This window comes from Carassius auratus, unplaced genomic scaffold (assembly GCF_003368295.1).
Source record: "Carassius auratus strain Wakin unplaced genomic scaffold, ASM336829v1 scaf_tig00000183, whole genome shotgun sequence".
Taxonomy (NCBI): Eukaryota; Metazoa; Chordata; class Actinopteri; order Cypriniformes; family Cyprinidae; genus Carassius; species Carassius auratus.
This window is the reverse complement of record NW_020523283.1, coordinates 1-53,009: the sequence shown is the minus strand read 5'-3', so window position 1 is coordinate 53,009 and position 53,009 is coordinate 1. Positions and strand designations below refer to the sequence as shown.

Genomic DNA, 53,009 nt, shown 5'->3' with positions numbered 1-53,009 from the left:
ATGAATCATTAAAAGAGTTCAGTGAGTCAGTAATGTGCCCTTTTACAAAAATGGATGTTTCCAGAAATGTACAGATGTTTCTCAAAGCATACAAGTATGAAGCAATAAATTCTGCCTGATATGTTTCTTGACCAACTTCTGTGATCACTTCCTGTTTGAGTTGCTCAAAATATGTATCTTAATTGCAAATCTTTACAACTAACCTGACCTAGAATGTGAAAGCCAGTCGAATTTGATCAACGGCCAGGAACAATGATCAACAAAGACTTTATTTACATTTAAAACAATTTTTGCTTTGGTTAATGCTGGACCATGTGCCATATTGCAGGGGTTTTATATTTATTGGGTTCATGTCTGCTCTTCACAGGATCATGGCAATAAGACATGCATATGAAGCTTAGTATGATATTTTCCTAATGGAACAGTTGCTGCAGAAGCCACTGTAACTATGGAAGAAGGATTCTTCCTGGGATTATACAAAACACACACGCATGCACCTACCAAGACTAGAGTTCCTGGAGCAGGGAGGATACGGGATCTTTCCTCTGGTCCTGTGTGCCAGCAACATCTGGCCCACATCTGTTTGTGAAGGATTTAGCTTCACTTAAGTTGCTTTTCCAACCAGTGCTCCTATACATGGTTTGAATTAAACTGGCACCAGTGCGATCAAGTATTTGCATTTCTGCATTAAATGTGTGGTATTATATGCTAGCATATTGCTGGAAACTGGCAGCTTTGTTCTGTTTGCGTTATAGAATATAAAAATGAGATATTTGTGTATTCTGTACATTTACATACCCTGGATATGTCACCGTTCTTAAGTATGCTTTATGAAACTATGTTGTTATTTTGTTTTAGAGACACACTGACATTTATTTGACATGTTGCACTCTTGTTGTGGGTTTAGAGAAAACCTTTACTTCATATTAATACATGTAAGGCAAGTGTAAACCACTCCAATATACTAAACTCAACTCTCACACAATAATACATGGCTTGCCAATGGACCTTAAACCTTTAATCCCATGAGTGGTGAAGTGAGAGCTTGGAATCCCATTCCTAGTGCCGGACCGGAATTGCAATAGTATCCAGTTGAGAAGCTGTCACTCAGATATGTCATTACAGATTTATGTTTGTATCGTGAAGAGAAACCCAGTTGTTTTCATTGTATTATTGAGAAAAAACCATAGATTGCACCTTTTAATGCTGAAAATGCATTTTGGTATTTAAAGGGGTTTTGGTTATGTAATTTATTTGATTTAATCTATTGTGCAAAGATGACTGCTAACCATTTAAAGTGATAGTGACATGCTTGTTGACAGATAATGTGTTGATCATACACAATTTAAGCACTGAGATGTCGAAATTGACAATGCTTTACAAGCATAGTATTTAAAACACTTGTACACTAATAATTGTGTCATTATTATTCAGAATGTCTTTGTTTTCATCCAGTTGTATTCATTTCTTCTACTTTATTTTATTCATTTAACTTATGAGGTTTGTGTGTGTGTGTGTGTGTGTGCGTGTGTGTGTGTGTTCAACTTGATTAGCTGAAATTCAAAGTGGTCTTAAAAGACCACGAGGGTTTGACACCATTTTGTACATCAAAAGTTATGTTTTTAATTTTAGTGAGTTTAAATATTTGACAGTGCAGGCAGTTTTCTTGTCACATCATTTACCCTGTAGTCAGCTGCACTCTTTTTTATTCTTCTCTTGTATTTGGTTCAGTATGTACTGTGGTTGAATCTCTGCTGCACTTCCTATCTGCATTTCTGTAATCGGCCACAAGAGGATAGTCTATCATGCATTTGAACTGGCCGAGTTCGTGTTCTCACTAACCCCAAAAAAGGGAGAAACCATACCGTCATAATAACTTGGAAACAAAGTGGTCCGACGTAGTTTTATGTGGTATGAAAATGTTAAGATAGCCTACTTTATCCTATATTCAAAGATAAAGAACTAATGATTTCTCCTAAAAAAATAATCACTGGTGCAATATGGGCTTATCAAACATGACAAGCACGTCGAAGATTCGCCCAATAGCGTGCGTTTGGGGCGGGACGATCTGTTTGGCTGAACAATGGTAGACGGGGAAATGCACGGGGAATCATGTTTGAAACAACACTGGTGCTGGTGCTAGCGTTTCGAAAATACACACTTTAACTAATTGATACTCGTTATTATTATTATTGTTATTATTTATTTATTTACATAAATATGCCAAAATGACAAAGGACTCGTTTAAAATATTCAAAAGTAGATTTGCCTTTGGCATGCTTAGAGTACACAGATACTGAACCTTCTAGAGAGAAGTCTGAGGAAAAATTCTCACAACACGCAGAGCAAAGCTAGAGAGAAAGGGGCTTGTGTTTTTTCCAAAGTGCGTGGGCGACTGGGAGCTGCCTGTGGTGATAAATGTCGGCGCTGTCTCTCCAATATTATACAGCATATGTGCACCTGCTCACATACAGACACAACAACGCGAGGACAACGTATGGATAGACGTTTCTCTAGCTTTAAATGTTAAATTAGCAGCAGTAGTTATTAATATCCGTCTCAGATAGTAAAACAAAGAACTAAAGAATGACGAATGACATGTCACTGGCAATAATACGGCAAATGGCTAAGTAACTTACAGAAAAATGCATTTGTCACTATATTTATGCCATCAACATCATAGTGAATAATACCCTGTAGTAATTTATTCGATTCCAAATTGGCTGATGACATTTTCTTCACCCTCAATCTTGCTCTATTATCGGGTTAATCGCGCTGCGATCAATGCACGTGCAAAGTAATTACAGCAATTACGCGCCAATTTGCATTTCGAACACAGTGCGCACGGTAATCATTTAGCTGATAGCGATACTGTAAACAGCCGCTTTTAATGTCTCTCCTCGAAGCATTCTGACGCTGTACCCGAAGAGGACCTCAAGTTTCGCCGAAGCGTCTGGGAAGACAGACTCTTTTTTTCTTTATTTTTATGACGTAACGTAATTTGGAGAAACTGGCGGATGCGTTTGGGGTTTGAAGGTGTCCACTTGGGAAGTTTGCGATCTGCCTCTGTGTGAACGTCAGTATGTGTATCTGGTGGTGCAATCGAAAGCAGCTCAACTTCAAGGAGCAGATATATTATTTGATCCCGCTAATTGCCAATGTAAGTGAACTTTAAGCACCGGACACTAGCCGAGGAGGTTTTACCATTCCCGTTGGACTATAACCTCGACTACTCACCACTGTTTTAATTGAGCCTGGAAGAAAAGACTGCAGCTGTGTCACTTTTTTCTTCTTAGAAGCGTCTCCGTGCAGTGTGCCACATTCAACACGGAGTCAATCTCACCTAAAACATGTTCACCAAATTGTTCCTCTACTTCTTACTTCTGTCAGTGTTTCGTGCATGGTAAGTGACTTTGCTACCCTCTTTGTCTTGGCATCAATTAATTGTTCATAAGAGTATTCTGTTGCTGTTTTCTTATGCACAGTCTTGCATGATGCCACATAATCACCAAACCGAAGATGTAGATGTGATGTACGCACTGAGCAACTAACTTTAGGCATAGGTCTATTGATTTGTGCTATTTAGGAAGTTCAAAAGACTTTGTGTATCTTTATTTCAATCTTTGCATAAGTAGTTTATTATTATGATTATTATTATTATTATTATTATTATTATTATTATCATCATCATATCGCAATCATATAACACATAAATCTCTATTGTCTATTTTCTTCACTGCATCTTTGTAGGTGTCATCTGTGAGATTTGTGTTTGTCTGGGTTTTCTCATGACGTTTCAAATCAGGCTTTTAAATTAACCTTAACTAAAGTCGCACGTTATTTCACGGTGGAGATAACGCATCTGTGCGTCCTTATTGTTGCTGTCAGTTCCAAAGGTGCTAAAAACTAAGAATGTCCGAAAGTTTGTCTTCCTAGCCAGAAAACAGGGTGGAAATGCTGGCAAACGTGGAAATCAAATGTTATTTTGTGTCGAGGTGCTTCAAGTTGTTAAACAGTTTCAAATTACATTTTGGAAATTACTTTGATCTGGAAAGAATTTGATCAATTTATTTGATCAATTAATTATTAGATTAATTTATAATCTATTGATTTGCAAGAGAAGTGCATTATTCACACACACACACACACACACACACACACACACACACACACACACACAGAGAGAGAGAGAGAGATAGACAGATAGATAGATTGATAGATAGATAGATAGATAGATAGATAGATAGATAGATAGATAGATAGATAGATAGAGAGGTATGCAATATGTGAGTCTTGGTACAGACAAGGCTAATTGATTAGATACAAACCTGGCCTTGTTGAAGGAAGAGAGACACACTTATTTAGCACACTACTCAAATGTTACATTTTTTTTTTTTTTTGCTTATTGTTTATTTGTAGAGATCAAACAGTTGGCTATTATTTTAATATTTTAGTGTCAGATAACTGATATTTAATTTTGTTTCTACATCTATATCTCATTCTATCTTTTGATTTATCTACTTACAATTTGCCAACTCTGTAATCATTGATTACATGCATTAAGCTATATTTTTATAGTAATAATATTCAAGCCAATTACCTGCTCATCTCTGTGTTTTTATGTATTTATTTTTGCAGGATTATATTTCTTTCCTTGTTAAATATCTATCATAATTAAGAATATATTGTCTCTCTGTTGCAGTTAGTTACTTAAGCTTGTCAAAGAAGGTCTACAGAAAGTTATACCTTGTAAATTTATGTGTCTCATGTGGGATAGATAAAGTGTGTAATGGTTTTACAGTAAACTAAATGTATTAATATAATTTAATAAGCACTTTGGTTTCTATTAAAATGTGGAGAAAAAAGAGAAATATCCCTATTAAGTTGCATGTAATGGACTTATGTCTGATCAGAGGCTAATGTTTGAACTTTTTGCATGCTACTTGGATAATGATGCTTTTGTGAAAAATGCCGTAGTGAATAAGTCTAACTAACTGTACTCATGACTGAAGTTCTCCTGAGTGCTTTGGAAAATCCAGCTTTTAACTGGCATTTTTATGAGAGTGCAACTGTGTGAATCGGGTTGTACTTCTATATTGGTTTTATTGTCTGATAGCTTACTACTCCTCCTTCTTTGAAAATGGGGAATAATATGTTTCTGCTATTCCACATTGCTGTAACTATTCAATTCTGACATAGATATTTTAATTATTGTCTTCAAAAAAGTTGATTATTGACAAGTTGAGACAAAGAAAAAGACCTCAACCATGTGGAATACATTTTCTTTTATTTCTTCAGTTCTCAAACAGCCGCTTCTGAGGATGATGAGTATGACGATGTTACTGTGAATCAAATGTTGGCCCCCAAAACCCACGAGACGGATGCAACGCAAATACTAAACAACCTACTAAAGGAGTATGACAAAAAGCTGCGGCCAGATATCGGAGGTAAGTGGTTTTCTAAATGCAGTATTGAGGACTGCATTGAGGTTTTCTAAATGCAGTATTGTGGAGCTGCGTTGAGCTGTCCATGGTTCTGAAATCCATTTAGCTTCACTGTCTTCAGACTTACTCATCTTGGAGCTCCATTTACAAATCTATGTCATATACATAAATTGAATTTATTTTAAAGTCCAGCTGCTGTGTTTACCCCAACAATTCGTGTTTTTGTAAACTGGTGAAGTGCATTAGCTTCACACTGTGGTAGAGACTACACCTGCACTAAGTGACACCATTTTCCTCATACTATGAAGAATAAAAATGTCAAATGTATTCACTGTTTGAGAGACACTGAGAGTTAGCAGCGGGTTTATGGTGTTGCATTAAGTAATTGAATTCCTGGAGCAGTGGAATATTTTCAGCTGATTTTCTACTTGTTTATACAGGCATTTCATGGTTTTTCTCTCCTTTTTTTTCTTCTACCACGCAGTGCTCTTAACAGTCTTACAGACTGCACTACAATCCACTTTTGCATGTTATCTCACAGATTTGCTTGTTTAGATGAGTTTCAAGAGTTATATTAGCTTAAAGTGTGCAGGAGTGCCGGATTCATGGATCCGTCAGGAAATTTCAGGCGTTCCGTCAGAATAACATGAAATTTTCATTTCTCAACATATCTCAGGGTTGAGATTGATGCTATTTTCTAGTAAATGCAACTAAATAGAGTGCAATGAGAGGAAATCACAATCTGCATTTCAAGCAGCACATTGTGTACTTCATCTGAGATGTCACCGCAGAACATCACAACCGCTCTTGACACATCTGTCAGGTCTGTTATTGGTTTTGTGGCATCGTTGTGATATATTGAATCTTATTGGATTTGAAGCATTTTAGAATGCCTATCCCTGCAAAAATCTCACCGTTTCTACATGTTTTTTGTTTCCTTTCGATGAGAAGAACAACCTCAATGTTTGATGGATGACAGTCTCCAAATTATATTTCTTATACTCATGTCTGATTTCTAAGAGGAAGACAAAGTTAATGTGCTCTCTTACACACACACCACACCTACAACAACCCACACAAACCAAGAATATTGGCTCCGAGCCACCTTGCCGTGAAATAGCTTTTGTTTTTCACTTTTGTAGCTCAGTCTGTCTGGAGAGAACTGTACTGCTATATAATCAAGAATGCCACTGAATGGCAGTAATACTATGTATGAAGACAGCTACATGAGACACTCTTAAGGAAGCCAAAATATTCTAGTGAAGTCCCCAGAAACAGAGGAATGGAGATGGTGGGCATGTCTTAGATCTCTCAGCTCAATTGAAGAGTGGGTCAATGAAAGGGTATCTAATATACTTCCTACAACTGGACCTTCTGTTTCAACTCTCTCCCATCCACACACACACACACACACACACACACACACTCTTTCATTTGGTCTTTCTCTCTTTTTTGCTTTAACAAAACTGTTTTGAGTCAGAAATGTAGTTTCCTTGTTTGTTTTTTTCTCCGTGTAGAATTCGTAGCTAGAAAAAAAAAAATAGCCCTTGAACCATTTTCACATGCAAGTTGTTTATGAAGGACAAGAATAGAGTGCAAATAATAGAATCCTCTTTTTCCAATAATTATTTATCTTCTAGCATTTCTGTATTAAGTTTTTCTGTTATGTTGTTCTTTTCAGCTTCATGATGAGTTGTGTATATTGAATCAGCAGGTATGATTGCTTTGCTGCAAATAGCGCAAATACGTATTATGATTCATGATAGATTAAAAACAAACAACTCCTCAAGGTCGTCTGATATTTTATATAATAGAGCTAGGTGGTATGGCCAAAAAATTATCACAGTATTGTTTTCCGTATCGTACAATATCAATATTTATCACAACACCGTTATTGGGGAAAGAAATGCTTTCCACATGTTTGTTAGACCATGAGAATGAATGTAAACATAACTTGTTTGTTCATAATTAAATTCCACAAAGTAAGCTAACTTTTAGCCCCCCAAGAAATCCCCCAAGAAAGTTGTATGGATTTTTCTGTTTTATAATTGAAAACAAATGTATTTCTAATCTAATGAAATTAATTGTTAAAACTTTAACAATTTATTTAATCTTCAAAAATGTAATCATGTGAAAATATAACAATTAATTTACAACAAACTATTTTTATTTTTTGTCAGATAAGATTTGCATTGATATGGTTGCAAAATATCTTGGTTGTATGATATTCCTGAAAATTATTATTATTATTATTATTATTATTATTATTATTATTATTATTATTATTATTATTATTATTATTATTATTATGTTGTGAAGATCCTTAAATAGCATTGTGTATTTGATGGTAGTTTTTCTCATGGTGAACTTCATGTGTTCATATCCTCATGTATTCAGAGTGTCACAGGTGTTAAGAGTTTGTGTGTGGTGGACAAAATTACTCCATGCATTCGTGCAGAACATGCAGACTTATTATTGACACAGAATGACTAGCTGTTGCATTGTGATAGGCTGCTAGATCTCTGTGTGATATTGTTTATTGCCCAGCTCTACCTTATAACATCAGCACTCGATGAAAACTTTTCCAGGTTCTTGTTGGACACAAATTAAGCCTGATATTAACATATAAATAATTTTCTTTGTAAAGTCCTCCTTTCATTTGGACATAAATCACAACCTCCCTCAAAAAATATTGATTGTGTTTTCACTATGGAAAATCCCTGCAGATGATTTTATTGCAAAAACATACAGACCCTGTTTTCCCCTTATATATATTTATATTATATAAATATATTAATATATATATATATATATATATATATATATATATATATATATATATATATATATATATACTTTTTTTGTCAATTGTGTGGCAAAATAGTATTGTGTAATATGTTAACAATGAAATATTCATACCTACTGCAGTTGCAAAATGGGAAGATTACAGAACAAATCAAGAGCTATACATTACAGAATCGTATCATACAGCATATTTTCTGAATCCACTTCTACTGAAATGTACTGAAACCAGATGTATTGCATATTGGTAATGTCATAATATTGCGTTTTACTGACTCAGAGGTTGTTCAAAACCTATAAAATGGTTATTTTTTCCATTCTATTCTTATTATGCCTGTTATGATGAGGAGCTTCTGTAAACCCTTGCCATTGCCAATTTCCTGAATCTCCATGATGTTGTCCTTGAACTCATCCACAAGATTTGACTTGATTATGCGCCGGTGCATTATCCTAAATGGCTGTGATTAATAGAACATTTAAGTCAGTCTTAAACATGCCAGTGTTTTATGGAGCTTGTCAACGGATGGTAGTGCATCTGTGGAAGTGAATTAGCTGGAAGGCTGCAAGTTGTGTGCAAAGAACCTGTTGCTTCAAGTTTGTTTTTATTAGCTTTGTTTTTCTCATTAGGGTACATTTTTGCCAGTGTTTTGACCAGTGGTTCACTGACTTCTAGGAATTAACTTCAGATGGCATTCTTCCCTCTTCTGCATTCATTTGATGGTTTTGTTTCTTTTGTTGGCCAATGTTCAAGGTGCCATTTATGCTAAGCTCAATCCACTAGTTACAAGGTTGTCTCTTAAAAGGGTCACATGGCTACTGCTCTTAGTCTACTGCATTCTAAAAGCATGACAATGACTGGTGCCATAAAACTAATATGCTGGTGCAATTAGAGAGGGGGGCAGGTGCTTTTTTCAACAAGGAATTCAACAGTAATAGACTGTAAATCACACTGACATGTTTTGGAAAATATGGATGCATATTAAACAGGCTAATTAGATGGTTTTTGACATGTAGTATACCATCTCATTTAGTCCATAATAAACAGATATACTCTCTGTGGGAGTGCTTTATAGAAGACACGACAAGAAAAAATGAATAGTTTACTCAAAAACAAAAAGTCTGTTAATATTTCTTCACCCCAATTTTTTTTTTCATCCATTCGTCTAGCTCAAATTCATGGCTAGCAATGTTAAGGTCATATTCAATTCCCAGGGAAACCAGGAACTGATCAAATATATGCCTTAAAAGCTCTTAAAAATAAATAGATTTCACAGTGATGCCATAGAAAAACCATTCTGGGATCCCCAAAGTAACCTTCAATAAACTTTTGCTTTTGGATAAAAGTGTACATTTTTGTTATATTTTTCTATTAAGTTAAATTAATCAAAGTATAGCTATACAACTATCCATACCACTTGTATGCTATATTTTAATTCTCTGAAGTAACATAATAGCAATTTTGTATTACATGTTTTTTTAAATGCTGTTTAAATATGCAGTGAGGTGTTACCTATACTTGCATTTATTCTTAAGCTAAGCCATAACTTAGAAGACTTTAAACATAGCGCATTCTGTAAGTCTTAGACTTTTTTTTAATTTATTTTCATTTATAAAATGCTAAAACTATGAATTTGTCAATGTAACTAATGTGTGTATTTGTTTTGGATGAACTTTTAAATGAGATATCTGTATGGATATGTGGGAGTGTGCATGTGCACGACATGTGTGTGCACTGGTATTGACACCACAACTGTCGCAGCAGTAGCAGTGTCACAGTGGCCCAATTGTGTCAGCTCTCTTTTAGGCTGAGCTGTGGGGGAAACCCTTGAAAGTGGGTCAGCCTCCCTCTTTTCTTCTGTTTCATGTGCATTGAGCCTCACTCAGACGGTGAAATAATTACCAGGGTAGAGGATAGACTGGATAAGAGAGTTTAGAGACATTAAATGCATGTGACACATGTGCTTTGGAATTCAGGAAGCTGATCTTGGGCCATCCATGCGAGTTTCCTTCATAAGGCCGATGGCGTATGGTGAGTGGCAGACGTGCTATAGCAGTCTGCTCTGTCTGCTGCATAAATAGAGGGAAAAAGAATCGCTTTGCTTTGGATAAGCCACCTGACCAGCCCCCTGGAGGAACACTCATTATAAAGTGCTAGTTTGTGTTAGCCCAGATTCATCTATGCAGCAGAGAGATGGAGATAGTTGGGGGTTGGTGGGGGTGGTGTGGGAAAGTGGGGGGAGGCAGTCTGGTCATTACTATGTTGTGATTTTTATCGCAGCGGAGAGACAGTATGAGGTGAGAAAGAAGTAATGGGCCAGAAATAAAGAGACTGAATGTGGGAGGGAGGAAGAGAGAGAGGAGTATAGAGAGAGGGATTGTACACAAGCCTTCAGGCAAAAGAATTCCAGTGTGGGAAAATTTGTGTGTGTGTGTATGCAGAGCGAGAGAGTTTAAAGCTGACTTGTGTAAAGTACATGCCTTCACCTCTAAGCCCTTCTTGCCATCAGCAAAAGTAACTTCTGTTTTATCATCAGCCACTAAACATAAAAAATACGAGATCATGTGTTCGTGTGCCAGAGTGAGTGTGCAAAGTAGCACCCAAAAAGTTTTGATTCTCAGAGGCACAAGCAGAAATGGGTTCATCGCCATTACTTTTCCTTTCTTTTTTCTTTTCTCATTTGGAGTGCTCATCGTAGTCAAGGCGGGTTGTGTGTGTGTATATATATATATATATATATATACAGATAAAAAAATAACAACCACAATGTAAACACTAAATGTAAAAATTAAAAACCAGAGTTACAGATTGTAAAAAAAGTGTAAATAAATAATGTAATAACGCATAAAAAAAATAAGCATGAATCAAAACTTTAAACACATTTAAAATTGCACAAAACTGAAATATTACTGCAAAATATCTGAATTTCACACTAAATCATGTTTTTCTTGGTTGTTTAATTTATTTTTTGTTGTGCTCTCAGACATTTCTCAGCAAATGTTTATTGAACTGAATCAATATAACAGTTTATAACAGTAACAGAATATTCATTCACAGATTTGCATTGCAAGCTTCTACATACACAGACAAGTGTGACGTAATATACGTCTTTAAATAAATAAAATTTAAAATCACGAATCGCTATCTAAAGATAGCAACTTGTTTTACTTTCATATTGTTATGTTCAATCTTTATAGATTTAAAACATTAATATGATAGCTATTAGCAATTATATATGTAGCTATGTAAATAAAAACAATATTAAATTAAATCTTTGTGTATATCAAATCCACCTAACCTTTGTCGTTGTCAATCCAAAAACATTACATAAAAAATTAATTTTACAGATTTTGGCTAGAGGAGGAGCTGTCAATATAGAGTGGACCAATGATGATGTTTAAGGCCGCCCTGATTTATATGAAATTCTTACCTTAAAGTTTTGGAAAAGCAAGCGCAGAAAGTGGAAACAAGGGCAAAGGGAAAAACAACATGAGCATACAATTTTAATTTTTAATTTTCACATTTTTAATTATTATTTTTTTAAATACAAGAAATAAAAATATGTGAAGAAAATGTCTGAGAGCACACAAAAGCAGAGAAATATAACCAAAAAAAAAAAAAAAAAAAAAACCAACAACATGATTTTGTGTACAATTCAGATTATTTTGTATTAATATTTCAGTTTAGTGCAATACAATTTTAAATGTGTTTAAAGTTTTGATTCACGCTTATTGTTTTTTAAATGCATTATTACATTTTTTATTTACACTTATTATTATTATTTTTTTTAATCTGTGACTATTGTTTGCCATTCTGAAAACTTTGCTTTCATTTTTTTATTTTACATTTTGTGCAATATCATTTTAGTTGCGTTTTAAATTGTGATTTCAGGTTTATTTATTGATTTATTTTTTATTCGTGGCTGCAGTACATATGGTGAGAATCCCATAAGCTGATTCACGAGTTCACCCTTACATCTAATCTGAAGGCAAATAGTAGGCATATTTTGGCGTGCTGTCCTGGGGGAGGGGTCCGGGCCCGGAGCATAGCCCGAACCTAAATAACTCCCCCTATCCCTAATTTGGGATAAATAGATTAGAAGTGAGGAGTTGGGGTGGAGGAGGGTTGCCGAAAAACTGTCGTGGGACAGTAGGTAGGAAGACTGGATATATATATACGCTTGCGTGCTATTTAAGATGATTAGCTAAACGAGATGCACCTGTGCCAAATTGGATGATTATCTGATCGTGCTTCTCCCGAACTTTGTTAATAAAACCACATTTGATTTTGCCATTGGAGATCAGCAAACTAAAACTGTGTGGTATTACTGCCAAATAGACAGATATGAGTATTTAAACAGTAAATGGTGATGTCCAGAGAGTAGGTTGGTCAGTTTAATACTGTTTAATACAGCATTACTGATCATAATGAGTTTGTACAATATTGGCTCAAAATTGAAAAGGGTTAAAAAATTTTTTTACTTCATACCAAAAGATAGATAGATCTAGAACTGGTAATTAGAATGAATAAATATACTAAAATGTTTATTGTATTTTTATCAACATTACAGCATTTTGCATCCTCAAAGAAATTGATTTAAAAAAAAAAAATCTTACCAACCTCAAACTTGCATTTCTGATTATTTATAATTCAGCTGCCATTCAGAAACATATTGAGTAAAAGGTTGCAATTTAGTTTTATACTAAACTATTAAACATCATAACCAGACTCCTTCTGTTTCACTAGCATATTCACAGGGCATGGTTTAATGTGCTGCCATTACCTTTGTTCAGTCTTTTACTGTGTTCCCTCTCTCCTTGTCTCTGTGTCTTCTACGTATATGTTTATTTAATGAGCTGTGTTCCACTGAAACTCATTCATCTCCATGCAATCTTCACATCCTGTTCTGGGGTCTGTGGAAGCGACGAGAAACACAATATGATATACAGTAACTGTGATAAATTGTATTATCACACAATATTGTATGAGGTGGAATGTTCTTACTCACCTGTGTATAAAATTTCAAAATTTCAGGAAGTAAGGTGTCGCAGGCTACCTTTGCATTAAATAAATGGAAAAATATGAGTGAATTATTTTTACATTTCCCATTTCACTTGAGGGCATCTTAGTCTTTAAGATTAAAAAAAGGAGCTTCCCTTTATACATTTCTGAACAATATCCGTAGAATATTGTGCAGCTTCCGGCAAGGACAGACACGAAAACAACCTTTCAATAATTCAACTTCTCATCAACAAGGTCTGATTTATATACTTGATGTTTTAAAATGAATATAGCTGATGGAATTGAAATAGCATATGAACAGTCTTTAGATATTTGGAGGAAGAGAAGGTGGCGTTCCATCACTAATAATTTGTTCTATTTTTAGATGTTGTAAAAGTCAATCAAGGTAAACTGCTTAGTCAAGAGTGCACTTAAAGAGATATTTCACCTGAAATTGAGAATTCTGTCATTTACTCAGCTCATGCTGTTCCAAACCTGTATGCATTTCTTTATTCTGCAGAACACAACATAAGATTTGTGTCCATCAAAAATTTGTTTGTACATTGAAAATGATGACACTTGGTGCATTTCAGTTTCTTTCAATAAAATAACACAATTCCTGAACATTTTATATAACTTTTTTTATGTTCAATACACTTTAATCTGTAAAATGGCAGTTTACTTAAAGGGGTGATATGATGCAATTTTAAAATGTTCCTTTATCTTTGGAGTGTTACAAGCTCTTGGTGCATAAAGATGATCTGTAAAGTTGCAATTACTAAAGTCTCCAATCCAAAGATATATTCTTTATAGAAGTTAAGACTTGTCCACACCTCCTAAAACGCCTAGTTGTAACACCCCTCCACATGTTTACGTCAATGTGTGGGAAGATTTGCATAATGCCGCCCAAATATTCACGCAAAGAAAGAAGGCATAACTTTTATTCTCACTGCTGCCACTGGCGCCATGTTGTGGAGTCGCTGTGAAAGTAAATCTACTTTGTTTGGCCTTCCAAAAGAGGACGATCTCCGCTTCGTCATGCCTAGAGCTGATCCGCGTTGGTTGCTGAGGATATACATCAACTTTGCGATGTGGCTTTCACTGTGGATGAAGCGGAGTTCAGCACGGGGTCATCACGTGTGGTTGCCTCAAGCCCCCAGCCACTCCTTTGTTGAATCCGCAGGCTGTTCCTAACTCTAGCCCCCAGCCATTCATCACTCTAGCCGCTGGCTGCCGCTCACTAAGGCCTGCAGACCGTTCCTCACTCATGGACAGTCTGGCGCTTCTGACTCACAGTCTATAAGTACATTTTTTATATTTAAGGAATTTGCCATTGATGATTCAAACACGAATTTTGAGCAGTGTAGAGTAGCGCTTGTTTGTCATTTCTCCGATTGCAAATACAGACATGGGTTTATGTTTACACAGTGCAATACGCAACACAATGCGTAAAAAGACGGTATATGTGTCATTATATTCAGTAATTATGTCTCCACTGGATGCCACAAATGCCTGGTTTGTAATGGGTTTTATTGTTTTTATACTGTCGTGTTGGTGTTCTGTCCGGGACATGCCATAACAGTATGATGAGGGACGGAACATTTCCGTCACACGCTTGAGGCATTCAGCCAATCAAAACGCACTGGATAGCTGGCCAATCAGAGCACACATCGGTTTTCAGACTGATGAGCTTTGTAACAAACAAAGCTTGACTTTAACTGGAAAACAAGAAGGTGAATGTCTTTCATTCAGATTAAGGAAGGGTCTTGGCCATCACTAACTTTCATTGTAAGGACAACAGTTTAAACATTCTTCAAAATATCTTCATAAATTATTTTGTGTTCCTCACTCAGGTTTGGAACAACATGAGGGTGAATAAATGATGACAGTTTCATTTTTTGCATGCACTATCTCTTTAAAGCTAAAGTGTATGTCCAGTGGACATTCATCACTTGTCAACCAACAAATAACCCTCATTAACACCAATTCTCTTCAAGACCCTCCTGGTTAAAGCATTACCACTGGTAATTGTGCTGGAATTGGCTGCTAGTCTTTATTAATTCCTATTAATAAAGGTCAGCGAGCCCAGCTGTCAGAGTGCTTCTCTGTTTTCCTCTGGCTCTTCAGCAGGCCGACAGTCTGATCCCAGCCATTTCCACATTACCTCTGTGTCATGCCACCTGCCTCAAACATCTATTTCCCGCTCAGCATCAGTGACATGTTCCAGGTCTCTACTTGGATATCTGCCCCTGCTCATTGAATATCTCAAAACTCCTTGACATTTTATCCTGTAACAAGCCTGTACGCGTCTGCGGAAGGAGGGCGGGAGTTAAGGAGAGTCAGACTCGGCTTCATTAATCCAAACCCTTTTGGCTTGAAGCGAGAAAGCATCAGCCAGACACGCTTCTGCTCATTCACCCGGACTAGACCCCATTTGTTTAGTGTAGTAAAGCTGAAATCCCTCATAATCTAGTGAGTGTGCAAGAAGTCTGATGCTGCTGATTAGGTAGAAAAGGTGAGCATGAAGGAGCGCTTAACACCTTTCTGCCAGGATGTAAGCCTTAAAGATCACCCACCCCCACAGGATCATGAGTTCTTATCGTAAGTTAGCATGGCTTCAGACACAAAGTGACGTGGAGATAAGTTGCTGTGAAATGCTGTGTGTGTATTTCTTCAGCTTTGTTATATCAGAAGAGCAATCCTATCTGTATGTTTAAGATCAGTCTGCAGGGTTTTTTTGACAACATGAATTGCTTAAAATATATAAAATGCACGTTTTTGTAACCTGGGATTTCAAGCAGTTTTAAATGGTGCTTTCCAGGCTTGGAAAGTAAAAAAACAAACAAACAAACAAACAAACAAAAAAAATAAATAAATAATAATAATAATAATATTGTAAAATGTATTATAATACATAGTTTTCTATTTTAAAATGTTTTATTCTTAATTAATAATAATAATGATAATAATAATAATAAAATCATTATCAGCAGTCATTACTCTAGTCTTCAGTGTTGCATAAACCTTCCAATATGCAGATTTTTATTTTTTGGCTCAAGAAAAAATGTCTGTAATTATTATTAAACAGTTGTGTTGCTTAATATTTTTGTGGAATATGTTTGATTTCAATACTTTTTTGATGAATGGAACTTTCAGAAGAACAGCATTTTTTTTCTTTTTTTATATATAATACAAAATACAGTTTGATCAACACACAGGAATGTACACAAAATTCATAAATTAAATGATATGATTTTATATTATATATACTGAAAATCTCAGTTTTTTTAAATATATATATATATATATTTTAAATGATGTCTATTATCCACCAATTATTGGCCAATGCCATGCAAAAAATAAATAAAAAGTAGTAATAAATCAGTAGTAATAAATTTGTCATGTGTATGTTCCATGTTTTAAGTTCCTGTATGTCCTTATTTGGTCTATCATGTTCCTGTCCTTCGTTAGGTTGTTCCTTGATTTGATTCCAGGTTTTCCCCGTTTGCGTTTATTAGTCCCCGTTGTTCCACGTCCTCCCCTTATCTAGTCATGCCTTTAAATAGTGTTCTAGTTCTCTGTCCAGTATTATTAATATCATCCCCATGTGTTGCCCTACTATGTGTTGATTAAACTCCTTGGATCCAAACCTTCTATCCTTGCTCTGTGACAAAATCATTATTTAAATATATTAATTTCAAGGATGTAACATGGGGTTTGGGTCTTGTTTCTTGTTGATTGTTTTCATGTCTTTCATTTTGTAGTTTGGCCACAGTCATGTTCTGTCATGTGATTTCATTGTCTTTCATTTTGTAGTTTGATGTCGATGCACTTTATTCTCATTGGTTATAAAAGTTACATTTGGGTTCATCACTAAACTCGCCTTCACTGGACTATTTGTTGCAAAAGACTGGTTCCTAATGTACAGATGAAAATAACAGAACGTGATTATCCAGTCATCACAAATGATTGATAAGTCATGGAAATTTGTGGGAAGCCTATTATCATATACTAAATACATCATTCACTTCTTGCTGTATACTTCATGCAAGCAACCATACAAGATCTCTGCCAAGCCTCTTAATTTCTCTCCATGGGAATAAAGTATTAACTTGCCTTGACAAGGACACTATTAATTTGATCTGCACTAGTATGGCAAAACTCTGCCTGTGGCCACCAGCTTTGTTTTGTGCGACATCTGTCAGTGTATGTCACACTAATTGACTAGGGTGTAATTCCAGGACCTCTCTCTGTCTGTCCCTGTCACATTTTGTCTTTCTCTCGCTCTCTTTTTCCTTTACACACACACACACACACACACATATATATATATATATATACATACATACTCAACACTTCAATCCAGCATTCATGTACAATTACTTAAAGGCTCTTTTTTGATTACAGTGAGGCCTTACAGCAGAAAAGAAATGGAAGTGAAAACAATTATAAATGCGATGTAGGGACATAAAGAGAAGGATGTGAGCGAGCTGGACATAATGGCACACATGTGTAGTGGCACTCATTTATGAAAGATGACAAACATGTTAAGTCACTGGTTTGCATTGGAGCTTAATTAATTGTAATGTGGTTTTAAAGTTTGGCATATTTTTATGCATCTGCCTGTTAATCTTGTTTGAATGATAATATACAGAAAATAGAATGTTTGAAATGCAGGCACCTTAGAAGATTGTATTCCTGTCAACCAGTGCAGGAATGGATTTCAGCATTTGTCTGAACTTTTATTAACATTCTGCAGCTATATGCATTTTAGGGTGTTTCTTAAACTGTGGGCACTATTAGCCTTTTAAAAAATAAACTTTTCACATTATTAATTTAACTGATTTAGTCACAGTGTCTAATAGTGAAATACAGCAATTTTTTTATGAACCAAAATGGTAAAAATAAAATAAAAAAAGAATTTTATATATATATATATATATATATATATATATATATATATATATATATATATATATATATGTACTCTAAATAAGTGACATCTAAAACAGTGTATTTTGCTCAATAATATCATGTTCATAAATTCATATTAATAACGTAACTGCTCTGATGACACTTCACAAATGGACTGTAATTTCTTATTACAGTATGTTGAATTATGCATGGCCTGATATGTAATAATAAAAATATGTTGGCAAATGATTATGAACGATTGTCTTTTTCTGATTAAATATAGCTAGAAAGAAAAAATGAATCATATTTTGAAGATTACAAACTGTGGTTGATTGGCCTATAGGAATAGGTATTTGTCTGACAGAAATGTGTGTTTGTAAATGTGAAAGAAGCATTTATTCAATGCCATTTATTCAGGGCTAAATGACATATATAGGGAAACAATTCATAAATGTGGCACATTATGAAGGATGAAGAGGCAAAGAGGGGATGAGAAATGACAGGAGAGGGAGAAAGATATGACAGAGAGATCAGTTGCCCACTGGTCATATCAGCCTTGTTTATCATGCTCTCCCCATCTTCCCAGATGTCTCCAGTGCATCTGAGTGTTTGACATTGATATGGTTCAACTTCACTGTGACATAAACTCCTCCTCTGACTGATCATTATCCTGCTACAGATCAGCAGCACTCACCCCCCCAGGGATGTTTACACGCCCCCACACGCCAGCCTTTCCGGAGGCATCATCTGCCTCGCTGAGGTTCTGACGATGACCACATCATCTGATTAAGATCTGTTGATTCTCCTTCCCTGCAATTTCTTCTAATGCACCAGTACAGAGCATTCTGTCTATGGCTATAAACAAGTTAGATGGTGGACAATATGCTTACATTGGATATGTTTTTAAATGTAAAAAAGAAGAACAAATATTTATTTTTGCAAAATCACAGCTGAAATATAAGGTACTGAATGTTCCTCAAAATGTCAGCAAATGTATTTCTTGGAGCCTGTTAATCTTTTTTTCAGGATTCTTTGATGAATAAAAGGCAAAAGTGCGAAAGGTTGTGGGTTCAATTCCCAGCGAACACACCTACCACACAAAAATGTTTAGATTATTTTAAGGTATATTAAAATGGTTAACTTTTATTTTAAATTATTGTAATATTTCACAATATTACTGGTTTTACCGTATTTTTGATCAAATAAATACAGCTGTGCTGAGCATAAGAGACTTATTTAAAAAGTATGAAAAATCAGATTCCATAAATCCAAATTCCATTACAGATACTTTTAAACAGTGTATATATATAATGCTATATATGTAAACCAATGCTCTCCAAAGTATTGTGATAATACATTTCAAAATAATATTATCATTTATTTTAAAATTTAATTTATTCCTGTGACATCAAATCTGAATATTTGGAAGCCATTATTTTCTTTGTCACAATATCATTCAGAAATCATTCCAATGATCATGATGAATTGAATATTAATGTTGGAAACAGTCGTGCTGCCTAATACTTTTGTATAACTGTGATACATTGTTTTTCAGGATTATTTGATAAATAAAATCTTCAAAAGAACAGAGTTGTTTTAATTTATTTGTACCTATAGTCTTTACTGTTACTTTTGATCTATTTGATTCATCCTTGGTGAATGAAAGTATTAATTTCTTTCAAAAGAAAAATAAAACTTTGGAACATTTCAGAATCCCACTGTATATAGACATGGAGCTTGTTACTGGATCCAGATGTGACATTCGATCAAAATGTTAAAGGTCCTATGACATGAAAATTTCACTTTCTGAGGTTTTTTAACATTAATATGAGTTCCCCTAGCCTGTATATGCTCCCCAAGTTTCTAGAAATTTGAATCGGTGTAAATTGAGATTTTTCTATCTTTCTCTTCCTTTGAGAAAATGGAAGCTCAATCAGGCTGATCTTGAATCTCCTCGTTGTGACGTTGTAACGAGAATTGTTACCTCCCCTTTCTCTGCTTTGCCCGCCCAAATATTTACATATAATTCAGTCGCTATGTCAGCACAGGCGTTTCAAACAGACTTTTATGATATGGATTCGACAGCACCGGCACAAACAGTGAGTAACAGTGTTCATTAATGCCTGATCTGTGATCAGTGATTTCTGATGTGTAGCTAATCATTCAAGTTCACACCGACTTTCTTTCTAAATCATTTAATACTGATGCATCAGTGAATCAAGCCAGTGACTAAACGATCAACTTCACGTTGTTTCTCTTAGTAGCATGAAACAAATCTGTTATGTAAATTGTGATTTAACTACAGAGAGCGATCAAAGAACGCTCACTTTTTTCCGGAGCTGTTACACATCGCGAGTATATCTGCACACTTGCCCAAATTGCCGTTACAATGAATGACGCTGTTATGCTGCACAACGGAGCTCTTACTGTATTCATGTGTTTGCTGTTAGCTGTGGTGAAAGCATTTTGTGAGATAACGTGTTGCATTAACGACGAGATCACTGCATCCACGCGATAAACAGACTCTGTCTACTCAATGCTCATCACTGCAGCTTTTCATGTGATGGGGAAAAGATCGGAAAAATAATTATATAATCAACACTTCCACGATTTGTTAATCTCGACAGCTGTAATAGTAAAATATATATAAATATATATATTTGAGAGGGGTTTCACATGTAATATGCATTTCGAATGCAAAGATGTCAGCCAATCACAACAGTTGTGGTTTACTCGGAGTCTCACAGCAGACACGCCCCTTCAAACAGAGCATTCAAGCCAGAGGACTAATGTCAGGATATAAAAATGCTTTTTATTTCTAAATTTTAAATGTAAAAATCATACTAAAAATATAAATACACCTAAGGAAACATTAAAAAGCATTTAAAGAAAAGGAAATAATCCATGTCATGGGACCTTTAAATTTATGTTTGGCCACTGTGACAGCAGAGATATTGTGTTGGTGTAGTAAAATATTTAAGTAAGTTAAAATCTGTAAAAAAAAAAAAAAAAAAAAAGTATTGAGTGGAGTTTGGAGTATCATCAGATTTGTGTGCGGTTTTTAACACAAATGCAAGCTGGCCTCAAAGACATCTGCTTGGCTGATGATGCATTCACAGAGTTCATCATCACCCAAAGCAGGAAAATCTGGACGATTAATGCATTCAGTGTTTTTGCGTCGCCAACTTTACACTGTACAGAGAACTGGTGAGAGGTTATAAATAATACATCAATTTGTGATATTAGTGGGGTGTAAAATTCTACAGGATTTGGTCCAAATACTACGATGATCCATTAGCAGCCTAGAGGTGCTATTGGTTTGCTGGAAATCAAAGCTCATGTGTAAATGCCGAGTAAACACAAGTTTTGCCTTGTTGCAGAAGTGTTCTGAAATTTGGCATGCATACTGCGAGAACATTATAAAAACACCTACGCCAAACAGGAGGAGATGAAAGGTGTTGGCCAGTCACTCTTTGTTTTTGACTCATAAACACCAGAAGGATGTAAAAGGTCTTTCTGGTAAGAAATGTGCTTTGTGGAACATGCAGTGCTTGTTATTTCAGTCTCGGAACAATGATTTGGATTTGGAACAATATGCAATGATTCTGCAGTTTTGACAGGCATTTCATTGGAAACGTAAGTCCACAATGAATACAAAGGTCCTTTTAGAGTCTGCAAAGCAATGCAGAAGCACAACAACAGGGAGAGGTGTTGTTTTGGCAGGGAGGTCACTGCTTCCTCCTCTCCAAGAGTAGTTTGACCCTTATCATGCAGAATGCAGCAAAAACAGTGTGTTTCGTTTAGACATTTAGATGCTAGCCAAAGAAGTGTTTAAAATCAGCTATTGGATTTTTTCCAGTAAATGTTTCAAGAGGGACATTAGTCTTTCCCCATGTCGTAGTGCTGATTGGTGAGTGCTCAGCTTTGCCCTGCTGTTATTTCACTTTCACAGGTCAGTTGAGGTTAATGAATAAGAGCACAGATATTTTCCCAAGGGCAACACACACTTCTCTAATGGAGCTAAACAACTATACCAAACTTCACAGCCGTGTAAGTTTCAAGTAATGTCTTCTACTACCCATTGCTTGTGAAGGGTCGACCCTCCCTCAGCTCATCCCACACAGAATAGCATTAAAATTGTATCACTTTCTAACAGGACCAAGCTTTCAGAGCTTCTTCGTGGTTAATATAAACTCCCGCAGACAGTGGATATTTGCAGGCAGCTGATTGGGATGGAATTTGAATTGGAGCATCTCGGGCAGCATTGCAGTTTTGGAGCCATGATGGTACACTTTCGATTTGCCTGAGCAAACTTTCATTAGGGTTTGGACATACGTACTGTAAGTGAAGATGACTACCCGTCCAGAAGACTACCCCTCCTGTCCTCGTTTCATTTTGACCACTGATGAATGGATGTTCACATGGCTTCAGAAAGAATAAATTCAAGGCATTCATATTTGAAAGCAAAGCACAGCATGGCAGTATTTTAAAGAAGGAAAAGTATTTGGAGGGGTGTCTGTTAAAATTTTATGTGCAAAATGGAATGAGAAACCTGTCTGTTTCTTTTATTACATCTTGCTTAGTGTGACTTTGATCAAGTCTAGACGTGAAGAACCAGAGCTAGCATCAACCCTTTGGAGGCAGCTGCTGAGAAGCCTTTAGTAATCACTCTAGATTACTATCTGTCAGTCTAACCACAGATGCTGAGCTAATTACGCTGTTGCCTGTTAGCTGGTGAAGTATGAGGATAAGGATGCAGTCGTACTCTCCAAAAATACATTTGAGCTTTGGTGGACCTTATTATACTGATTTGTCATAATATGTATTCAGTGTATGTATGTTTATGATTTTATTATGAATGAATTGTTGTTGGCAATTTAATGAGTTTGTCTGTTTAGTTGATGTAATTTAATCATATCAGATAGTAAAATGCATTAACTTATTTGGATGTCATAAATTACACTATACAATCAAAACAGATTCCCTTTACAGCTTTATAGACTAATATTGTAAGGCTAGATATTAACTTTTAAATTTAAATTATTATTATTTATTTTTTTTATACACCCTGACCCTAGTATATAAGTAATAGATTTATAATACATTTATTTAATACTAAGTATGGTTAAAATCTGTTAACATATTTACTGACATATCACTCAAGACTTATTGATGTAAAAATTATAATTGAACTTCATTTTTGCAGTACTGCTTGTGCACAATGCAATTTTTTTATATTAAACTAAAATGTGTTTTAATGTCACTACTGATGAGGATTTTATTATCTTTGAATAACATTAGCCTTTAAATGCTAAATATTTAACGTTTACCTAAATGATACTTGCAATAGTTCCACTTTAGCACAATCAAATATACTTCTATGGGCCCTATCTTGCACCCAGCGCAATTGACTTTGTACACCGACGCATGTGTCATTCCTATTATGCACCTGCGCAAAGCGCGCTTTTCCCTCCACAGAAGCACGTCGCTAAACTAGTGAATGAACTTGCGCTCCCTGGGCGGTTCAGCGCAAAAAAGGAGGCGTGTTCCGGCGCAAACAATCCCTGGTGCTATTTTGATGTTCCATTAAACAATTGCGCCACTGACCAGAAAAAACCTAGTCTAAAGTCAGTGGCGCGTTGCGCGTTGTTCATTCTGCTATTTTAAGGGCGCATGCTTGACCATAATGTATAGCGTGCACAACGCGCATACACTTTGCTCATGTAATCTACACAGATGCAACAGTTATTTTTGCAAATCATAAATTGTTACACTTAAAAAAAATATTAACACATGAGATGACGGAAATCATTGTGGTGTGCCACGAAGATGTGAAAAAATAGGCATAAATCTAGCTTACAAATTATTCAGGCTAATTGTAGTAATTAAGGATCAGACCTGTTTGAGGTCATATATGTATAAGGACATCTGACAAATTGGTTTGTCCGTCAAGAACCAGGAAAAAAAAAATCGATGAAACAATTGTGGCTATTTCCTCCCACGCCTGTTTAACCGACGCTATTTTGGGTGGGTTTCTCCCATCCCCATACAACACAACTTCTCTGTCTTTCACTGCTCTTACAAGAACATCAGTCTCCTCGGCTGTGAACCGCTCCTGGCGTGCGCCTGGTAAATACGCCATAATAATAGCAATCCATAATGGAACTTGCGCACCTGCTTTTAAAGGGAATGTTGGACGACGCTCTGATTGGTTTATTTCACGTTACGCCCAAACCACACCTATGAATAATGAAGCTGCTTCAGACCAACCCACTTTAGATTTGCGCCGGGCGCAAGAGCCATTTATCCCGCCGGGAAAATAGCAACAGCGCCGAGACCCGCCCACAAACTTACTTGCGCTTCGCGCTTTGACACTTGCGTTTCAGATCGTTAAAATAGGGCCCAATATGTCTTTAGTTGGATTTAAGCACTTCTTTTCACAATTAAAGTGCATTAAGTACAAAATTAGTTGTTCCAATTTAGCAGACCTGAAGTGCACCAGTTTATTATGCCAAAAGTTTAATTGTAGTGTATTTTTATTAAGTATGTAATATGTATTTGCAGTATACTTATCATGGAACAAATATTTTTCAAATACATTTTAGTATATTTATTTTTCACTAGGGCATATAGTGTATACATCATTAATTATAAATAATATATATATTACAATATTTTTTTTAATGTTCAGTGTTAAATGTTTCTTTCTGATTATCTGATTGACGGGTTAATGTTATAATGTTATGTATAGTAATAGTATATTTGTCCTAAATTCTCTTAATTCACGCAGCTCAACATATAATGGACAAAATTATTATGTGAATATAAAGCTAAAATGAAGTGCAACTGTGTTCTTGTTTATTCTTTTGAGTAAGTGTGGCATGAACGGAGGTTTACACTTCAGACATTCTTCAGGAGCTTTTTGAATGTGTTTTATTGTATAGTGTAGAGTTCATCTGGAGTGCTCACATAATCTATTACTGCACCAGAAACAGAAACATACAATGGGCATTTCATGGCCTTAGCCATAATTTTAATTAATTTGTATCTTGCATGTATTCATCACTGATTATGAAATATCATGAACAATGTAACAAGCTCAACTAAAAAATTCATATCAAATGTGAAACATTCATAATAAATGTAAGCATATTTTCATTTATTACTAAACAGAATTGACAGGAAAAAAAGTGACTTAATGTTAATCTATAATTGTATAAGCTGTGTATTAGTTTTGTGCACAAGTATTAAATTAGCTACATGCAAAATTCAACTTTTATCTTTATTTGTGTACCACATGCGAGTAGCAGTTAAAAAAAAAGTGTATGTATCTTATATTTAATATATTCTAACTGTAAATTAGCCATGTATTTTGTGTTCCTGTGGCTCAGTGGTAGAGCATTGTATTAGCAGTGTAAAAGGTTGTGGGTTTGATTCCCAGGGAACACATTTTAGGTAAAAAATGTATATCCTGAATGTACTGTAAGTCGCTTTGGATAAAAGCGTCTGCTAAATGCATGAATTATTAATTCATTTTGGAATAATTTTGAAACCATATTCCATACTTTTCTGGATGTTTTTGTCATTCTCAGATTTATATTTTATTTTAACTCTATTTTAAAGGGGGGGTGAAATGCTATTTCATGCATACTGAGTTTTATACACTGTTAAAGAGTTGGATTCCCATGCTAAACATGGACAAAGTTTCAAAAATTAAGTTGTACGTTTGAAGGAGTATTTTTGTTCCCAAAATATTCCTTCCGGTTTGTCACAAGTTTCGGAAAGTTTTTTTCGAGTATGGCTCTGTGTGATGTTAGATGGAGCGGAATTTCCTTATATGGGTCCTAAGGCACTTTTGCCGGAAGAGCGCGCGCTCCCGTACAGCGAGGCTGAGCAGCAGCACAGACATTTCACTGATCAGAGCGATTCCCTGATCAGAGCGAGAGCGCCGCGAAAAGTCACAAAAGAAGTGTGTTATTGGTTGCCAGGGCAAGACAACCCTGCACAGATTACCAAAAAAAAACACCAGTGGATGGAGTTTATTTTTACAGAGCATCAACGGAGTTGTGCAAGTGTTTTTGTTTGTTCCCTGCATTTCGAAGATGCTTGTTTTACAAACAAGGCCCAATTTGACGACGGATTTGCGTATCGTTTATTTCTTAAGGATGATGCAATCCCAACGAAAAAGGGTCACGATCGTGTGTTGGAAGCGCAGGCGGTGAGTAAAACTGCTTCAAATATCTCTGCCTCCTTGTTAGTGCGTCCGCCTCCCATGCCGGAAACCCGGGTTTGAGCCCCGCTCGGAGCGAGTTGTTGCTGCTGCTGCTCTCGTTCAGTTTCAGCCTCGGGATCTGATTCTGGATCATAAATAAACGGCTGAATCTGACTGTAAGCCATGGTTTGTTTTGGATGATGGCTTTTCCCTCACGGTAATTTCACAGATTCCAAACGCTCTCAACGCAAAAGCCTACTGGCGCTCGTGATTCTTTAGCTCCGCCCACATGTCACGCCTCCAGCCGGTCGTGTTTTTCCGGGAAAAATCGGTACAGACTATCTTTCTCTTATGAATATAATAAAACTAAAGACTTTTTGGAGTTATGAAGGATGCAGTACTACTCTATAGGTACTCAAGATTAACAGGATATTGAGTGAAAACGAGCATTTCACCCCCCTTTAAGTAAATACTTATATTTTTCCCTGTTTTTCACATCAGCTATGTTGCCATCAGCCAATGTGTGTTGTCAAGGTATAATTTTCCTGTGAGTTATCACATGGCATTTATCCTATATATCAACTGATGAATATAACCAGGCTCTCAAGATGGCAGTTTTCAAATCCCAAGCAATAGCCATTGAAATTGTTGAGAAAGTTAACATAACTCCAGATTTTACCTCATTGTTTGCTACATGTCAGATCAGTTTCTTATGAACTTCCTTTTATGTTTATGTAGACAGCTGCAAACATAGATAGTGGACACAGAGTAAGCTCACCCACAGACTTTTCATCAAATGTTATTTACCTCTAAATGGTTGCATCATTAACAATGTCAGGGTTTCTGTGTTGAGAGAGTTTTAATGGCTGTTTATGGGGTGGTGGATGTCATCATTAATGTTCCTGCTCTCGGTCTGTTGCGGGTGATTTAATTAGTGTGTCTATGGTGATTCTGGGCAGAGAGCGTGCATATTAATGTTCTCATCGATGGACACACACAGCTCTGGGAGGAAACATAATGGTGCAGGGGCTAAATGTGGCCATGCAGGGTTGATTGCTGCTAATTTGTTTCTCTTCTATGACGATGGCTGCGCTGAAAGGAAGCATAAGACAAAAACTGCACTTGATAAACAGGATACGATTTGATCACTTCCTTCGCTTTTGTGGCGAATCTTGTGTGTTAGTCGACGTGTCCTTGAATTTCTTAGCTATTATGTGTTCATTTTCTTCTAACCTGTCAGCATGCCCAGCACAACACATCCTCTTCCTCATCCTCATCCACACATCCTCTTCTTAGCAACTGAACACCCACTTTAGAGCCGACATCCCTTGGATAACATTAGAGGATTGTAAAATTATAGGAGCATGCATTCTGCTATATGCCACAGTCAATACATGTTAGCTTGATAACAACAGGACTCAAGCCATTACTGCCTCAAAGGGCTATTTGTCAAATCGCATTTCAAAGCACATGCACTTTATTACAGTGATGTTGAAGAGAAGGGATATCCCTCTGCGGAACAATGGGATATAAATGCATGATAAACTCCTTCGTCTGCATGTGACAAAATCCTGTTGTTAGACTACAAAAACTTTCAGCTCTGATTTAATTGGCCAAAACATAAGGCCTGTATTGAACTGGATTGCATAATGATTGTGCAATTTACCACGCGAGCGTGAATGGCTGGTTGTAGCGAGGGAGTGCTAATAAATTTAAAAGATTGCTCTTTAAATGTTTGGTTGGAGCTGATCATGAAATCCCACCAATGAATTGTTCATGACGTGGTTCGATAATGTGGAGGCATGGTGGAGGATGCAGGGAGGCCTAAAGTGGTCCTGCAGGAATATAGATGAACGAGAGGTAGTAGAGCACAAGAGTGTCACAGGGTTCAGAGAAGAATTCAGCTTCAGCTAATGTCTCCTTTCTTCTCTATTATCCTTCCCTTTTCTTCCAATTTCCAGGCAAAAACTTACACCTATACTTTCTTCAAAAGCCCCAGAAGCAGTACCTTCTACATATCCATCCATCCATTTATTTTTGGAAATTGTATTTAAAGTTTGCTTGCCTCAAAAGGTATAATATACCATTCTTTCTCAGTCGGTGAGTTGCTTGTATATAAAATGTTAATTTCTTCATTGTCTACATTAGTTCTCCTTAGTTGCCATTTATTATGCTCTTGTGTGTTTGTTTACTCGTTGATTGTAATTAACTTCGTCTTCCAATACATATAAATGTTTCACTAAATGCATTGACTTTGTCTTGACAATTTATTTGAAGCACAAAAGATATTTGCTTTCACCATAAACACCTTTTATTTTATCACTTATATATTTTACTCAAATCCTCAACAAAATTGATGTGATCTTTAGTCTTGGACTCAAAGCCTAATCTTGCTTATAATAGATTTGAACTCAAATATTTGGCTTGGTGCAAGATACCTTTTTGTTTGATTTATTAATTTTAAATCGATGCACCCAACTGCCATAGGGCCAGATTTACTGCGCAATTCTAAAACAGCACTGTTGGGCGTGGAAATTTCTGTGGGTGTTTTACTGACAATGCGCAAATGAAAGAACACAGAAACAATTCTCATTTCCATAATGACCGTTGCAAATTATGTTTTATTAAGTATATTATCAGTTCAATCAGGACCACTTCCGTCAAGTATATTTATGACAATTATAATTGCATACAGTTAGTGTTGGCGGTATGGTTATGTTCTGGGCAACACTCCACACGCTGTCCATGCAGCCATGATTGGACAGAGAGGGGAGAGCAGCAAGACAAACCCCCCTGGGGTACAGAACAGAACCATTATAAGCATATATAATTACAATTCATAATTACATGTGTTGTAAACAAAATGTCATAGAGACTGCTTCCAATGAAGACACTGTAAAGAAAGAACAAGTTAGATCGGATTACAGGTTCAGTTGGTGGATTTGGGGTTGGAGGAGGGAGTTAATTGCATGCAGCAATGCGATGGAAGATACACTGAATAATAGGAATTTAAATAAACCGCAGCAGATAGGTGTCAAGACTGGATTGGTACACGTCAGGAACAGCTGACTGTCAGCTGATGCAAGTGTGACTAACGTGGCCTGACTGAACTAACGCGATGCTCGATATCCATATAACGTTCTTCTGAGCATTCCGATAAATTAAGTCTTTAATACTTGTGGAAACATTCCTCTCACTCCTATGCTTTTTTTGGGGGGTGTTAAATAGTGGCGCAAATACCAGAATTTTGATGATCGCACATGTTAGTAAATCATGTTGTGTGATTCATTTTAACGGTTTCCTCCCATAAATTTTGAATATGAAAAAGGAAACTTCTAAATGCATATTCGATAAGGTCAGGTGCAAAAATAACTGTGTCAAGGGCAAATTCTTCACTGCGCTTCTTTAGTGAATCCTGACTGTACTATTGTACTGTCCTTTTTTTTATAAGTTATACTTCTGTCTTTTTCACTCCCTATCCAAGATTTCTCTTTCATCAGTACTATTTTTGTAAATTATGAGGTTGTTTATATAGTTTTTGGTAGTTTCATGATGATTTTGTTGTAGTGTGAATTATCTGAACAGATTCACTAAAGCATTGGCAAGTCTCTTAATGACATGAATTACACTATTATTTTGCTAGCAAGGAGCATTCTCTCTTTTGTGAATACAAATCAGTGAATTTGGCGACTCTTAATGGGAATGATCATGTGCATGCGTATGTGCCATGATAAGTTTGTGAAACAATTAACAATTGAATGGCTAATTGTTTTTTTGATATGTTAAATAGGTTATGGCAGGTTTTCAAAAACATCTTTATACCTAATGATTTTCATCTAACATATGTACAATTCATAGCATACTTTTGATTTCTTTGAAAGATGTCTGCGTTGGCAGATTCACTAAAATAGTTACCGGATCTAGATTGTTGTGGGTCAGATTTAACATCTGTTCTTGGCTCTGATTTCCTTCAACTTTTCCTTTTGTAAGTATTATGCATCCCTCCAAAGAGTCATTCATATATTTATTTTTACCTATTTGTTTCTTTTTTTTCACTCTTCTTTTGTCCTCTCTTCTCTTGGCTAGGTGGCCACATCTGTGTGTAAAGCAATTAATGAGTTGGTGTGACATTTGACGCAGGTGCTTGTCCTCATCCTAACTCTAATGTGCAGACATCCTCTGTCCAAGACAGGCCCCTGACCCCCGACCCCCTCACCTGACAGCACCCACAGCTGTCAGCGGACACCAGACCAAACACAAGTTTACACAGAATAACATTAACCATGCTTCCTCCCCGACTTTGAAAAGGAAGTTGAGATAGAGAAAGAGTGCAAACGTGGATGGTGATGCTCAGCTATAATGGCATTGGCAGACAGCAGGGAGAGATCTATAACCAAGCACAACCAAATATTCTGTGTCCAGCTCCAAACACCAAGCTCATTAACTTTATTGCACATTATCATAGCACAGCAACAATATTTGTCTAGTTTTTGCATCATTGCTGTAAATTGAAAGCAATTACAAACTGTAAATGTAATTTTCCAGCTGTGAAATAGGAACTGTTACTTACGTTATTTCCCATATCATGTTCAAAGTTGACAGCAGTATGTTATAGTTCTTTATAATTAATATATAATTAAATATTAATATAATCAATAAAACATATCCAATAAAAACGTAAAACAGCTACACACTTTCATTATGTGGAAGCACACAAATTGGACATTCTGCTAAACATTTCTTTTTTGTTTTTATATTTTTAAATATAAATTAAATTGTATAATATAAATTGTAATAATAATAATAATAATGATTATATTATTAATATATGTTTGGCCTGGTTTCCTGGTTTCTGCCTGGTTTCACAGACTGGGTTTACATTTAGGCAGGATTAGATCATAGTTAAATTAAGACATAAGCAGTTTTTATAATAGTGCTTAGAAAAAAACATTACTGGTGTGCATCTTGAGACAAAACAAAGGGACTGATATATTTTAAGATCAGTGAGTGCAAGTTTCTTTTAGTTCAATCCTGTTAGACTTACATCTTAGTCTAGGACTAGGCTTAAGCCTTGTCTGTGAAACTGGGGGACTAATATTTAAATGTTTTTTTTTTCCTGTATTTTTGATCAAATAAATGCAATAATAATAATAATAATAATAATAATAATAATAATAAAAATCTTCCCAAAAGTGAAGTGTATATCAATATAAAGAAAAAAAAAGATAATTAAATAAATTGTATGTAAGTCATATATAAATAAATGATATTTAGCAAGAGTCATAAATGGACAGCATAGCTAACATTTTATAAGGTGTGTCCAATCCATTTGCATCATTGCTGAAGTCCGCCACAATATGTCTACAGAGTCCACACACAATATTATGTTTTTTTAATGTTGTTGTTATTATTATTTAATTTAGGATCTGATGTAGTGCTCTTTGCATTACTTCAACATAACCTGCAAGATATCAAAGCGACTGACACTGTTAATTCTTGCACAGATGGGAATCTTTATTTTGTACACACTCAGTGAAGAAGGCATTTAGGAAATGAGAAGGGAGATTGAAAATGTCATGCTCATATTTAAGAGAAAGCGCACCTGAGGGGGTTGTGCCCACTCGAGCGCTGTTGGACTGACAGAAGTGGTCAGAGGTCGGCTAAGGCATCGAGACTGAGGGAACGAGGAAAAATAGGGTTGTTACATTCTTCAAAGATTGTAACAAAATATACTTTTTACATAATCTGTTTTTATCTAAAATTAAAGGGAACTTAATGTTTCTTCTGTAATTCTTCTTTGATGCTAACTGATATCTTGCTAAATCTTGTGTTTCACATGGTTCAGAGCCGTTAACATCACCTTGGTGACACTATACGCTGCTAGCAAAATGATAGGAAGTTGATCATACTTGACTCGTTGTCTTTTTGTCATTTTGTTGTGTTTGTGAAGAATGGACCCCTCCTTCATCTTTTCTGCTACAGAAAATGCTTTCCTAATGGAGGGTTGTCAGACCAGGCTTTCACTCATATTGAAATTCTCACAGTTCCTTTCCTTTGTCCCCCTCTCCAACGTTCCACTTCATTTCTCAGAAGTGACGAGTGCTTTTCAGCCACGCTTAATGTCAGTCAAACCAATGTTTAAAACTGTAAATTATTGTAATCAACTGCTCAAAGAGGAAATCCTTTAAGAGAGATTTCAGTTGGATTCAGGGTGAGAAGATTATGAAATATAATGGCATCACAATTTTATAACCTCTTGGTGTATAGACACTTCATTCATTAAACGCTGTCAAACATAAAATTGCTTTTACACAGTATGCATAAACAGATGACAATTCAGTAACACTTTCAAAGATAAAGCTCTTTTCATTAAAATATTGTTTTTTATGGTAATAAGTTTAATGCCATCTCTCTCTCTCTCTCTCTGCAGTTAAACCGACAGTCATTGATGTTGATATCTTCGTAAATAGTATTGGACCTGTGTCATCAATAAATATGGTAAGTGACTGCATGTCTGAAAGCTGTGCTATTTTAGTCATTATGATGATTTTTAAAAGGATAGTTTTTTCTTTCTTTCTGTGGAACACAAACACAATTTTTCAAGAATCTTCATGCCACTCTCCTTACAACAGCATAAATAATTAGAGAATCTTCATGTGGGGGTGAACTTTTATTCCTTTACTGTGTCATTTTCTCTATTTCTATCAGTCTCATATTCTCTCATTCAACAGTTATAGTTTCATCCCATAGTTGACATATGGCTGTAGGTTTGAGTTGAAAGCAGGGCCACTAGCTATCCCTCTGAGATGTGAGTCCAATGCTTAAGCTTCATCTCCCCCGAGGCACAGAAAAGCTTCAGGGGAAAGACAGAGGAAGAAAAGACTCAGACTTAAAATGAGATATAGGAAGCGGCAGAGGAAAAGAATATCTATGTTTTTTTGCACAGTAGTTGGCACTTGATATAATAGTTCATCATAAAAATTGCATCTCCTTTATCTACTGTAGTAATAAAAAATTAAATAAAGCCGCAGCTTGTTCCATATTTATGTGCGCTTCAATAGAAATCATATGTAGATGTGGACGATGGCGACAGATCACTTCAAATGGATGTTAAATTCCTCTGGAGCTCGATTCTGTCTTTGGTTCCCAATACATCAGATTCATCCTTGAAAATCAGTGTGTGTATTCACTTCCAATTATTAAGGCCCAGGACTCTGAAAATGAGAGAGAATGGTTGGAAAATGAGTAGCGGCCAAACAACCACCTGAAGAATCAGCAGCTATTGATCGAAATGTCACCTAACAGTGTGTTGAGGGCTTTTTATTTAAAGCCTTAAGGGACATGTTTATTACAGTTCCCAGCAGAGAATAATATTCAAGAGTGTTAAAATGTTTTCAAGGTCTAAACATTAAGATAGGAACATTGGCATTCTTTTTAGACTGGCGTCTGAATGGAACCTGAAAGGTCATTACCTCTGCGACGAACACAGTCATGCATATTCACATGATTTATTTGCATATTCAGTCTTAAGAGGTAACAAACATATTTAATTTCTCAGAGGAATTTGGCGTTCGTAATAGCACAAATGGAAGTCCTTTTAACATGAAATATCTAACATATTGTAATCTTTTTATTTAGTTTATTGCATGGGCTTTATGATTTGTCCGAATGCAAAGTGCGAGTGTAACGATAAAAACTCCATACTCATCGGGAAGAAGGAGGCGGGAACCGGCGCACAATCAAAATGAACTTTACTAATTCAAAAATAAACACAAAACAGCGCACCAGCCCCTCACGGACGACTGGTGCGCATAAATAAAAAGCAAACACATAAAATAATGTCCCAGGCCTGGTCCTCTCTCGTCCTTCACGGTCGTCGCTCCAGTTTTATATCCTTCCATCTCCTACGTGGGACTCGATACTGGCGGTGGGGCGCAGGTGCAGGTGCAGCTCATCTTCAATCACTACACCTGGCCTCACTCCTCGTTCCCACGCCTCTCGGCCCCGCCCCACTCGCCACAGCGAGAAACATTTAAATATCCTTACATTAATATACTATCTTGTGCTCTGTGACACCGTGTCCATCTCCCAATATCTCATTTATTGTCTGTGACAATTTCATTTTCTTAAAATGCCACACATACAATAACAATGTCAGGCAGGTTATTTGCACATCTGTGTTAGGATCGCCTCAGCCAACAAAGCAAATTGCATTTTTATGTTATTCAGCTGGCCTTTACACCATCCACCTTAGTAAATAAAAACTGTTTTACACAACCAAAAAAAAGGGGAATTCTAAAATATATATTATAATCAGTATATATTGTTGCATAACTATATAATAGTTGAAGTTGAGATCTTATAATGTTCAGGACTCCCTCCTCAAGGTACCCATTTTCCCATCTTGGTCCCATCTTGGTCCCATCCTGCTTCTTGTGCTTTCCTTTGTTTGGCCACTGCTGAATTACAAACCATGGAAACTCTAGAAAATGAATAAACACCTACGCAGAAGCCACAACAGTGATTCCAGTGGGAGGCTTTTTGGCTGTGAAACTCAATCACTAAATGCACTTATAGAGCGTCATCGTGCTGCATGGGCCACTCTGACGTACATGGCAACCATTGCAACCTTTCCACAGTGGTGTTGAGAATTTTGGGGGGAAATAATTATTATGCTGCATTTTAAGAGTGACAAAAAAATTATAGCCAGCCACATAAACAACAGATTAAAGACCAAGCAGGAGTCTCTTCCAACAGGTTGGACTTGAATTTGCTCAAACAATCGCAAACAGTAAGGGATAATCCTGGTAACTCTTTACAATAAGTTTAAATTAAACTAACTATGAACCAGTCCTACTACAGCATTTATTAATCCTAGTTATGTCATGACTCTCAGAGGGATTGGTATGTTAATGCACTGGACAATGTTAATGTATTTGGTGTTGGCGGAATAGATCTGCTATGCTTCTGCTTCTGCTGCGGAAGAGCAAGTACCGAGACTTGCTACTGCCAATACGTCCACAACATGCTGCTGTGAGCATGTAAGAAATACTGCTGCTGCACATATAACATATATTAATAACCCCCATAACATACATGATCAACATGTATCAGAGCTATACAGGTGGAGCTGGGAAGGTGGAGGGTTTCTGAATTGCACTGCTACAGCAAACAATAGCCAAGTATTTGAATGCTGAGGAGCGAGCTCATGGGCTACCGATACAGGAGAGAACCAATCAGCTGTGCTATGTGATTATGATGTCATCATGGCAGATTGAGTTGTATGTTTGTTACAATTAAGGGGTGTATGCTAACATAGAATAAAGAGCTTGAGGAGGGTCTTAAACAAATGAGGAGTTTACTGAAGGTAGAAGGAGAATACAGACAATATACTACACTTTCAATACAATATCAGGTTAACATACAATAACAGCCTTATACAAATACAAATATAATCACGGACGAAGAAGAACTAAACAGACAGGGTATTTAAGCACACAGAAGGTAATGAGGGAACTGGAGACAGGTGGGGATCAATGAATTAACAAAACAAGAACAGGAAGACCAAATAAGGAAACAGAAAGTTCATAAACGTAACAATGTTAACATTAGTTAACAATATTGCCCCCAATGAACATGAATATTTTAATGTATATGTAAAAAAATTTATTGTTCACCTTATTGTAAAGTGTTACCATCATCCTTATATGAGTGGTGCCCATTTTTCCTGCCATTCAGCAAATAATTTCCTCTGTTTTAAGATCATGATGTGAAGAATTTCATTAGTGCATATGTAAATTGAATTAGATATTAATAAAAAATTATCAACATGTACTGTAACTATAATTTAGTTGTATTATCTATTAAACAATATAATATTACAGATATACATTAGGATATTTTATCTATGCCTTTTGGTCCTTATTGAAATTTGAATAAATAGTCTTTAAAAGTCTTTATGTTTTATTTCAGTTAATTATTAATTAAGATGCTTTACTTGTTTAGTATTTATTAATAATTACATTGGCATTTATATTCATTATTTTAATAGTTATTATTATAATTATACTTTATCACGATGCAGCACACTTTTCAACTTGTAATTGATTTTGCACGCCTTATTTATCCCTGTAATTATCTCTAATGGAATACATAATTAGTGTACATAAATAAATGCAAAACCATTATAAGCTAACTACCTAACCAGCTTTACTTGTAATGGACAGGAAATACTGTGAATAATTTACCTGCAATTAAATCAAGCCATTATTATTCAAGTTCACGCTGTGATGGTGGATTAGCAAATAGAGCTTAATAATTGTTTTGCACAGGATGTGCCAAAACCATTGTCAACCAGGAATACACTCTCTCTCGTTATCACTTGTTGTTTGTGGCACCAGAATGCTGGGCTGCTCGATAATTCTAGTTGCTAGCACATTTTATATGGAATTGATTGTTGTCTTAATAGAGGTCTTCATTTGTGTTTTGGTTATTCTTAACACGATAAAGTTAATAAACTTTAATACAAGTAAGAAAATGTCTAGATTTCTGCGAAAAGAGCTTGTACATGCAGGTACTGATCTTGTCCTCTCAGTGCTTTATCCTCCTTATCCATACACCACCACTCCAGTACTCCAGCACAACATTTACACAATAAATTAAAGGCCTAGGAGAAAATTGCAGATAGACAGGGTCAATTTCCCCCAACACAGCAGGTCGCTTTAGCTGCACCTAATTCTCCATGTGCCATTTAAAATCCTGTGGATTATAGGTAACAATTATATGAAAGAATATAGGGATTAGTTAGCTGCAGCAGATCATCACCATCACAAAACGCAGTTAATACCCTGCAGAGACAGGCAAAGTTCCTGTCGCTCTGTGCTCGAATCTCCCTACAGAAAAGGTGAAAAGGTTTAAGCAAGCCCTCCGGCTTCACTCTTTTTCTGGTTGACTGTGAGCCTGGCCACACCTGATTGCTCTCAGACCTTGCTTCCTTCAGCTGCGTATTGATCTCATCCTCAGCTTGCTATTCCTTCCTGCTCATCTGTTACGGATTGCAATCATTTCCCAGGGAGAGACAATGGCTCATTGCAATTTTCTTTTTTTGCCAAACTGTGTTGATTTTGATTGATTATGGTAGCCTTAGATGTTTATGCCCACCTGCTGGATATCTAACTTTAGAAATGCTGTGGTATCTTTGAGTAGGATTGGCTCAACACCAACTGAATGGATGTGATAGCTTGGCATATAATGGGAACATTTGTATCACTTTAAAAGGATAGTTCACCCAAATATGTACATGTTGACACTGTTTACTCCCCCCTCAGATTATAAGAAGATTGTATATTCATTATATATAATAATTCAATTTTAATTGTATAAACAGGCTTTCATGTAAATTGTATTACGTTGTAAACAGAAACTTTGCTTTCTGAACTGCTGTTGGTTTCGTACTAATTCAGAATTTAGTTTTTTTTTTTTTTTTTTTTTTTGGTACCACTATACCGTGAAACCCTACCTGTGGGAGAGATATTGAAATCCCAGCAGTTCATCTGTCTACTGCCATTACAAAACTGGCAGCGATTCTGTGTTCTGAATTCAAACTTATCAAGACCTGTCAAATCTTTATGTATCAGTGAGTGATGTTTACATTCTCAGTATATATTTTGATAACACATACAGTACACTGAGGTGCATATACATCTAAATGAAATTTTCACTTGATTTGGTTACAATGACAAAGTCGGGGTGAGCTCATTTTATGATGAAACTTGGCTGTCACTTGTCATTCACTCCTGGCCTCAGAATGAATGTCACATTTTGCACTACAGCTCATGTGCTTGATGTACTAATACTTAGAAAATAAACATTTTTATAGTTTGGTTTAAATGTGCAGCTACAGTTGCTCTGAGTATTGATCAACTCTATGTTTGTGCATCAATCTGAGACAAATTGTCTGTGAAAGGCGATCAATAACAGGGAGTTCATGCAGAGGGTATTCACAAGGGTTCAAGTTTGGTTGGTTAGCGTGACCCAGTTTGCCCCTGCTGGTAGATGTTGTTCCTGCAGCATCTAGACCCAAAAAGCTTTTTATTTCTTCTATTAATAGCAATTTTATTATTAATTTTATTTATTGTTATTATTATTATTGTTGTTGTTTTGTTGTCTGCAAACAATATATAAATTGCAAATGTTTCATTACATTATAGTACAATGAAAAAATTTTTAGACCTAAATTTAAGATTTGTGTATTTGAAATATATGAAATCTACACTCATTTTGATTTCACAGTGTTTATAATATATACAATCTGTTTATGAATTTAATAAGTAATAATTTTCATAATAATTTTTAAATGATTCATATTTGTCGATCATACATAAAGCGGGTAAGAAACAGATAAGTCTATTTGCATATTTAATCATATTTATAATATAGTTATAAAAATTGCTTAGAATATGCATAATTCTGTTCACTTTGAAGACAATTTAATTTATTCCGTTCAAAAGTATGAACATACAGCCAAAATATAGCCAGCTGTGGAACATGAAATATTTACTTAGAAATTATACAAAATATATAGAATTTAAACTACTTGGACATATCGATGTGATTATTGATATATAAACCATTGTATTATGTATTTAAAACACAAATATCCAAATCAGGATTTTTTTTTTTTTTTTTTTTTTTTTTGAGTGTACACCATCTGGATCACAAAAGCAAATATATATATATATATATATATATATATATATATATATATATATATATATATATATATATATATATATATATATATATTTAGCATTTTTTATGAACCTAAATCAGCATAAATCGGTTTACTGTAAAAACAATTTCATTTTTTCAATTTACAAAGTATGAACATGGATAAAATTTGACCAGCTGTTGAACAAGCAATATTTAGTCAATAATTACTTCAAAAGGGTGAAATTTTGTATTTATAACAAAAAAAATTCTGCTGTATTTAGCGTCATTAGTAAAGGACATGGCAAAAAAAGCAACAGGCACATTTCAGATATGAAGAGCTTCTCCCTGAGGCTGGAGAGGAGGGTTACTAAGCAGGTATTGAATAAGGAAAGCAGCCATCAGCCAACATCTGCTTGTCAGTTTGAAGTCAGTGGTCACTCCATTCACTGAGCAATTCAAGCTTGGCCTTGGCCAGTGGCTGCCCGAGGGTGTTCAGGCTTATTGGAAGGGTAAAAAATGGCCAGTGTGAGATGATCAAATTATTCCGAGGGTTTCTGTAAAGAGGCGATGCGTGATTATGTGAATGGCAGGGTTGAACAGGAGGCTTGAATAGATTTGCACTGATAATAACAGTGTGGTTTGCTTATGGTGTGATATGATGCTGTAATGGTGCTTCAGAAATATGAATGCTCCTGATAACTGGCCATGATTATCAAAGCGCATTGAGTGCCGCTTGATTTTTGTCCACATGAGAAATCAGCTTTGCTCATCAATCTAATTGTGTAAAGCTGAAATAGCCAACTTCATAGTATTCACTGCAGAAAACGGGTCTCAAGCGCCATCTAATTTGATTTTAATGGCTCTATAGAACATGAGTCAGCTAGCAGCTAGACGCTGAATAGGGCTGATAAATTAGCATTAATCATCCCTGTTCCTTGTGTCCCTAAACCACAGTTGATGGTATAATTGTAATTAATGGAGCTTTAAGATCTACATTAAAATGTGAGATCATTCTACTTATCATGTTGATCTGTTACTTGCCACACAGCTAAAAGCGGTGACAACATGATGCAGCTGATGTGAAAACGGCCCTGCATTAGCTAGGATGATGTGTCGAGCTAATGTCAAGCCCCGCAATGAAACTCAATGATCCCGTGTGAAAGCTGAGGTATGATTGATAGCATCAAACTGAACATCATCCTTCAGCTTCCCCTGTCGGTGGCATACGGTTTACAGAGTCAGACAGGTATGTGCTCTCAGACAAATGACAGGTGTCTTTGTAGTCTGTCAAGGGGAGACGTGCTTGTTCCCATGTACAAAAGCTGTCTTTACACTGATATGTCAAATGGAGAAAATGTGGGGAGTTAGCAATATCTACTCTCTTATTGGGAACAATATGAAGCTATATACGTGACGACAATGTTCAAAAGTATGAGTTTTCATATTGCGCAGGATGTTCAAATTGTTTTGAAATCATGTCAATTTTCTGCAAGTAATTGTATGAGAATTAGGCTTTATTAATCAAAACTCTGTACATGTGAATCAAATTTTATTTAAAAAGGAATAAAAGTTGTTAGGGTTTACTGCTTCTAGTGATAATTTCAACTGGACACTGCAATTATTTGTACATATGTATTTTCGCAATCCTTTAAGATCACTGTATGTCACACTGTGCGACATGAATCTAATAAACTTGGCAACTGCGTGTGTAGACTGTACGATGATAACACCTATTGACTCATTGGCTATGACGCACATTACTGCAGAAGAACAAAGGGTAATAAGCAAGCTAGTGGAATACACAAAGAGCTTGATAAATCACACTTTAGCAGTTGTAGCTTTATGTGTGCTGAAAAAATTGGACAGCAAAAGAGGAAAAGAGTTCAAAACGTGGATCGTAACAGTAAACACACTGTGCGATGATCATGTTGTATGTATGAAACTGTCAGAAAACGATCACAAGCTATCTTTGGTCACAAGACTGTGACTACTCATTAGGAGCCATGATCACAGAAATTTCAATGATTTTTTCAGGATGCCAATCTTTTGTCTGGGACAGCTGAATATCGTGCAGTATGTTTCTAGCTTTACGGGGGTGCTTTGCTTATATCAAGTGCACAACACAGAGAAGATCCAATATACTGCCTTTAATATATCCACAGGAAAACAAACAGAACATACAGGAAAAGTTCAAAACAGCGAAGCAAACATATCCAACGATAATAACTGGCAATTCAGTTAACTTAAAAGGGGTATTTATTCAAATGCAAGAGAGTGAATAATAACTTAACTGAGCACAGGTGAACAGAATGACATAAATGTAATCAAAGGAACATGGGAAACTAGGTCAAAGAAACAAAACAAGGCAGGAGAACAGGGAAAAACAAAACTAAAAGTCTATATGTTTTTATAAATTTAACATCCTTTCTGAATAAAAGAAAAAGAAAAAAAAACAGTTTAAAAATGCAGCAAAAACTTTTCAACACTGATAATAAATCAGCATATTAAGATGATTCCTGAAGGATCATGTGACACTGAAGACTGGAATAATGGCTGATGAAAATCAAGCTTTGCATGAAACGAATAAATTATATTAAAGTATTAAATTATATAAAAATAGAAAATTATTTATGTTTATTATTATGTTTCATTTAATTATTATGTTTTAAATAATATTTCAAAATGACCTTGATGTGCATAAGAGGCTTCTTTCAAAAAAAGTATAACCTTACTGATCCCAAACTTTTGAAAGGTAGTTAATTTATTTATTTGTTTTTTTATGTTTGTTTTTATTTAGTTTGAACAAACTAGTTATTTAACATATTTGTCTTTTTGATTTATATATTTATTTATTGTACAGGTTTTTACCTTCTCTTTAGTCCTTTAGTTGTTTTGCCAGATATTCTAATACACTCCGTAAATAGTCCTTTTTAATGGCCATCCAGCACCTTCAAAAGATCCTCACTAGTCTCTAGCAGCAGGGTGGGAGGGGACATTTTTTAATGGAACAAACTCTTCCTATCTGCATACACATCTCCAGCTGTATGAGCTCAGCCACAAGCTTTCTCTTGACATTAGATAAGAGGCTGAAATCTGTCTCTGGCACATCTGAAGAGAATTGCCAGTAATGCGTGCTAGGAAATCACAAGGGCCCTGCACATAACATTGTCTAGATTCTGAATTCTCTTGATCCCAGGTTCAGGCAAATAAAAATAGCTGTTCTCTCTCCACTAAAATGCTTTTGATGTCACAAAATACGTCTCCTGTGAATGTCTTTATAACATGACACATCGGTAGCAAAGAAAATGAAGATGCAATGATATACTTTCTGCTGAAGCTTGTACCAAAAAGGGTAAAATTAACTTTGCATCGAATCGATTGTCCTCCTATGCACACTTTTGTTATGACCGTCTTTGATAACAAAGATTTAGTTAGTGATGTGGCCAAGATAACTTGTGCTGAAAGTCATTTAAAAGGCAGCAAGTTCTGGAGCTTTGACAGCAGGTTGGAGTCTCTTTTTCTCTGATAGACCACTTTGTATTGACTTTGTCTCTGGCATTTTTTCAGGTAAACAGTGTGAGTATAAGGTGTTATGACTGAGCAAATCACATAGACAATGAGTTTCACCTCATTAACATGGCAAGGCTTGAAAAGGCCTACTTCAGTGTGGCGGTACAGAGGCTGTCTATTTTTAAACGTCTAGGTCAGTCTGTGTCCTAGGCAACCATGTGTAGCTAAGGAAATCCTTCACTGTGGTACCCATCGATAGTAACATGCTGGCAAGCCAGTCTCTCCCACACAAACACTCCAGTACAGTTGGTTCTCTTTAGTGCAGCCACCTAGTTGCTTTCAGTGAGGTATTTAAAAGTAGAGCGGTGATATGAACAACGTTTATAGAGGACTGCAGACATTACTGCAGGTTAGGTCGAGTTCTGTGTGTGATTGAACCGTTTCAGACATTATTTTTTTATGTAATTTTATTTTTAAAAAAATTTAATTGTCATAATTTACCTACCCTGTAATATCATTTCAAAACCTTATAAGAAAAACTAACAAACAAACAAACAAACAAAAACACCCCAATTTTTCATAACTACTGACATATTGCTAACTGGGCAAAGTAACATTTAACCAAATTACTAATAACTGATTAATCATTTTAAAAGTAGTCATATAACTGTTCTGATTACTTTATTTCAAGATTAATTAGTATTTAGTTACATTACTAGTTGCATGACTTTTTTCTCCATGATATTTATGAAATCCTAGAATACACGCTCCCGATAAATATTTGTTATTAAAGCATCAACATTCACAGAATACTGTTATTTTTACCTAAAGCAAGCAACTGCTGCGTGCAGGGCCGCTGCTTGCCAAATGGGTGCCCTAAGCAGGATTGTATTGTTGTGCCTTCCTTCCTCAAATACGATGATGGAAAAAAAAAAAACCTACTATAGGGGTGAATTTTTATTTTTATTTTTTATTTTTATAAAAAATATAATAAAAAATAAAAAAGTAAATGAATAAATTGTATTATTTACAAATTACAAATGTAGCTCTCGACATTTACCTATAGCTATAACTTTATTATGACTAATTTATTGTATAGTCCCAAGCATTCAGAAATCATGCAAAAGGAAATTAAGCTGTTTTACTGTGATAAAACCATGGTTTATTTTTGTAAGGGTTGATACACTAGAGAAAGCAATATAATGGATAGATAGATGTTGAAGTTTAAAATGTTTTGATGAATTTGTTTATTACGAATGCACATCTTTTTTTCCACAAGATATTAACTGGCAGAACCTGATTTTACCAAGTGAGACATGTTCCTGGGACAACATCGTTGTTGACCCTGGAACAACATTGTGATTAACCAATCAGATTTGAAGAACCAGTTTATAGATTTTGTGAAGTTTATGCTTAAAATCAGTGTTTGGTGCTTTTACATCAGTGTCATTCATCTATCATTTCCTCTGATTTTAGGGATTACTCATGGTTAAGGTTAGGTTTAGGTGTAGGGATATGGTTAAGAATATATTTTTGGAGTAAAATGTTGTTCCAGGGTCAACAAAATATGTTGACCTAGGAACACATCGAACTTGGCAAAATCAGGACGTGCTATTAACTGATGGACTGGAGTTGTGTGGATTACTTGTGGACAGTTGAGATGTTTTTATTAGCTGTTTGTACTCTTATTCTGAAGGCACCCATTGACTGCTGAGAATTCATGGGTGAAATTCACATGAACAAAGATGAATAAATACTTTAACTAATGTATTGTTATCATTGTTGGTTAATGCATTAACCAACGCTAGCCAATAGAACCTTATCATAATAGGGCCTTTCGCACAGCAGGAACCTTTTCATAGTACCAGAACTAATTGTGGAATTACCCACTTTTGGGCGTTTTTAATACGGGATTTTAATACCGGACTGTCTTTTTCGAGAACCAAATTAACTCCTGACACTGCTTGGCAAGACGCATTCGAAAACGCCCTCACCCACCATGATTTAAAATGCTGTGCAACATACTGTAAACATTGTGTCAACTTATTTGGCAAGTGTGATGAACAGCGATACATATGCGCAAATGTAGCACTGCCAGTTGTCATTGGAGATTCTTAATCCTCCTATCTGTTTTATCAATCGATTTACATATAAGTCGACATTCCATGTCCATTATTGTGAAACCCGAGAGACACAACAAAAACACAGCTCTGATCACAGTGTCCTCCATCCTCCTGTTGTTAACGTTGTTTTTCTTTGTTAATGTTGAACGTCGCTGTCGACCGGATTACGTCACGTCCTAGTACACACTGTCGGTGCGAATGCAACCATTTAAATGGTAGCGGGAAATAGTTTGCGCAAGATCATCCCAGTACTTTACTGTACATTTAGTTCTGGAAATAAAGCTGTGTGAAGGGCCTTAATGTTGCCAGTATACTTTTACCCTTGCAGGTCATGTTGTAGCTACTTAGGACAAAAACCCTGATTTACTGTATATAGAAGATATAGCCTCTATCGTATTGCTTAATCTTATCACGTCTGGTTCGGAAGCGCTTGTCTACTTCTAAAATGTAATTGGTCGATAGCAAAGCAGTTCCAGGAACAGTAAGAACCTTGATCCAGCCACATGTCCTACTTAGGTAAGTTAAGTTATGGCAAATCTCCTTGGAACAGTGTGTTGAGGTTACATTTGTATTGAGCACACAAAAACAGCATTTTACACTTATCTTGTTGTTCAGATGTGTGTAAAAAACCATTAAACATTTACAAGCTTAAGTGGAATTAGTCAATGCATGATAAATATTTCAGGTTTTTTTCAAAACAACAGAGTCAGCCAGTTCCTCATCAGCGCCTCTTTGATCGTACTCATCGACAGCCATAGAACACATAAAAACACATTAAAATGGGTTCAATCGAGCCACATAAACTGCTAATGAGTTAAACATCCCCGTAAATATGCAATTCTGTCTCATGAATGGTTATTTTCTTAATGAAGGCTTCAGAGAGAACATCATATTATCAGCATTCCAGGTACTGCCGTAATCAGCATAGGACTACATTAGTGCAATGCTAATTCTGAATGATCAGTGCAGAAACTGTTATTATTCTTGTCATATGCAGGATTGCCAATGATTTTTAGAAAGAAAGGAAGTGGTTCCACAAATATTTCTGCCCATGGACATCATAGTACCAGAGAATGTAATGAAAAGAGTATCTCTCTATTTCATTGCCTTTCCAGGTTTGCCTTATACATGCTTTATATACAGTATATGCATGCTAAAATTTCTATTCAACAACAAACAAAATAATAATAATAATTGTTTTTGGTTGTTATCCTGTTAAATGTCACCCCGTCCCGTATACGGGACACCTACGTTGACTAAACTATATTACAATCAAATTTAATCTAATCTTGACAAACTATATATCGTTGGAAAGGTCTAAGACTCCCAAATATATATTATACCAATATTTTTTGTTAAAAATTATGTAGGAAAAGTAATAGATCAATTTATGACAAGAGTGCACCCTCAGAAATCTACATTACAAAAGGAGCTTTGACCTTTGTTTAAAAAAAAGACTTCCTCGTTGCCTTTTTCTCTATCACATTTTAGAAATCATCAGAAGTTATATATCACTTGAAAACATAAAATCTCAAAATTCATCCTTCAAAACCCATTTTAAAATCAGACATTGCATTACCATGTAAATGTCACATCAAAATCATGTTACAAAATGTTTTCAGTCATGAAATATAAAAAATTAGGTTTGTAACATGCACATTCAAGTCTATCTTCAAAAACGTGAGTGACAGTTATCAGGTTAAATGTATAACACATGGATATATCCATATTAAGATTATTGCTGGGCAAATATTAATTGTGATTAATCACATCCAAAATAAAAGTCTTTGTGTACATAATATATGTGCATGCACTGTGTATATTTATTATGTATGTATAAATACAAACACATGCATGTTAATATTTAAGAAAACAATGTTATGTTTATATATTAAATATATTATTATATACTGTATAATATAAATTATGTGAATATAAATAAATACATGTACTGTAAATACTGTAAAGTATGTATATATATATATATATATATATATATATATATATATATATATATATATATTATATATATATATATATATATATATATATATTGGAACATTGTCTTTTTTGGCAGCATTTCAAAAAATTCCATTATAGAAATTCCATTATTAAACACCAATGCTCCAGGCACAAGCCCCTTCCATTTGGCAGCATTCAAATATTGTATATTGCAGAAGCAGTTTTCTTTCTTTCTCTCTTCCTATTCACAAGGTTTTTGCTCATCCTTTTTATGACATTTTTTCTATAATTGTTTTGCTTTTAGAATGAGTCACCCCAAACTGTCACCACAGTATTCCAGTCATGCTGTGATAATCACTAGATTCTGTGTGTAAGGAGGAGATGGAGGAGAACTAGGGGCTAAGACTGAAGCACTGCATTGAGTTAATGGAGGATGGGTTTACTCACTACGTCAGATTGAGACAGTAGCAGATGAAAGTGGACACCATTGACAGAGATTTGGGACAAAAACCAGAGCAGCATTCTGCCACAAAATCTCACCTCGAAGTTGAATGTTCATTTGCGATCAGGAGTGTGCTGTGTTACATAGATTAGTGGAGTGAAGACAAGCAAGGCAGACAACAAACCTCTTGCTCGTCTTATTCCTGCTCTGCTTCTTGAAAGGCTAAAGGAGACTTTAAGACTTTAAACAGTCTCAAGGCCGGAACTGAAAGGATCATGGCTGATTTTGTCTGTGTCATGCAGTGTTATGCAGTGTTTTGGAGTCTGGCCTTTGGTAAGAAGGGTTTTGCTTTAGCTTTAGAGAGAAACAGTGCAGAAACCTTGAGAACCTAAATAAGGATGTGGTGACTGAGTTTTTAGGTTTGCACTGAAATGCGTCACGGGGAGTTCATTTAGAAAACTGTAGATCAGGGTTCCTCAAATCCTACTCTTGAGGGCTAATATACTGCAAAGTTTAGCTCCAACTCTGATCAATCTCCCCTACCTGTGATTTTCTAATGATCCTGAAGACATTAATTAGCCTGCTCAGGTGTGTTTGATTAGGGTTAGAGCCAAACTCTGCAGGAAAGAGGATCTCATGGGCCAGATCTGAGGATCCCTGCTGTAGATACTGTATATATAATACTCATTTTTAAAGATTATAATTTTTTTTTTATAATTTTAATTTATATAATTTATAAGGCCCCTTATATAGCATGTTGTTTCCAAAATAAAATGTTTTGTAATTGTTATGTTCATTGCATGAGATGTATTTAATGATTTTTAAATGGATACTTTTTTATTTATTTTTGTTTACAGAACCTTATAGAGATGTCTTTTCTTCTTTCCATGTAACCTATATAAAAAAAAAAAATCAAATAATCGTCATTAGTTAAAGATTTCTGCCTGTTTTTAGAAAGCAGGATGATACTACTATTAAATTCAGTAAATATGAATGTAAAAATATATATTTCATAAGATATTAAATGCACTTTGTTTCATATGTATAATATTTTCAGTTAAGTTTTTTTTTCTGAACCTTTCAGACAAGGGGGATACAGGGGTCTTATGTCCTGTTGCTGACAAAATGAGATGTATCTCTGAAAGGAAAATGTATTTAAGCAAAGACTCTCATACAGTTCTGAAAGTATGGAAGCCATTTAAAATGTATAACTCACCAAGCCTGTTCTCTTTGTTTAAATATTTCAGTATTTTTGTTCAGAATCATTTGCCAATGGCTTCTGAACCTAAACTTATGAATTATTGTGAAGAGAAATGAAAAAGAAAGAAATTATCTCTGTCTGCGACTCATTTTCTGGTTAAATGGAAGCCAGCATGAGAACTAATATTAACAAGATTGTTTTTGTACTTTGTCACGTGATGCACAGAAACAAATCACTTAAAGGAACACAGTTTTAACACATAAAAAACACAATAAACATCAGTACATCTTAGTGTGTTTGTTTTGCTCTTTTATTTTTTTTATATTTTTTATATCTTTTCAACCCATGTTATGATGCTCATCTTTTATTACTGAGACTTACATCTTCTTCACACAAGATTTTGAATTGCTTCAAACAAACAAGCAAAAAAAAAATTCCGAGATAATATCAACCTCCTACTCATTGTCTCACAAAGAAAAGGATTTTAATTTCCTTTGCCCCCAAACATAGATAATTGCATATCAATACACAAACCACCATCTGCTTACACTATAATAATCATTATCGCTAGAAACTTAATTTGCTCATGAGAATCCAGCAGAATGTCATAGGTTCAGTATATTACTTCAGAACCTTTTATGCTCAGTGAGGTGCTCTACAAATAAGCTTTGAATGTCTTGTTCTATTCTGTTAAGCACATAGAGTGTATAGGCTATATACTGTGTACAGTAGTGGGTGTGCATACTTTCATTTTAAATAAAGCCACAGCAACACATGATAGACTAATAGTGTTTTTGAACCATTTAGTAATGGTGATTCAATGACTCACTGTAAAGGACAGACACTTTTTTTAGTTTCGGAATGAACCGTTGTTTTGAACAGTTTGGTTGAATAATTGATTCTGTGAGGTGCGTCAACTAATGTGGTGGCGCACTCGGCTCTGGTCATGAAACCGTGAGGTTGTGGGTTCAAATCTAGGGTGGGTAAGGTTGATCTGTTGTCCTGATGTAAGTTCTGTTTTGTAAGGGAAGTCGTGGCCTAATGGTTTAAAGAGTCGGACTCTCAATCGAAAGGTTGTGGGTTCGAGTCTCGGGCCGGCAGGAATTGTAGGTGGGGGGAGTGCATGTACAGCTCTCTCTCCACCCTCAATACCCCGACTTAGGTGCCCTTGAGCAAGGCATCGAACCCCCCACTGCTCCAGCTGTGTGCGTGCGTGCGTGTGCGCTTCGGATGGGTTAAAAGCAGAGCACGAAATTCCGAGTAAGGGTCACCATACTTGGCTGAATGTCACGTCACTTACACTTACTTAGCGTTTAAAATGATACTCTCATAAAGACAATCACTTGTTGCCCACTTACTGGTGAAATTATACAATTTACAGAAAGAATATAAAATATGCAAGTTGTTCATCTAAATTGATTAAATGCAACTATTGTAAACTATTTAAATGCTTCAAATTGCAGCAGCATGTCGATAAGAACTTGAAAAATGTTGATTGAAAAGGAAGTAAATATTGAATTTCTTTGTGCTATACTGTACAGATAAAGGCATAGCAGAAAAGCATACCACTTAACCTAATCCCAAAGGTATGCATCTGTGCATTCATGCAGAACCTTTCCAGATCTAAGACCAACCGGTCATTTGGTTCCTGACAGTAAGACCAGTAGAGAGTTGACTTTAGCAGTAATTTATGGCATAGTCCAGTTTGACCATTGTCTCTACTTCTACCTCCAGTGGATCAACTCTGTCATCTTTGATGTGGTTATGCTGGTTGGTTCACAACAACACAAGGGAATGTAGCTCTTACATAGAAATCATCTTTTGCTTTTGACACAACTGCTGGCTGAGAGGCTGAGAAGTGATTTGCTTTTCTATTATGCCATAAATCTAGCAGAGAAGTTGCCGCTATTTATGGTCTCTTACTCTTTTCCAGGCCAGTGGCACTGCTGTGGTAGCACTTGGCTGTATACTTACACACATAGACCGATACAGTATTTTTTGTTGTTCTGTTTCTGTGTTGCATACAAAAAAGCTGTTGAACATTTATATAGTTATAGTCTAGGAAGAAGATTTTTTTGGTATTGAGGCATGTTGTCACTCAACACAAGGCAAGTGGTCAAAAAGACATTGAAGGTAAACATAAAAAAAGAAAAGGAAAAAAGAAACAGCTAAATTGTTAAAGGTTATTTGGAACACAGCTATCGTAACTAAAAATTGTATCAATTTAGAAAAGAAAAAAAAACTAATAACAAAACTTTATACATTAAAATTTGACAATTTATACCTTAATATTATATTTCATTATATTATAAACAGATGTTTAGCTGACCTGGCCTTTTGCATTATTTTATTGTTTTATTTATTGTTTACCAAACAGCTATAGAAATTAAAGGTTTCTAATTCAAGTTTTGAGCTAGCTCGAGAAAACATTTCTGCAATCAGACTTCTGATCTTTGAATATATACAGATATTTTCACAGAGAGATCATTCAGCCGGTCCTGGAGGGCAAACAGAAGTCATAGTTTTTCTTCTCCCTGCTTGCAGTAATGATTCAGAACATGATACGCTGAATTAAGCGCTTATCAGGAATGCATTACCAATAGCAAACTCTTCATTAAACATGCATTAATGGCCAATTGACCATAACATTGGCATTTAAAACATGCTTATATCAGAAAAGTATGTCTAAAAACTAGTTCAAGTCTTTTAGGGTGGATTATGAAATGCTCTTAGTTGAGAAGTTTCCATAGAATACCAAACAATAACAAATAAAAGCTGTCAAAAGCGGGAAATATGTTTATTCATGAATAATAATCATCGTAACAATCAGCTGTCCAGATTATGCCATTGCGAAAAACAACATGAAACTGAGATGAACTTAATAATTCAAAGCAAATAAAAGACTCACTGTGTAGAAGAAATACACAGGCCTCCTTCTCTTTGTTAACCAGGATAATTAGCTAAATTAATGCAAGAAAAGCTGCTCCTCGAACCTCCCACACACGAGGATCACACAGCAGGCATCCTTCATCCCCTGAGAGGCCAGACTGAGGGAGGTACACCATTCCCAAACTCCTTCCCTCGTTCATTGCTAGAGTAAGAGGAGGAGAAGAGGAGGATGTGAAAGGCCTTCCACAAGATGAAGAAACGAACATGCCGTTCTCAGCGTGTTAACCAGGAGCGATGTTGATCTCTCCTGACGTTAGCTAACCAGGGGTTTTCGGATCACATGCGTTTGCTGCACAAGAGCAACACCTACGCGTTTTGTGCGGGGAGGGTGGGGTGTTACTGAGGAGAGGAGTAAGAACTGCTTCATCTGAAAGAGAAGGTACAATCTTGCATCAGCCATATAATTTATTTAGGTCGTAGTTTTATACAGAACAATCGGCCCACCTGATTCAGTAGTTATAGGTTTGTGATATATTGTGAAACAATGCCTAAACCAGGATTGGTAGACAATAAAGTGGCACTTATAAGTTTATTCCACTTGAGATATTAAAAATGAAGATTGTTTAACAGCTACTGTATGCAATGCCTCAGCTATCATCAGTCATGATGATAAGTTGGCCCATATACGATATAGGCTTATATAGGGAATAGTTCACCCAGAATTGAAAATTTGATTAAAGGGGGGGTGAAATGCTCATTTTCACTCAATATCCTGTTAATCTTGAGTACATATAGAGTAGTACTGCATCCTTCATAAATCCAAAAGTCTTTAGTTTATTATATTCATAAGAGAAAGAAACTCTGTACCGATTTTTCCCGGAAAAACACGACCGGCTGGAGGCGTGACGTGTGGGCGGAGCTAAAGAATCACGGAGCGCCAGTAGGCTTTTGCGTTGAGAGCATGTGGGAAGCTGTGACATTACGTGAGGGAAAACCCATCATCCAAAACAAACCATGGCTTACAGTCAGATTCAGCCGTTTATTTATGATCCAGAATCAGATCCAGAGGCTGAAACTGAACGAGAGCAGCAGCAGCGACGACTCGCTCCGAGCGGGGCTCGAACCCGGGTCTCCAGCATGGGAGGGGACGCACTAACAAGGAGGCAGAGATATTTGAAGCAGTTTTACTCACCGCCTGTGGTTCCAACACACGATCGTGACCCTTTTTCCTTGGGATTGCATCATCCTTAAGAAATAAACAATACGCAAATCCGTCGTCAAACTGGGCCTTGTGAACAAGCATCTTCGAAATGCAGGGAACAAACAAAAACACTTGCACAACTCCGTTGATGCTCTGTAAAAAAAAACTCCATCCACTGGTCCCTTAATGCTGTTTCTCTTTTGGTAATCTGTGCAGGGTTGTCTTGCCCTGGCAACCAATAACACACTTCTTTTGTGACTTTTCGCGACGCTCTCGCTCTGATCAGTGAATCGCTCTGATCAGTGAAATGTCTGTGCTGCTCAGCCTCGCTATACGGGAGCGCACGCTCTTCCGGCAAAAGTGCCCTTAGGACCCATATAAGGAAATTCCGCTCCATCTAACGTCACACAGAGCCATACTCGAAAAAAAACTTTCCGAAACTTGTGACAAACCGGAAGGAGTATTTTGGGATCAAAAATACTCCTTCAAACGTACAACTTAATTTTTGAAACTTTGTCCATGTTTAGCATGGGAATCCAACTCTTTAACAGTGTAAAAAACTCAGTATGCATGAAATAGCATTTCACCCCCCCTTTAAC

General features: G+C 35.9%; 1 protein-coding gene across 1 annotated transcript; it reads left to right on the top strand.

The window, feature by feature from the left end:
• Positions 1-2,489: 2,489 nt before the first annotated feature.
• LOC113068818 (gamma-aminobutyric acid receptor subunit gamma-3-like) lies at positions 2,490-32,869 on the top strand (the record flags this gene model as incomplete). Its single annotated transcript, XM_026241677.1, has 3 exons — positions 2,490-3,403; positions 5,299-5,447; positions 32,802-32,869. Coding segments are annotated over exons 1-3 (270 nt in total), but the record flags the coding sequence as incomplete, so codon positions are not given.
• Positions 32,870-53,009: the final 20,140 nt, after the last annotated feature.